The sequence below is a fragment of the Erigeron canadensis genome, chromosome 1, assembly GCF_010389155.1.
Source record: "Erigeron canadensis isolate Cc75 chromosome 1, C_canadensis_v1, whole genome shotgun sequence".
NCBI lineage: Eukaryota > Viridiplantae > Streptophyta > Magnoliopsida > Asterales > Asteraceae > Erigeron > Erigeron canadensis.
The window spans coordinates 32,834,906-32,897,138 of record NC_057761.1 but is presented as its reverse complement, the minus strand read 5'-3'; the positions used below and the strand labels follow the sequence as shown (position 1 = coordinate 32,897,138).

Below are 62,233 nucleotides of genomic sequence, written 5' to 3'. Positions count from 1 at the left end.
ATATATTCAATATATTAATAGCTAATATATATCCTAACTAGATTAATACTCGCGTGATACGCTAGAAACATATATAATTAATGACATGCCGTTCAAAAAAATAATAATTTAGTGACATGATAAGTTTTTATAATATCATAAGTTGACAAATATTTAACCAGGTAAGAATTAAACCACTAAACCACATGAAGCTACATTAGTCGTCGATTAGATTCCATTTAACAGTGACCACACAATTCGCTTTTAGGCATGAAGTTTGCTTTTGTAAAAAACCTTAGTCATTATTTCTCATATAAATTTGCGCGTTATTTAACCACGTTTTTGAAAAAAGGATACATTATCTATCAGAAGTCTTGCTAAGTAAGGTTTACATTTCTTTTGATTTATTTCACTCATCCGGATATGTCTGCATTGTCATTGCACTTTTGTTTTAACGTTTTGCTCTAATAATTTAGTCATACACTAAAATTGCTAGGCAATTTAATTATCAATCGATATATCGCATGTTGTGTTAATCTAACTTAAAATTATAGATAATATCATTGCATCCTCATTCTGTGAGACACATTCGATTGCTAGCCCCCTTAAAATGTTATTAGAGAATAGTTGGGAGTGAAAATAAGACAAGATTCTAGAATGATTATTGGCTTAATGGTGGCAATCTTGCAACTCGGTTTAGAAGGTTGTATGTCTAGGCACCATCTAAAGAATGTGTCATGTGTAATATTTTTTATGATATGACATGAAAATCCGAATGACATAGAGATATTTGTGATGACATGAATAAGTAATAACTTTTGGCATTGAATCAGTAAGACTTAATGAACAACACAATAAATTTTTGTAAAATTATCAAGGTCAGAAAAACAAATATTAATAAAATAAAATTGAATTTTTATTAATTCGTTAATTATTACTTAAAAAAATTGTATTTTTGATATATATATATAAATGTAACAATCGTGGTTCCTGATCTTTTGACCATATGTACAATTTAACTAACTATCGAGTTGGCCAATATAGTTCAAGTGCAATTTGGAGTTCATGTAAGTGTAATGTGTCCAAATAGATCAATTTATCGTTTAAGATATATGTGCTAGTCGATATCATCGTTGGTGCAAATCGAACCTAAACCTTGAGATGACATTTATATCTAATTGGCTTTACGGTACTAGATGACATTAAATCTAGTTAGCAACATGAAATGGATCCTCCATGGGTCAAACCCATGACCCATCACCCAACTAACTTCCTTATTTTTCCAACCATCCATTCATTCCTTCCCTTATCTTTTCTTCCTTCCTTTCTTCTTACAAGAAAAACACACACACACACAAATGTCTTTCTCTCTCTAAGATTCTTACACCAAGATTATGGTTTCAAATTGGATTAGTGCTAGAAACATCATCTACTACATCTCCTTTGCATCATATCAAGATTTGGGTCATCAAAAAGTGCAAGAATCCTCCATTTGGGTCAATTTTCGGGTTTGAACAATTGTGGTGATTTTGGTAAGTCAAGTTCCTCCCAAATCGATTATTTTATGTTTGTAAACTTGATTATAGTCATAACTAACAAAACTTGGGTCAAAACCCTAAAGAGGGCAAAATTAGGGTTTATGTTACTAAAATTAGGTCAACAAACGACTTGAGTCAAGATTGATGTTATGAATCAAGATTATGATGTGGGTTATGTTTAATGATGTTAAAATATGTTGATTTATGTATAAAAATGTGTCTTGGAGCTTCCTTAGTCGATCTTGAAGTCAAGAATCTGCCCAGTCAGAGCACGGCCGCTCAGACAGATGCACCGTGCTTGTGGCTGTGCTATGTGCCCAATTCTTCCTGTACTGCAGACGCTCACACGGCCGACCGTGCGAGCGGCCGCGGTATTTCTGTTCCTTCCCCAACTTTTTCGTTCAGTTATCGGTCGACTTTTAATGATCCAAAACTTGTTTATTGGTCTTATATTAACATACTAAGGTTAACAAAATTGGTTAAACACAATTCTAAACACTTTGATTTTCAAGTGGAATTTTGGTGCTAAGTCATTGAACCGTGTCTAACCAAAACTCTTCATTTGTCATTTAAACGTTCTCGAATGACTTATAAAACATCTTTAGGGGAAATTGTGGTATAGTATAACTAGTATTGACCATGTCTTGTATTGTGACATATATTGTTAGGTTGTGGACTTTTGACGACCATTGGGCATTCGTAGCTTGATATTAACTTGCTATTGCCGATCAAGGTGAGTTCGTAGCTCCCTACTCGTTTGAGATTCGGGCTGAAAAGTGTACAACCTTTGTGTGTTAACTTGTTGTTTGTGCAATTATGTGTTGCCTTGATTGATGACATAGTTCAATTGAGCATACGTTTGATTTCCTTGATGATGACATGAATTGATTGTGCATATGTTGAGTGTCTTAAGTGATGACATTGTTTGATTGATGGAATTGTTAACGTGTAAATACGTGGTTGTTATATGATTATTGTATGTGTGTGTTTGGTTGACTTTTAGGTTAGTTGTGTATATATGGAAGACGATAATACCTTCGAAAGGTTGGAGATGTGGTGGGAAGGTTGCGGGTGACCCTATATATAAGCATCAAAGGCCTTTCAAAAGTAGTATCGTACGAAGTATATACACATAGTGTTTGTTTCTGGGTGGACATTGATGGTCATGGTGCAATTGAGTACAATGAAGTACATTACGCGCAATTGAGTACAATGAGGTACATTACGTGTAATTGAGGGACATTGATAGACATGTTGGGCATTATAGAACTTGTTAGATACTTCTTGATATCATTATTACTTGTTCTTGTTTACTATGTGTATTCTAAATACCTTGTGTAGTTCATTATGTGAGTACATATGTGAGGGTCATTGATGGACATTGATTGATTATGTATTGTTTGAGTATGATTGATTTATTTATGATTAGGGTAGTTGTACATACATGGAAGACGATGATACATTTAATGAGTTGGAGATGTGGTGGGAAGGCTGCGGGTGACCCTGTATACAAACATCTAAGATTCCTTAAATGTAAAGTCATATGAAATGTATATGCATTGTGCATGGTTGAGTTGATGGACATGATGGACATGATGACAATAAACGGGTACTTACGTACTTGGTGACATTAAACGGGTACTTACGTACTTGATGACATTAAACGGGTACTTATGTACTTGATGACATTAAATGGGTACTTATGTACTTGATGACATTAAACGGGTACTTATGTACTTGATGACAATATCGATGACAATAGAGGGACAATGTGTGCATGTGCAATAAACTGGTGCTATACGTACTTGATGACAATTGGATGACATGAGAACAATTGAGGGACATTGATGGACATGTTTGGCATTTTAGAACTTGGTGGATATTTGTTGATGTCGACATTCTGTGTTCTTGTGCATTATGTGTGTTCTAGTTATGGTATGATTATGTGGGTCCAGGTTGCGCTACGAGCCAACCTATATTGAGTACTTGTGCCTTTTAAGGACTTACTGTAAGTGTATTCCTTGTTCATTTGCTTAGTTCATATTGTGAATGGCTTTGGCATTAGATCCTCGTCATTTGCCCCTACGAACTCACCAACCTAGTGTTGACCTTGTTTAGTACACTTTTCAGGTAACCTTGCGAATCCAAGACGTGATGGTTGATGGATGCTTGCGCTAGAGTTTGGGCTTAGTCTTACATGGATCAAGGATTCATTTGCCCCTATTTGCATTATGCTTTATGTACTTGTTGTTGATGATAGATTCACTGAATCCCTTTATTTTCATATAGTTCATGTTCTACGATAATCCCATATATACGCTATATCTTTTCGGTAGTATTTCGAGCCTAGCTCGGGGTGTTACAATAAATATAAAACTATATCTTCTCGCGTATTACGTGGGACAATAATTTAGTAATTTATATAAAGACTCTCAGTTATTTTTATTTATTTCACATATAACTCCCCCCCTTCCCCCTAGGCAGGTTAACGACATGACATTTCCCCTAACGACTCCTCATATTTAAAACAACACTAACGGGAATACATACAACATTAAACAACTTAAATGATAATCTTTATCAACACTTTCAATCACTCTAAATGAGAACACATACTGTTAACTACTCACATAAATGACAAACCTTACTATACTTAATCAACTCAAATATTAATCCACATAAATATATATCGCCACTTAAAGACAGGTCAACTATGACTAACGGTCAAAGTTAATGGAAATAGAATAAATGAGTACGGGATGTTACAACCTTAGTCATTGTTTCTCATACATATTTATGTGTTATTTAACCACAATTTTGAAAAATAGATACATCATCTATTAGAGGTCTCGCTAAGTAAGATTTTCGTTTCTTTGGATGTCTTCCAATTATTCGGATATGTCTGCATTGTCATTGCACTTGTGTTTTAACGTTTTGCTCGAATAATTTAGTTATACTCTAAAATTTCTAAGCAATTTAATTATCAATCTATATATCGCATGTTGTGTTAATATAACTTGAAATTATGCATAATATCGTTGAAATTATGTTGATTACTATTATAAAAGAATTTGAAGAAAAATATAACGTTTTTATATACAACTATATTATCAATGAATGTACATTTAGCCAAAAAAAAAAAAAACATTTTTCCAACCTCTTTTTATTTTTTATTTTCTCCTATTCTAAACTCAATACTAATGTGTTGCCTATGATGGATTCTAACTCGGCAATTCAAAGTATTTATGATATATTATTTTTCTTTATTTCGATTAATAAAGATCACAATTTCATTTTTTTGTATGGAAGGGGTAAGGGAGGAGGGGGAGGGGGGTCGAACTCGAAAAATGAAATGTAATGGATTGACTGAAAGACAATCGTTAGGTAAAAATGTGGGTGGTTTAGGTTTTGGTGGTATGAAGGCTCAAAATTTAGCATTGATATGTACAAATAGATGACATGTGTTTCAAAACTTGGATGTCGTGAGGTTTAAAATCATCCATGTGATTCATGGTTCTGAGTTTGCATTCCTATCTAAAATAAATGGTAATAATACATGGGCAAATATATGTTCCTCATTCTCTGATGCACACTCGATTGCTAGCCCCTTAAGATGTTATTAAAGATCAGTTGGTAGTGAAAATAAGACAAGATTCTGGAATGATCATTGGCTTAATGGTGACAATCTTGCAACTCGGTTTAGAAGGTTGTATGCCTTAACACCATCTAAAGAATGTGTCATGTGTGATATCTTCTATGATATGACATGGAAATTCGAATGACATCGAGATATTTGTGATGACATGGATAAACAATAACTTTTGGCATTGAATAATTTAATAAATTAGTAAAACTTAATGAACAACATAATAATTTTTTGTGAAATTATCAAGGTAAAAATACAAATTTTAATAAAGTGAAATTGAATATTTTAATTCGTTAATTATTACTTACCAAAATTATATTTTTGAGATATATATATAATTAAGTATAAAAATATATTTACTCGCGTATTACGCGGGACAATAATCTAGTATATATATATATAACAAGGTCCTAAATTCTTTTATGGAGAAATAAGGACCGTTAGATGAGTTCAAACTTTTAATTACAACCCTTAGATCTAAATAATAGTACCATTACCAAATTTAATATTAAGTAACACAACATTAGTTCATCTACTTTGGATAATTTATACTTTTTTGTTTTCCATCACTAATTTACAATTTTCACCATTAATATTTAATCACTAATATTAAGAAAACACAATATTAGTCCTTGTATTTGAAATAATTAAATTTTGTATATTTAATAAAGTATGTATATACCTAGGAAGCCATAGATCGATCGATTAGTGTAATGTGTAAACATAATGAACTAATATATATACTCATGCATGTATGAGTTTATATTGTAACCGTATTATTAAGTCATCAAATCGTTTACAATTATTTTATATACATTAAAGGTCTTTTAGATTATCCAACTATTATTTAACTAATATAGATAACTATTAATTTATCAATAAAAGAAAAAACATGACATTCACTATATATACTAGATAAAACTCGTATGTTGTGCGGGATAATTGAGAACAAAACTATAAAAACAATAATTGATAGTTACATTATTATTCATAGTTATGGTAATATAAAGAACTATCAGATTACAACTGATAAAAAAAATGAAATTATAATTTATGAATATATTATATACGCTAAGTATAAAAGCAAGACTAATGAAACATAAATATTTAAATCATAAAAGTCTTTCTTATGGTATATAATTATTAAATATAATATAATAAATACTTTTCAAAAAATAAACATAATATAATAAACAATCTTATTTGATAAAAGATAATTATCATTGAATTAATTAAAAAAAAGTAGTATAATATATATAATCTTTGTACTTATATATAAAATGGAAAATTAAATATTAATGATTAGGATTATGATTAATGATTATGATCAAAATTGATGATAAAGATTGTACATGGCAACATAGATATAACAATTTAAATGGAAAATATGACAACTCTTTAAAAATCTAATGTGACAAAAAAACTAAAAATGTCACCTATGAAACTATCATCTCTTAGTTACATAGAGAGATTGAATACATGGTATATAATTATAAACACATAATGAGTTTGAATTTGTCATTACATGCCTTAAATTTTTTATTAACTTAGTTTAATTTCGTACGCATATTTAAATTTCAATGCAAGAACAATTACCTTTTATATATTAACTAAATATTACAAGAAAAAAAAAATTAAAAAAGCCATTTTTGATGCAAATAAAACTTTACATAACAATACAATTGTATTTTAACATGTTTTATCTATAATTAATAATTATGTTATTCCTTAAAACTTATTGTGTTTATTTCGCGTATTTATATTGTCTCGCGCAATATACAAAAAATATAATTTTACTTTTATATATACAAAAATACGATTTTCTTAAATAATTATTAACCAACTGAAATATTCTATTTAATTTAATTAACATTTGCTTATGTTGTTGATCCTATCAAATTGAAAAACTTATTACTTGACACTTTTTAATAAGTTATTCATTATATGTTTTTCCTAATAAATCTAGAAGTTGAAATTTAGGGTCTCTTATAAGATTATATTATGAACTTTCAAATCTTAATTATTGTATTATAATTTGCTTTTACATAAGTTATGTTAATTAAAGTAAATATTAAAAGTTTAAGATTTTAATTTCCTAAATATTTTAGTTTTTAAATTTGTTACATAAATCCAATATTTGTTTCAAATATTATTAATATCAATAATAAAATTCAACCATGATTTTAAAAAAATATTTTGAAAATTTCTAAAAATTTAACTATAAGTACATATTTCGAAACCTCAATATATTGATGTGAAATTAATTTTAAAAATTTCAAAAGGTTAACTATAAACACAAAAAGTAAACTTTCAAAAGGTGAGCTACTGGTAAGGTCTTAAACCTTAAGAAAATCCATCAGGGTATAAATCACACTTTCGAAGTTTGTATGAGTGGATAATTAAGAGGGTTTTCAATAATATTGGGTTTCATCTCAGACATTCGTGGTTCAAATGCTAACTACTTTTGTTTTGTTAAATTTTCTTTATATGTATATTTATATAAACATTAAACTACGTGAAAATTGTAAAAAATGACTGATATAGTTACACTAATTAAAGAGAAGTCAAATCTATATAGAGCTCTTATTTATATTCCGCTAAACAAATCTGTTTATATTGAATTTCAAACTATCACTTGACACAATAATTTGAAGTGTTATGTTTTTTTTTTCTATATAAAGACATACATTAACAACAAGATACTAATTAATTTACAACTTTGGCACCATGATACTAATTAATCTATTTACAACATCTTTTATATATGGTTGTCAATGTATGATATTGTGAAACGATAACTTGTCACTAATTAAATATGTTATCCCGCGTATTACGCAGGACAATAATTTAGTGTAAATATATTAGTCCCAATAAAACTATAAATTAATAATTACTTAAATAGTTATAAATTCTAACATTGTCTAGCAAAAATAAATTTATAGATTGTTTTTTTTTTGAACTTGGAATCTATATTGAGTTCATCTTTAAATTTTCTCATTACATTTAAGAGTTGAGGCATTGTCTTCTTGTATTGTAACAAAAAGTTGTGAAGTGTTGTAGCCGATAATCTCTTGAGAGTTTTTGATATTGTAGTTTGACTAACTTTCTGATCAAAAGTTTTGTCACCCCACTACACCAAATCTTGTTGAGTACACCCTTGATGATTTCTCTTATACTTGCATCACAATTTTCTTTGTTGATTGGTCATGGTTGATTTATTTACACCTTTTAGTTAATAAACCATAGTTTATGTGATTTTAAAATTTATCCTTTGGCATATTATAAAGAAAAATCTAGAATCATGTAGATTGAACTATCTATCTTTAACTTAAAACAATGCACTTGACAAGTTCATTTAATTTAATGTGTGAACATGAATTGAAAATGAAAGTTAAAAAGGGAATTTTTGAAGGTCATACATGGACATCTTTAAATTAATAATTTATTAATTTATCGATATAATAATATCTCGATAAATTTATAAAAAACCTCGGTTCCGACATTATTAATTTATAGAGGTTTTACTCGTATTATTTAAATGACTAGAAGTTGTTAATTCGAAATTCTTATTTTTAATTTAATGTGTTTGGGCTAATATATTATTACTACTATTTCATTTTTTGGGCTGAAAGTCAATTTCCCAAAAAACTTCGCTGAAAAGCATCGAGCCAGTAACGGAGTCACGTATCTATATGGTGCTACGTGGAGTACGTGCGGTATTTGATCCCCTTGAAATAAAATAAAAATATTAATAACTTCAAATAAGGATTTGTAAGGATTTATAGAATATTTTTCTTTTGTTTGTAGATGAAATAAAGCTATGTAAGATTATTTGTATGTTTGGAATTAAAATTAAAAGATTTAAGAATTTTAAAGATTTTATAAGAATATTATGTGACATCTAAGGGAAAAGGGATGTCTAAATATATTCTTAATATTGAAGATGTAGGAACCTTCTAATTTGGATACGTAGCTTTTGAAACCTAAAGTCCAAAAAGCTTTTTAAATTAGACTTCTAGATCTGTTATCACTGAAAAGTGACATAAAAATTCAAAGTATAGTTAGAACACTTAAGTTTAATCAGTTTGGCAATTTAAACGGGATTTGGAATTACGTTTTTAAAGTGATCATTTAATTATTATATTTGCAGTACAAATAATCTAAAAAATGTTTGAATGGAAAACTGATTATTATCATGAAAACGCAAATTGAAAAACGTAAAATCTATATGGAAAATGCAAACACCCCATTAAAGTCATACAGTGAAGATGAATCAGTTACGTGTTCTAATACAATTACATTTCTTGATTTCATTTAGCTTTGATTATTTGGTACATTTTGATTTTTCGGTTATTTCTCAATCACAACTATTAAACGAGAATATGATATATTTTTTAAAACTTTAGTCTAATAATCTTTTTAGTTTTAATAAAATTTGATATGTATAACGTATTTATTTTTTTTCATCATCTCGTCTTTTAATTTTTACATGTATTATAATCTTATATTTTAAAAAGATTATTAGAAGAATTTTATTAAGAAAACTTACGAGTATTATTTTACATATTGCAATTATGTTTTTTAGGTTTGGGAAATATATGGCTCTCCTTCCTTTCACCTTTTTCATCTTTCAATTTTCAAGAGCCATAATTTTTCCAATATATATATATATATATATATATCGAGAAATGATTAATCCACCAATCAAATAGCCTAATAATCGAGATGATGACATGTGAAAAAGTTAGGGGCAAGATTAGAAAAGAATTAATGGATACCATATGTCACATTCTTATATTTTTAAGAGGATTATTAGACCATTTAGCTAAGAGAATTTATCATTTTCCATGTATATATCTAATAGAAAAGAAATAGCAAGCTCAACTAGGAATCACAATGGGTCAGGTAGTGTTATACCTTAACCCGATAAGAAAAAGGCTACCCGAACCCAATACCCATCGGGGATAAAATATTGTCCAAAACCGACCCGATACCCGAACCCCATTAAAAAACCCAACCCGATAGTATCACAAATATATGAAAAGATATATAAGCAGGAACACACTTTTGAACTTTATAAGATACTATCAGCAACAAATCTGAAACTTTTACATCTATATATATATATATCTAAAAGTTCTATCAAGCAAGTGGAAAAATTGACGCATTCTTGACGTTTTATCGATGTCTACTTAATAGGTTTAATTAGCATTTCATTAATATGATAGTTAATAATCTCTTTTACTAATCATCTATAGGTACTTAATAGGGGTTAGTTACCAAGCTTAATTACTTTTGATTAGTTATAAAAATACATACATATGCATACATATGATATATATGAGTCTGTTGAATGTAATGCTAATAATATGAGTTGATTGAGTCTTCATGAATAAGTCGTAATAACCTACTCACCATTTAATTATTTAGTCCAGCCCAACAGGCTCCAAAGTCCAAACCCAACCATTCATATACGTATTTCTAAACTATTCATCTCCCAACCGGTTACATTTAAAAAAATCAACTATTCATATACTTCATGGATACAACAATATCAGCTATTCAGATCAAAGTGCGAATGGAGATTATTGGGGCTTCCGAAATCCTCATTATTCAAAATCTTGATTTTTGATTTTTATCTTCGTTTCCCCTTTTGATGTTTATTATTGATCCTCATATTCTTTCTTTTTCTTTTTGGAGGTAATCTATTTGCTATATATGGTAATTAAATCTTTCTAACTCTTTTTTTTTTTTTTTACTTTTCAATTCTATGTATCTTGATTGTTGTTTATGTTTTCGAATTAAATACTTTTGTTTTTGTTTATTAATCAACTAAATTTTTTTCCCCCTCTTTTTGTCTTACAGGTATTTTAGAGATGATGGTAATATTTAAGGTTAGTGTATTTTTATTTATATATTTTGTTGTGCAATCAAACTCAATTAGTAACAAAATCTAAAAGATATTGAGTCATAATTGAAACTATGATGTGATTTGGCTGTCATTTGTTGATTGTATAGAAAAGAGTGCTAAAATGGAGTCCTGGATTAGAGAGGCATATCGTATGGAGAAAGGTGGTTAACGAGTCCCACTTGCCCCATTTTTTGGTAATATGGAGAAAGAGTTTGTTGAAATTCAAAAGGTTCTATTGGCAATGCAGGTTGTGCTTCCTTGAATCTATTTTGATATTAATTACCATAGTCTATAGTTACATGCTCCACTTTTATTTGCATTTAGTCTTCTCTGTCATAGTAACAATACCAAAAGCCGACGAAAAGAGGAATATGGATTTGTGATACTTACTTTTGTAGGTCATATGCTTTTTTCTTTCATGTATGTCTGCTGAAGACATGTTTGGAAGTGGAAAAGAGGTTTGCACAGGTTTGGCGATTTTAATTGTCATTACAAATTTTATTTGGGAAGTGTCATCCGTAGCTCTAAGTTCTTTTGACTTTGGTTGTAGTTCTTATAGTCACCATAATAATGTGAATTGTAGACTAAATGTTGTCGTCAGCGGCTTGGCAGTTCAATAAGCTATAAGCATTTGAAACTGGGTGCCCGGTAATATATTTAACGGTTTAAGATCATTGTGTTTGACATAATAGCTTACTGGAGTATTCTTATGTTGTTTCATTTGTTCATTTCTCATGATATATTTCGGCTCATGTATTTGCTCTCAAAAAGAAACCGATATTACTTCTCTTTCCGGCAATTGGAAATGGAATTTTGAAACCCATCTAATGATTTGATATATTTTCTAGAGCCATCCATTTGAGACTACAAAACCGGTCCAAAATATGTATATTCTTTAAAAATCTGTGTGACCAGTAATATAGATGAGTCTAAAGACGTTTTGTTTGAGGTAAATGAGAGTTGCTGTATTGTCCTACATTTGTGTACCGTTTTTTTGGCTGGCATAAACTTTATTCAGAGGTGGTAACATGGACGGGACTGGTGGGTTTTATAATGCTTCAAAACGAAGTTTTCACGGCAAGGAGTAAAAGGTTTATTTAGCAGTGATTTTGTCAAATATATCATGTGTTTTTTGATAGGAAACGTATGGTTTATTTGCCTCTTTTCTTGCTATTCTTTTGTTTTTCAGGAAGAACATAATGAAGCGACTGCGAAACTTGATTCCGTGTGTGACGCAATACGACCTGCAATTGAAGAACGTGAAAGGGACAGTCTAGATAGTCTTCCGGTTAATGCAGCAGAAAAATGGATAGAGGCTTCATGCTCAAAGCTATAAGCAGATTTCGATTTTTACTAAGCTGTAGTAAAAAATGTGGTATACCCTCCTATTACATTCTTCGAGATGAACGTACAGATTTGGTTATGAGGTTTGATCATGCAGTTTGAGATGTCAACGACAACTATTGATGGTAGTTAATCAACTAGGAAACTGCATTTTGAAGTTCTTGAAAACTTTGTGAGTGAGTGTTTATTTATTTATCTTTTTATGTTATAGATGATGATAAATAGAGTCGGGTACAAATTCATGCATAGGGTTAAATAGGCTCTCTCATTGATGGCTTTTATAAGAACTACACATGTAGTTTTTCTTTTCATGTTTTTATAAATTGTTAGAAGTAGGATTAAAATAGTGTTCGCGATTCCTATCCAGCTGTATAATCATTTAGCATATTGTTACAACTTATAACTGGATATTGACAAGAACTTTTATGGCTCATGGGTTTAGCTACCTAGGAACTGTGTGTGTTGCTTCAAGTTTGTTTTATATAATAGCTCACACCAATACTGACATTGTTTTGTCTAATTCTGCTATATACCTTTTAAAAATATGGTTCATGTTCTCTATTCTTCTTACCGCCTATATAAGATCTAGAACGTATGTAGTGTTGGTTGCCCACACATTTATAAGCAACTGTTGGAATGGGTTCGTGATAAGCGCAAGAGGGAGGTATCCAATTGTTAAGTCCAATGTAAACGGCCATTGAAACATGTATAGAGTACAGGTTGATGTAACTGATGGGACAACTAAGATTATCATGAAGGCAGAAGAGGTTTGCATATGTTGTATCATTGTTTGCTCTTCAACTTGACATTACTCTCTAACCTGTAGTTTTGAATTAATTGTGCAGGACGAGACTGGTAACGCGTATGTCATGCCTCTATTCTCATTGTCGTCCAAAAATAAAAAGCACCACTAATTGGCCGAGTAACCTGTTCTCTTGCCAGCATACCACGAGACCAAAAAATATACAATAAAACCCGACCGCTTACCTAGCCGTGCAATGCACGGGTCTTCACTCTAGTGTCAATAACAATACATTACTTCATTTCTTAAGTAAATTCTACAAAATGCATGATTAAATCAGCCTTAAATGAAGGGTATTTGCCTTAAACGAAACAAATGTCTCCTTTTAAATGCATTATATTGTGAAAAACAGCTTGATCAACAAGTTCACTTAAATCTTAATTAAATGATGTTTCGCTATTATTATTAGTTCCAACTTCCAATACTATTTTGTTTGTATTCAAAAAACCTACTATGATCTTAAGTCTGATAAGTAAGAATTAAACTACATATAAAGAAGAATACTTACTGTGTGGAAGTGTAGCCTTCGAAGTGAGATAAGGAGTACGGAAACCAATTGTTTTGAGGTCATATATCTATATAAATTTAATATTATATATATTCGGGGTAAGGTCGGGTCAGGGTAAGCATGCCCCAGTCCCTGCCCCGAAACCTGATTATAAACCTGTTAAGCGTCCCGTGACCTAATAAGCTTGCCCCGCCCCGCCGCGAATATTTCGGATATCGGGTTTCTCCATCGGGTTCGGATTTTTTTCCCATCCCGCTCAACTGCTCAAGCCAGCCATGTGAACTCGAACCATAAATAGATAAATTAAAAAATTTGTGACACAGACTCATCCAAGTCGCGTTCGATCTGGTTTTACGCCGTTGATATTCTACTACACGTGTACACCCCCAAAGTCAAAGTCCCCCGGCCAAAATCCTATCCCTAAACAAAAATGAACTCCATCATTTCCAAAAGCATAACATCAATCTTCAGCCGCCGCCCAAACACCGGGTTAACCCAGCGGAGCTCCGATTTACAACAATGGCGAGGGATCCGGGTGAAGATATTGAACAACAATTTGGAAAGAGGATTAACATATATGCAAAGAATAATGCAATCTAGTGGTATCGAACGTATGATCAAAAATGAACAGCTCTATCATATCAAAAACTCTGAGAAAAAGATTCTGGCTAAAAAGAATCTGCAGCGCAGGTTGAAATCTCAAGATCTTGCTCGTAAACTCAAATCCATACTTGTTCGAAAAGTCAGGTATGTATATATGCATTATTCGCTTTGTTGTGTTTTTATGTAGTTTATTATTGATTTATTGGTTAACATGTATGTATGTATGTATATAATGCATATGCTAGTGCCTAGTGTAGAATTTGGTTTATGTTTGAGGTGATAGGTATTAGGCGATCGGGCAAAAACTCGAGAGCTGCTCGTATCGATGTCTGGAAAGTTGGTTATGGTTATATTGATCGTGCAGTTTACAGTTATGGATTTGTATGTGTTTTAAGGTTTTGTAGGGTTTTTAGGCTATAGTTCTATGGGTGAAATAATAAGATGCAAGTATAATGATAATGTAGAATTTGGTTTGCGATTTTAGGTGTTAGGCAATTACTTGTTGATGTAGGGTCAAGAGTGTGATATTTGAGACTGCGGGTAAGTAGGGACGTTTGAGGTGTAATTGTATATTGGTGATGTATATGATAAAATTAATCGAATTGTTAATCAGTGAAATGTAAAGTTTTGGACTAATCCTTAGGTGACAGCAAGTTTTGTTGTTGGTTTATATGTTTTGTTTTATTTAATCGGGGACGAGGTATTGTCAATGTAGATTTGTGTTGGATCTTACTTCGTTATTCTTTTTGAAAAAAATTCTTATCATGCGTTGATAATTTTATAAGGTAAGAGGCATAGATTGTATGTGGTCGAATTTTGATAAGGAAGACAATGTAGAAATCTTGCAAGCAAGTTTTAATTAGAGAGCCCTAACTAAAAATCAAAACTATAGGCTAGTAAATAGTGATAAGTTCAGATGATGTATTGTTATCATGCTTAATTTTTAATGGAGAGGAGAGAACCTAAAATTGTGATATCTTGATCTGTTTGTGTTTAAAAAGTAAAATCTGAGGAAGAATGAACCCTTTACTTCTCTAAACTTCTGATTTTTCAACATTTAGGGATAGCATGACAAGAGTCAGAAGACGCTTTAGGACAGACATTGACAGAACTACTACTGCCACATTTTTCTCTACATCTGATTATATTTTCAACAATAGTCAAGAGCTTAGTTACATATGCAAAGACTTTCGCTAGTGTATCAATGAGTCATTTAGTTTGTTTTGGAGGCAAAAGGGGGGATTTGGGGGGTGCTGGTTACTGTTCCCCTTTAGCTATTGTAGTCGAAGTGGATGTTTTAGTGGCAGTGTTGTTCTATGTGTATACTTGAGTCACGAGATAGGTACGGGGTGTGAAGATGAAGATTGTCTATTAGATTGACAGATTATTACCTATGCGCTCTAATATTGACAAAGTTCACACATCTGAAAACAAATCATGGTAGTAAGAGATCTAAGATAGTACGATCCTCCTGCTATTTTGTGGCAGACATAGCCAGGGTAATCGTAAAATTGTGGCAGCCAACACGTCTAAAATTCCTGATATTTGTTATAAGGATTGTATGGTGTATTGGTGTTTGTACATTTTGAAAAAATGCTATTATTCTCTTTGAAATGCAAATAAATACTAACCCTTAACCACCTAATATTTAAACTAACTGTCTTAAGTTGTTTTATAGATCAACCAAGAGGTTGTGGGCCATGGTCTCTTGATTAATATATGAAACAACTTAAAGCCGACCCTGCTTTACTAGACCAGGGGCTTTCAGGATAGCTTTTGAGTATTAACTATTAAAACATGTTGGTTATACATACAAGTTAGATGTGGGCTTGTTGGATGGATCAGGAGACGGGTCAAAGCATGTGAATTTGAATTTGTTGGGTGGTTGGATCAGGTTGGGCTGGCCCAAAGCACTTTAGGTCCGATGTTTATATATATTGGGGGTATATAGCTGGGTTGTAATATGAATCTGGTCTTTTAAATAACACGTGTTTGGAGGCAGTGTCGGAACCAGAACCGGAAGTGACCGGTAGCACAATTTTTTTTCCACTAGCATTGTATCGGCATAAAACAACGATAATAACTAAATTGTTACGATTTTTTTAAAACATTTTTAGCAGATTTTTAGCTATTTTTAATGATTTTTTTAGAATTTTTGGCATTTCTAGTAGTTTTTCTTTATTCTTTAGCTGTACAGATACATAGGTATAAGTTTTATTGACATTCTAATGTTTCAAAAGTTTATAGTTGGTTACAAGACCGGTATCTCATATTTATTTGACCCGTAGCACCAATAAAAAATACACCATTTTTTGAAAAATTTTAACTGCATGAATTTAGCGGACCCGTAGCCCGGGCTACCCCTTATGTCAATGTAGTTCCGCCTCTGTTTGGAGGTTGTATGCAACTATGCACCCATTTTGGGCGACTCTTGATGTATTTCATACATACTTAAAATTTTTAATGATATTTTTTTGACCTATTAGACATAGCCCAAATTGGGCCATATATAAGTGCATGGATCAAATTGTCATCTCTAAGGATACTTGCTTAAGCAAACAAGATAGATGACTAAGATAGTATAGATGTATTAAACTCAGCCATATGGGAACCTTTATCTAGCTATCCTGCTACTGTCTGCATGAGTATAAACTAGCATTCACATAAACACAAGACTTGTAAATGCTCACCAGACCCATTCTTTTGGCATATGTAGCCAAAGCCTATCATGATCAATCAACTCTTTCTAAATCCTCGTCCTTTACATATATTCTCATCATCTTGCTCCGAATGTTGAAAATAAATAGTGAAGCAGGCTGGAGATTGATTTAATCAAATATCTATACAGCTAATTAGAATAATATATGTACATGATAATTTGTATACTTTGTTTGGTTTCAAACAATTTGGAAGAACTATGAAGCCCCGTGCTTAGTCATGAATTTTCACCGACTATGGAGTTGCCCAATACCAACCCATATTTACTGACAATGTTTTACTCGTTACTAGGTTTATTGGTATGGGTTAAGTATCTGGGAGTTTAAGTAAACTAACTTTTACACTTTTTCTATTGTGTGAATGTGACTTTCATTTGGTTCATTGTATCTAACCAACTCACTAAATTGAACGATTAATGTAAAATTTTTATGTTGACCAATCAAAAATTTGTACGTGGCAGCTCATATGGTGTGCCACGTATATACTTTACATTATTCGTTCAATTTAGCGGGTTAGTTACACACAATGAACCAAATGAAAGTTATATTCACACAATAGGAAAAATGTAAAGTTACTTACAACCCCAGATATTAAACCCTATTGGTATAGATTAAAACGTAATTGCTCGAGGTGGACTGTACAGTGATTTTTTGTTATTTGTTTAACATTGAGGTCTTTTTTGAATAACTACAGTTTTTTAGATGTTTTGCCTTATTTGACATGCTTTACTCGATGCATGCAGGGGTTATTGAGCAAATATCTCAATATCTAATGGCTGAATGCATAAGGGGAGTTTTGATGTTGCTTTATAGATATATATTTTTTTGGAAATATTCCAGAAGTTTATTTTGTGTTTGTTTCATGCCAAAACTAGAGTCGGTCTACTCAAAGAGTTGGTGGATCTTGAGAAAGGTTGTCCTGGGTTTAGGGACTAACATCACTTTTGGTGCCTTTAATAATACCTATTGGTTCTCTTTTCTTCTTTGTAATTTATTTCCCCTGCATATATACATCAACATTCAACAGGCAACCAATTTTTTAGATCATTCAAAAGCATGTTAGTGGTTGTTACTCTCCACCTCTTTCTTTCGGGTTTGCCAATGTATGATCCAGAATGATAAAAAAAAAGACCAATTCAATAGACTATAATTCATACACAAGAACCTCATGGAGTCATGGATATAGCTGCTCACTCACCTTGGTCCAGATAAAACAGAAGGCAACAGTGGTGTTAAATCCTCCTCATGTTCAATTGTTGTATCATGCCGTCTTAGTCGTGAGAAATTGTAATCCAAGTATGCTTCGACTTTCATTACTCCTTGTAACACCTTCACGATTGTTGACATTGAAGGCCTTCTTTTAAAATCAGTCTGTAAACACCATGAGACCACTTTCATCATCTCTACAACCTGTGTGCTGTGTGCTTGCATATCTTCACTGTACTTGTCAACGATATCTAGTAACGTCCCTTGTTCCCAACACTTTTCAAAGATGCCAAGTAGGTACCAGCTTTCTTCAGGTTGAGATCTGTCAAAATTCCTCCTCCCACACAATATTTCCAAGAGAACAATCCCAAAGCTGTATACATCAACCTTTTCAGTGATAAATGAACTTAACCATTCAGGCGCCAGATAGCCAGGAGTTCCTCTCATAGTAGTCATTACTTGGGATTGATTTCTGTCAATGAGCTTAGACAACCCGAAATCTGAAACTTTGGCATTAAAATCGTTGTCTAGAAGTATGTTTTGAGGTTTAATATCAAGGTGGATTATTTTTTGTCTACAATCTTCGTGGAGATAACTTAAACCTTTAGTTATATCAAGAATAATTTTCTTTCTGCATTTCCAATCTAGAACATGCTCTCGATCTCCATGATAGATCCACTGGTCTAGTGATCCATTACTCATAAATTCATACACGAGTAGTCGTTGTGATTTCCAAGCACAGAACCCATGAAGTCTAACCAGATTCACATGGTGAATACTGCCAACGGATTCAACCTCAGCTAGAAATGACTTTTTAACTTGTGCAAGTCCCTCAAGACACTTCACTGCAATCTTGGATCCATCTTCTAAAGTCCCTTTAAATACCGATCCGAATCCTCCTTCGCCAAGCTTTTTATTAAAATTATCTGTGGCGGTTTTCAGTTCTTCGTAGGAAAACCGAGTTGGCATTCCTGGCACTTGATCTAAATATGTCTCCTCTGTTTGAACATCCCTTTTCCGCTTTCGGATAACAAACATAACAACTACAATTAGCACAAACACAAAACTTCCAATTGTAGCAACTATAATGGTTGTAACTTGACGAGACAAATGATTTGATCCCACATTCTGAACTTTTATTAGCACTGAAGCGTTTTGATGAATTTCATTAGGATTAAAGTTCATCATTGTCAAGAGCTCAGAACGTAAATAACAGTCGCCACTAGAAATATTCGCATAGTACTTGAACAGAGCCGCTTTGCATGAGCACTGGTCCAGACATGCTTGTTTGCAAGTGTCCATATTCACCATATTCATGTCAGCAGTAGAGGTGAAGTACTTAACATTCTCAAGTGTGATAAAATCTTGAACTCGTACAGAATTACAAGTGAGAGGGTTAATTTCAGAACAACCGAGGTTGGGTTGCCAATTGTTCACTGCTTTGAAATAGTCTTTCCTAGGACTTGATATTGGACAACTACATTGTTGATTAGCAGAACAAATGGCGTTTCTTCCACAAACCAACGGATAACCACACTCACCAATAAAATCTGTAAGAAGATCGGTTACCACTGTCGTCAACCTCCAATAAGCTAATGGTAATTGGAACAATTTCAAGTGCCCATCTGGCATAAGTTTAACAAAACTATTTGTCAATGGTGATTCCAGATTAAACACACGATCGGGCTCAACATTGGAACTGAAGATAGCCAAACTCCCATTATAAAACGTAAAACTTCCTTGTCTATTTTCGTGTGCGCCGTTAACTAGGTAACTGTAATACACTTGAGGCGGATTTGATTCAACAAATGCAAACAGACCGTTATTCGTGATTTGAAGTGAATACATACCTTCTTGACTACTCCAATTGGTTGAAGAAACACTAGATTTTAGCTTTTGACCTTTATACAGCTTTTGGCCAGGTAACAAACAGTCTGTTGGGTGATCAAAAGATTGCCAGATAGTCGCGTTATTCACATCAAACAAAACCAAGTTCCCGGTATCAGTTAAGTTCACACCAACAACAGATTTCCCTGTAGTATTAGTGCTCCAAACTATGGTTCCATCTGCATCTTTGAGTACCAAGTCTCCTGTTTCAGTGAGATTAAGTATCGCAGTATTCGCGACCGGGTTGTCTCTGTTGGCTGACCAAACAATCTGAGGCAGGAGACTTTCTTCAAAACTGGTTTGAATAATAAAGACGACAAAGATAAAAGAAGTACAGCTTCCTGTACAGAAGAAGCCACAATGGTATGTAATTTCATCGACTATTCTAGACGTGATAACATTCAACCTCGAACCATCTTTAAAAATATCATAGGCATAACCGAAAAAATCAGGCTCTACTGTAGGAAGATTTACATTTGGAAACTCGAAAGGCTCAGCATTGGGTGAGAAGAAAGACAACATGAGAAACATGGCCAAATAAGCACTAGAAATCCATGATGATCTCATCACTGATGAACACCCCTGATGAACTCAGTTAGAATCAATACATAACCCAGAAAAGTTTTAATCTAAAACAAATGACTGAATGAGTGTTTAAAAAGTCAAAGTCAATGCTATAAAACCGTGTCATGAGCATATGTGGTATACTCCGTATAATCATTACTTTGACTTTTGACTTCGGTGTTGATCAATATATACTTTTCTTTTTTTTTGAACGGCAAATCAATATATACTATATGGATGTTTATTTTTGCACTAGCTGTTTTGTATGTCTTGCTTGGTTTATCTTACATTAGTTGTTGTACATGCTGGAGGAATGATAACATAGTATAGAAGACAATGTTCAACTTGAATTAATTTTTTTTCATAATTAAAATTATAATATATAAGTTATAGTAAATTAAATTATCGACAATTAAATAACTTATAATATGGAGTAATAAACAAATACATTTCAGTTTTCTCTTCTAAGAGCATGGGGTATGGGAGCCCGACCCCACATTGGTTTTCGATTTAAAGAAGTTTTGGTGTTCCGCATACTAGCTAACGAGTAGGTTGGTGGTTCATTAGAGGAAAGGGGTCAGGTTTATGGTTAACGTACGAGTACATCCGGATATCGGGACTTCATAAACTCATGCATTCGGGAAAATCCTCCACAAAAGTAAGTGAGGGTTGAACTCAAGTAGATTTTACCAAAATTAAAGACCTTATTAATGAGTCACCAACTCCATTAGCATCGGAAAAAATCCTACGTGGAGATAAAATGAAGTGTTATAAGATATATTCTTACATATATCTTGATGACACATTTTACTTTTAAAATATGTAGGATGAAAATCGTTTCTTTTTTGAGTTAACAAATTACGGTTTAGAGTGTTGTGACGACTTCATGTAAGTTAATTCGAACCCTATTCATATAACATGTATACTACTCGTATTAATGACACGCTATGAACGATTCTTTAGAGGTATTTACCTTTTGTAAGGGTGAAGCACTGCCGCGGCAAAGAGCATCGGTATAGATGATCGCATCCTCAATTCCCTAAATTGGTAAGCACCGGTAAGTGGCAAGGAGGTAGTGTATCGGTATACAATTTTTCCTCGTCGACCATTTCTCTATTTTTTTTTCCCTTTATAATGTGAGACAATAGGTTTTTCCTCATCTATCGTTTCTCTAATTTCTCATACACCATAAATGCCTGAAATCGTTTAACACCTAAAAAAACCACAAAATAATTCGCTCCACCATGACACCGGCCATCTCAAACAAGTACAATGCAAGTTTAAATATAACGACTTTTGATATATTTTATCGTTTAGCAAGTTCTATGCAAATGAAAACCAATGAGTTCTTGGTGTCCAAAAAGGAGATGGGAGACTTTGTCCCTTTTAAGAGCCTCGAGTTCAAATACGGATAGTGACATCGAATTACTAATTTGGGAAAAAGTAACTACAACAATTAACATTTCTCTTCTTTTCTTAATAAAAAAAGTGAGTTTGATTAGTTTAGTCATACAATGAAGCTGAAATCCGTTACGTGGTCTAATACAATTATATTACTTGATTTCGTTTAGCTTTGATTATTTGCGACATTTTGATTTTCGGTTATTTCTCAATCACAAATAAATAAATTATGAAGTCAACTGTGGTCCCTTGTTGTCTAATTAAAGAAAAGCTGTGAGCTGTATTGGGCCTTTAGTCATTTTCTATATGGCCAAACCCTTAATTTTTCAAAGTCCACAAAACTATTTGTCTCGTACCCAAAGCCACAAACGTAGTAAAATGCATTAAGTGCATGATGTTAAAGTACGTGTTTGTGAAGTATGCAATATGTTTTATCTTATAAAACCATCATCATCATCGTCATCAAATATGTTTTATCTTAAGTATTTATAGTTTCCTTCAATTGATAGCCTTTAGTTATACAGAGAAATAACATGTATTTTTTCTAAACGTATTTGAAAAAAAGGTAAGTTGATAAGAACCTCTTCCAATATGCCTAAGGCACCCGCATAATCCCGTGTTGGGATAGCGTCAAGGTAAACGACCAAATTAGCCCCCCTTGTGGGGATCGAACTTGAGCCCTACAGGACCAGTCATATTTATTAGTTTTTAACAATCATCATTAAAGATTTCAAGTTATGATAAATGTAAATCAAATTCGACAAGTAATAAAAAAAATGCAAAATAATGAAAACCCAGCCATAATACCGTAGAAGTGTCCATCATATTCGTATCAACAAAGTGACAAATTTTCAAATAATTGACAATGTATAATTTCCGTGTTACTAATATTATTCTTTGGATGTTTAAGTCCAACAAAGAAACATGAATGGATGGGAATGGATGAGAAAATTTTAGAGGGTCCACGAAAATGTATTTATAAATTCTTATAAAATATATTGAAATTTTATTTTAAGGAATTTAAGCATTTTTTCAATATCCTCATATTGTCCCTAATTTACACATTACCTTTAATTATATATTTCTAAACACAATCAGACAAACATCTTATCATGATCTAACACACAGTTTCTTCTTTCTCTCCTTTATATTTACACACACGCATATCAATTCATCCCCACTGTTTTATATTATCATTACCGTTTAGCCGACGCAACGTACGAACACCAACCCTCGTGTTTCCTAATACATTATCACCACAAAAATGTACATGTTTCCTAATAGTGGAAAGATAATATGTTTTCAAAAATAATATTTTAAAAGAATGAAAATGTAAATTTTACATTATTTATCAAGTCATTATCATTATTGAGAAGATTAACTTTCGAAACTTATCTACCAATAAACTAAATCAAAATTGACATATTCTTAAAACGACACGTGCCGTAATCCTTGATTGACACGTGTCTTTTTAATTTATTGATTTTGTTAAATTAGTTTTTTTTAGTTGTATATAAATTCAAATTAGCTTTTTTAATTGTATATAAATTCAATTTCCTTATTAGATTTAAAATTAACTTTAACTCTTGGCTTTATTAATACAAAAGGTATTATAACCTTATTTGATTAATCGTTTTCTCATTAATAAATTGTCTTTTTTTCTTTTCTCAATTCTTCAACTCTTATTACTTATATTATGAAGACCTCAAAAATTCAAGTTTATGATCCGAAACTACAAGGCTATTTGCCATCATGCATCCACTATGCTTATAAGTTCTGATTTTGATGTGCTTCTAAGAATTAAAGGTTAATCCAAAATTCTAACTAATTATATCTATCATTATTGTAAATTACTTTAGCTTCGATCATCAATTACCTTAACAATTTATTTTACACTCACGAATCATGTATGAGACATATTTGAGTTTTCTTTATGATACAATCTATATAGGTATCATACATTGTACGAGTATTAGGACTAGTTATATGATGTATTGGTGATATTTGCTTTTCTGAAGGGAAAAAAAAACGTCAAAGGTGGAACTCAACTTGAGTTCAACTTGCCCATCTTTTATATTGACTTCAATAGTCTAAAATAAGCTTGGAACATTTTACCAATCGAGTTTCTTCCAAAATCTTGACTCAAACCCTTATCTAACCTTTGGAGCCTGTGTTTATGTATATATACTTTTGCTTAATTAGATCAAATAGTGCTGTTATTTTATAAATTTTGCTAAACAAAGTTTTTGGGACTGTAGTTAGATAAAGATCTTCAAATCAGCCGCCTTCTTCTTTCACGAAATATAGACATCGTAAACGCTTAGCCACTCCAATCCAGACATTGCTTCACACACTCCTAAAGGAAATCGAAACTAAGTTATTCAAGAGTTGTATACTTATTATAAAATTTAAGGAATGAACTTTTAATATATGAGAAACAATTCTTTTATGCATATTAGGTACAATATTAAGGGTTGCATTTAACAATTTATTTTATTTTATTAGACATGTTTCTGACATAGATATATATTTTCAAACTTTTTAGCTATTTTTTAAAACAATACTTTCATCTTAAACTTAAACGTTTTCCCAAAAAGGGAATAAATCAAATTATACACCAAAACTAGTATAAAAGTAGAACAATTTATCAAGTCGAGTCCACATATAATTACAAAGCACACATTTAATCCAAAACTATGAATTCAAAGTTTCAAACTCAAGCTTTGACAAACCCAAACTTTATATGTTGACAAACCCAGATAGTCTAAATGGTATAAAATGACGTTCGACCTTTTCGTATGAGTTGAGAATCCAACTTCTAACCTCTGTCCGAGAATATTTACTATTGGTCTAGAGTACGCTGCTTAAATTTACAACTTCATAATATTAACATAGTAACTTATTATAAATTTAAAATAGACTTTAATATAGTTATTATGGGGTTGGATATTGTAAAACAAGTATTAAAGTAAAACAAATAAGATAAGATCTTGACCCTTAGATCATGGTTAAACTGATGCACGAAGATTCACAAAGCAATTGATGTATGATGATTTTTATGATGCACGGTGATTATCACTATAGAAAAACATATTGTTTTATTTGTTTTATATTAATACTTGTTTTATTTTACCTAAAACCTAGTTATTATTATTATTATTATAAGAGAATAAAGTAAAACCCAAAGGAGATAGTATAATAAAGTGGATTGAATGAAGGTGACAAGTGTCATATTTATAGACCTTATATCTATATTCCCTTAAAATCCACTCTTACAACGTAAAAACTAAACCCCTGTTTATCCCTCTTCTGTTTCTCCCTCCAAAACTTCTCCAATGGCGGTTGCAGAGCTAAGTCACGCTTACACCACTCAAACCCACCTCACTAACCCACAATTATTTTCAGCTCATCAGATTTCCCAACATGGCCGATGTCGCCTCAGTTTCCGACATCTTCTTCGTACCCCGACAACAACCTTAATCCGATGTTCTGTTACCTCAGAGTATGTTCTCATCAATCTTTCTTTTACTCTTTTTCTTCTTCTTCTACTATGTATTTTCTTTTTATTGATAAAGTAAGTATTATGCAGCAAAGTTGAAGCACCGGTTGGTATTGATCCAAAACCAAAGAATGAATGCTATGGTGTCTTTTGTCTCACTTATGATCTCAAGGCTGTAAGTTTTTCTTTTTTAAATTATATATGTGTATATATATAACACAGTTTTAGTTCATTTACTTATGTTCTGAGTTTAGATTTGGATACTTCATGCAAGTTTGGACCTATATGTGTATTTTATGTAGTCTTATATGATATTGATGAGGGTTATGTTTATGATTGACATCTATATACAAGTGATCTTAGCTTTTCGGTTGCTTCTTTAGGGTTATATGAAATCTTTAATTGGGATAAGACACAAGTTTCAACTTCAATATAGGCAACCAAATTAAACTGAAGTTGGAAATTATGAACATTTATGTATATAAATTGTATGCTAATTTGAAACCTTCTATTATGCATCTATAATGCATATTGCAACTTTTGAACATGAAAGGTTGCAACTTTTCACTAGAACAGTTATGAAAGTTGTTATAAATGAATAGTCATACCTCTTTCATGGACAAAAAGTAATAAGGGGACAAATTTTGGCGAGATAAAACCGTTACTAAAGCTGGACTCAACGAAGGGCACTGCCCCTTAGATCTTGGCAAGGGGGCTTAACCTCCTTGACCCATTCCTGCCATATAAACGAACATAGAATGAACTCTAAGGAGAATGCACTCCACACTTACTAACTTGTATTAGAACCTAACTCAAAATCCCTTGGTCCCAAGTAAATCACAATTACACAAAACGGCTGATGACGACACTAAAACTACCAACAGATACAAATTGTCACATTAGCAAAAATACCTCCATAAAAATGTAATCTTTAAAACTGGATACACGCAATGAAAGCGTTAAAAGTTCAGCTTAGTAAGCTGCATACATACTTGTATGGTTGTATTACTAATTGTTAAACGTCTATATTAGTAATATATGGTAAACAATAAAAACGTGTTGACCAAAATTTAAGTCATAAATATCAGTAGAGATTATCAATGGATAATTCAATTCAAACTTGACAGGAAATAAAAATTATGGATTCTTTGTTAAACAATCCTAGAACATTTTAACCGGGGGATAATTATAGTAACTGGAACGATTTGGATGCATACATGACCTCATCCATGTACTAGTGATGCAATGGAATACATATTTGGAGCGTATACTTTATTTACAGTCCATCTGCTATCTTGATATTCGCCCTGTTTTTGACCGTCGCACCGAGTTCCTTAAACTTTGATTAAGGCTAAAATGTCAACCCGTTTATATTCTGTTATTGGATAAGTTCTGATGTGTGTTTTTATTGTACATTGTCAGGAAGAACAAACAAAGTCATGGAAGAAAATGATAAATGTGGCAGTTTCAGGGGCTGCTGGGATGATATCAAACCATTTACTCTTCAAGGTAAACTAATTGTATTTTCTCTTTGACACCAAAACATGGGAAAGCAGCATTCGGTCCAGACCTTCTGAGTGCCTTGGTCATGGTTCTTAACCGAAGGAATGATATTTAATCGATTCAAAGTCTTCAACATAGGCAAAGATACAAGTACATGAAACTTGGATTAACATAAAATTTCTAGGACATTATTCTAAACTGTCAAATATCATAAAGATGAGTCTCTTTCAGTTTCCATGTTAGGATATTATCCACCGAGCAATAATTAATGAACAAATTTGTGTTCTCTTTCATCTTTTTACAATGATTGGAAGACGACTAATGACTCATTGTTTAATTGCAGCTTGCATCTGGGGAGGTTTTTGGTCCAGATCAACCTATTGCTCTGAAACTTTTGGGTTCTGAAAGATCATTTGCAGCTCTTGAAGGTAATCACACTCTTATTTTTTATAAACACCATCCTGATATTATGTGATACAATGGTAATAAATAGTAATGCAGGAGTGGCAATGGAACTTGAGGACTCTCTATATCCATTGTTGAGAGAGGTGAGCATTGGGATTGATCCATATGAGGTATTCGAAGATGTAGAATGGGCTCTTCTGATTGGAGCAAAGCCTAGAGGACCTGGAATGGAAAGAGCCGACTTGTTGGACATTAACGGGCAAATATTTGCTGAGCAGGTGTTATTAGCTATTTTTCACTTTGGTAACTCAGAAATACCAATTTTATATTTCAGAACCTTAACTCAATGGAGATATGACAGGGAAAAGCTCTCAATGCCGTTGCTTCACGTAATGTCAAGGTCATGGTGGTGGGCAACCCATGCAATACAAAGTATGGAAAAATAGCTTTTATGCATTAAGACCATTTGTAGTGTATGGATGTCATAACCAAAGTAATAATCTTATTATGCTGTTTGCAGTGCTTTGATCTGTATGAAGAACGCTCCAAACATACCTGCGAAGAATTTTCATGCTTTAACTAGACTAGATGAGAATAGAGCGAAATGCCAGGTATTTCGGTGTTGACAAGAGCTTTAACCAGGTGTTTGAACAGATATGAACTTGTTATTCGTTTTGCAGTTGGCTCTTAAAGCAGGAGTTTTCTATGATAAAGTCTCTAACGTCACCATTTGGGGAAACCACTCAACAACTCAGGTTTTCAAATGCTTTATCTCTTTGTAGTATCGACTATGTTGTTTCCATTTCATGTGATTGATGTAAGTTTTTCAACTTAGGTCCCTGACTTTCTAAATGCTAAAATACATGGAATTCCTGTCCCGGAGGTTATTAGAGATAGGAAATGGTTAGAAGAAGATTTTACTCAAATCGTTCAGACGGTAAGTCTGGCTGATTTAACTATATAGCTGATTGTGCGTTGATAGTTTTTTTCATATATTTTTAATACTAATTGTTGGATTTTTTTTTCTAGAGAGGCGGAGCTCTAATAAAGAAATGGGGAAGATCTTCAGCGGCATCAACTGCTGTTTCTATTGTGGATGCAATAAAGTCTCTTGTAACACCCACACCTGAGGGGGATTGGTTCTCAACTGGAGTAAGTTTTCATTTTTCATATTATACATATATAATCACCTCAAACTTTATACCAGATACTGTACAGAGAAAATGTCTGTTCCTAAAATTTTGAGAGAAGATCCATGTTGATTTTGAAATAAAATAGTTCTAGGTTATACATTAAATGTGAAACTGTGCTATAGAACAAAATAATCATCAAAGTTTTCGCATCTTTCCGTTTTTAAGGTGGCAGTCTCAACTCATATCTCAAACACGTTAAATGGGTGGGCTGGTCAAAAGTCACCTGAAGTGAAACTTTCAGTGCAAACAACCTCTAAGTTAGCGTTATCCAAACCATTACACTATTATTACTTTTTTCATAAACATATCACTATGCGTAAAAAAAGTAAAAATAATGAGTGTTTGCTGGTAGGATTTGCCAGGTGATCTTGGCTACTAGGCTAACTATTTACACTGGGAAAAAATACAGGTTTACACAACTGGAAATCCATATGGAATAGCAGAGGATATTGTTTTCAGCATGCCCTGCAGGTCGAAGGTAAAGTACAAACCAGATTTCTTCATTCATCTCATATAAATTCTCAACTTTGTTAACAAATCAGCTTTGGGTCAGGGTGATGGTGATTACGAGCTTGTTAAAGATGTGATATTCGATGACTATCTCCGTAAAAAAATTAAAAAGGTACCGTAGATATCCAAGTTGAATTTTTATATTCACATTGTGAAGTCCAATGCTAAGTTCAGGTCTAATTATTATTTTCAGTCCGAGGATGAGCTGCTTGCTGAAAAGAAATGTGTAGCACACCTAACGGGAGAGGTGAGTATTGGGATTTTTGCATTGCTGAGGTGGCAAAATAGGCGGGTTGAGTAACGGGTCACAATGGGAAAGTATATATGCATGTCGAAAAGGGTCGGGTCAGGTTGACCCAAATATGCAAAATGGGAAAGTATATATGCATGTCAAAAAGGGTCGGGTCAGGTTGACCCAAGTATGCTTTTTTGAGCACTTTTTGTTTTTGTTCTTTCAATATAACAGAAACTACTATATTACATTACAATAAATATAATGTTAGAACAAACTGGGTTTAGGAGGTTGTAAAGGTTAAAAGTAACACTTTAGGAGAATTTTAGCCCGTTCCCGATAGAGTGTTTAAGTTAGCACTTGGGAAAGATTATCCAATGTCAGCCCATTTATAATTTTATGGGCTGAAATTGGTATCTACTTAGGAGCCTGGACTCTAAAAACTAAATCTGATTGTTTCTCGGTAAAAAAATGGAACTCGATAACTTGGCAGATAATGCTTCTACTTATCTTCCTTTTTCATTATCAAATTTATCAGGGTATTGCTGTCTGTGACCTACCAGAGGATACAATGCTTCCAGGAGAAGTGTAGAACGAGCTAAATACTAGTTACGATCGAAAATTTATCGGGCATACCACCCCAATACTGAGCAGGAAACAGGATTAGAGCCATGTTCCTATTATTGAACATTATAGTTGCCAATAATGAGCGATTATGACACCGAGTAGTTTGAGGTATTTATAATGCTGTCTACAGGTTTTCGTTCATTGTCATCTTGGTCGAACTTGATAAACATGTACACTATGCACTTGCTCATTTGTTCACATAGTTCAATGTAATACATTTGCTTGTTCACGTGAATATGCTTATATATTTCGTCTAAACACAATGAAACAATTATTGCAGTACTTTTTAAGAATTACTACTGTCTACTTGAAACAAATCTTCTGGATATCTATAATCTCTTATAAACATATTGACTTTCTATTTTAGGAATTTTAGTACTTTTTTCAATATTCTCAAACTACCCCTAAGTTAGCCTAACAAATATATTTACAATGGTTAGTTTATGCACCATATTAATTTTTGCATCTAATCTTTGACATATATTTAAAATGATAACCACGGTTGGATACCTCATCGTTACGACATCTCACGCATTATAAAATGTTGTCGCTGCAACGCGCGGGTACCCTTCTAGTAAAGTATAAACTAGAGTACTAATGTACTATACCGATTTGAGTTTTTTTTTTACCCTTCTTCCTTTATATGGAGTTTTTCAAAACCCATTTCAAAGTAGAAAATTAACATTTTTTTTCCGGTGATTTTTTGGCCATCCAATTGTTTACCATCATATCGATGTTCTGAGTCCATAATATGCATGATTTTTTAAACAAGAACCATATCCTTAAACCCAACAACTATATGCAAGTTATATGTCATTTTAAATATGAGAATGACAGGTTTGACTGCAAAAATCAACCTATTCGTGGCTCAGTTACAATTTACAAGACTGATATATATATATATATATATATGAGAAACGTGAGTATGGGGCTGTTATGCCTCCAACTTGGGTGAAAAACCCCTCACATACCAATATTTTAATATTTTGAATAAATGCTTGGCCCCCCATGATTTTTATGGTTTAAAAAAAGGTATGTGAGGGGTTTTCACCCAACTTAGGTGCCTAACAGCCTCATATTCCCTTCCCTCTATATATATATATATATATATATGGAAAAGATAATTTGAGACCAACTAAAAAAAGTCCAAAAAAGGACCATTGATTTTCGTAAGTTACACACCACCATCATGATCTACTACGATATACAAGAATTTTTTTGTAAAAACACTAAGACTTTCCAGCGACGGACCCACAGAAAAATCATGTGTAAGTTAACTTACACATGTATAAGTTACACATGTGTGTAACTTAACTTACACATGATTTTCTGGTGGGCCCGTCGCCGGAAAGTCTTAGTGTTTTTACAAAAAAGTCTTGTAAATCGTAGTAGATGATGATGTACAAAAATCAATGGTCCTAGTTGGTCCTAAAATAAGAGGTGGTTTCAAAATATCTCACCCCTATATATATATGGGAAAATGATTCGTACTGCAGACTTTACCTAAGCTTAGGTACTGCCACATTAAAAAAAGTTACATATTAAACCTTTGAATTTAATAAACATACATAACCCCCCCTAAATTTTACATAAACTCCCCCTAAATTTTACATAATCACCCCCTGTTTTACCTAAGATAGGTACTGCATGCTTTACCTAACCTTTTCTCTATATATATATATATATATATATATATGAAAAAGATAATTTGAGACCAACTAAAAAAAGTTCAAAAAAGGACCATTGATTTTCGTAAGTTACACACCACCATCATGATCTACTACGATATACAAGACTTTTTTGTAAAAACACTAAAGACATTCCAGCGACGGGCCCACAAGAAAATCATGTGTAAGATATAAGTGCAAATTTACTTTTGTTCGTTCATATATATATATGCATAACACCATGTTCTCAACAAAATGTCTCAAGTCAAATAACTGCAGTTGCAACATACTTCCAAAATATATTTCGACTGCCACAATTATTCTCTACTTAGGACCTGCTAAAATACTATGAAAATGAAGCTCAAACTATGGTCAATTCAGGTCATGAACGACCTTGTGCATAACAGACTCCCAATCTTGAAGCTCAAACTAAGTACCAGAATCCACACAAACGCACAGTAAAACCAGCTTCGAGACGAACCAGAACTGGCCTTCTCAACTTGATATGAATTGACAGAATGAACCTTCCTTTGTCCCAAGCCAAATGAAAGAACAATGTTGAGTTGAGTGTGCTTGCCTAACGTTAAGTCGACTGCACCGCCATTGAAGGAGACATTGCTGATACGAATCATACCAGAAGGAACGTTGACCAGATTGGAAGCTTGAGAAGCAGAATCCAAATATTTCGTAGGAAACTCTGATGCAAATGCAGGTGGAGCAGAAATGTTCCCAAGCATGTAACTTGCCTTTTTGAGAAACGGATATGCAATACCTATATACCAAAAAAAAAGGTAAGATTGTGATAACCAGGAACAAATACAACCAACTGAAGGACAAACAAATGTCTATTCACCTGTTCCTTGATCTGGATTCCCTTGCTTTGAAGAGGGGGCAACATCAAGCTTTTGTCCTTCAAAGGGCAGCCTTGCTTCACTCACTTGCTGGTTTCCATTATTCATATTCTAATGATGGAAGAGGGAAAGGCAAAGAGCATACTTTAGTGAAGTATCAATCAAAGCACGTGGCAAAATTTTAATTTATCTCCAACAGGTCAAACTGATTAAAGTAAATTAAAATGACTCCACAGCATACGTGTTGAAGTCAACCGAAGAGTATGTTCCAAGAAAAAAGATTTGTTTTAATTTGATACAAATTTTGATAACATTCCAAAGCCCATTTTGGATGCCAACTATTTATACGATAACTTTAAAGAGAAAGTGTTTCAGGTAAAAGCAAACTCGGACCATAAAAAACACTCATTTTGACCTGCTACCAACCCGCCTTCTCTGAGGCATTCTGCCAACTCTAATCAAAAAGCAAGAAAAGATCATTCTAAACGATAGCACCTCAAGAGTTTGGGATGAGTCGGGGAGAATGTTGTTTCCAAGAGCATAGTTGAAGCTGTCAATATCTGGATTGAATAGAGAGGTATATTCATTGAGTATATCAAGGCCAGAATCTGTCTCCACATCACCCTTAAGATCATCAGCTTCAAAAAATAAGTTTTCATCAAGTGGAAAGTCGCCATTGGTAGCGTCATAGTATGGTTCATCAAGCAAAAAATTTGGGTCAAAATTCAAGTTATTGCTTGGTTCTGAAGTAAATCCATAGTTGACAGACTTGGGTTCCAACCCAGTCTGCACAGGGAGATCAAACGACTTAGAACCATCATATTGGTTAACCTGAGGTTCATATTCACCCACCACATCCACAAAGGAGTTTTGAGAGTCATTAGTCGCATCTGGGGATACATCAGCATAGTCCACATTATCACCCTGATGGAAGCTTGATGGGAGAGGAACATCTTTCTTTGGCAAGTCTGAGTTTAATATCTAAGAGAAAACAAAGAAAGAAAAATGATACTGCTCTCTTAGATTACTTATATTTATATGTTTAAAAATAAAAAAATATATTCATAATAACAAGACATTCATATCTTGCCCCTTTCCTCTAAATTTCCACTGGATTAACAGATCAGCTATCTTTATGCCATTTCATATCTTAATGAAAGAAAGAAAAACAGAAACTTGCTACCAATATGTTTCACTGTATCAGATAAATGAGCCATTCAAGCCAAGCAATTGATATGCAAAGATCCAACAGCCCATCAAAAATTACCAACCAAAATTCTGCTATAAGGTAGAGTAAAACATACTTGATATTTGATAAAAACATGTTTATGTCCATAATTTCAGACAGAAAATGGACAACCTAAAGAAGGTTCTATGCAAGTAAACTGTGAAAAACCATTATGTTCCTGTGTTGTTTTAAATAGAATGACAGAGGAGCAGAAGATTCTGCTTGCCTGCTACTATACACATTTAGAAACTTTATACCAAATCACATGACAGATTGCATACATATATACAGTTCCTGTATGGCATGCATCAGAAGAATTCACTAGCTTACCATGAATTGGTTATCCTCCAAAGGATGGTAAGAAGATTCTAATGAACAACACTATAGACCAAAAGGCAAACGTTTAAAATTTCCAATCGAAGTCCAGTTTGCTAACTTGGCTGTCTCAAGAGATTGAACATTAATGATTAAAAACTTTGAACATAAAACCAAGCTCTGCCAGCTTTACGTTCATAAATGTCATCTATAAGATTTATATGATCTATGGCATCCTGAAGATATATGAGATTAGACAAAAAATGTTGTGATCTCACCAACTTCAAAAGGCAATCCAAAATGAACAGTTAAACATTCAGGTTCTTAAGAAACTGATCGTAACTCCTTTACCATCTTTTTTGTGAGGATGGCACCCTCCGAAAAGATAATGAAAATTAACATGTCGTAATAACATAATACAACCTAACCAAAATAAAAAACTCTCAAAAAAAAAAAAAACCTTAAGTCAGTCTATTAAACCCCGTACTTACTGAAACTGAAACACAAAAGGGTGCAAACCTGTGCGATTTCATCAGCATCCAGATAGGAATCCATATCAGCAGGTAATTCTGCAATGCAGCCTTCTTGTTTGGGGATGAATATTGTCTCGTCATCTTCCCATTCTTCCTCAATGAATGGTGCCCCGTATTTTTCACCATTCTTAGGTCCAGAACCACTTTTGTGAAAGATCCTACACAGAACAAACCCATCCTGCAAGTCCAATGTATAAGAGGACATAACAACACGATCAAAGATCATATGCATAAGAGCTTAATAACATCATAAGTTCATAACATATGAAAACAAAAAAAATGAGAAAACTAGTAGCATCTAGAACTTCCGGCTATCCAGTTTCACACATCAGTCTCGTTCTGGAATCCAACAACGCATCAAAACTTACAGCTACATTTAATTCTCACCTGTAAAATACCAGCTTTTTCAAGTTCCTGATCAACAAGCCGATATTCATGCATAACCCAGTTAGTCCTTTCACCTTTTGGGGCCCGTCCAATATGATAGACCAACGTTTTCTTCATCCCAACCGTTTGAGTTCTATGGTAAACAGTTCGGTCCTTTCCGGTGGTCTTCCAGTACCCCTTCTCTGTAGCACGGTTAGTCCGGCATCCATTCCCATACTTCTTATCAAGCATGCTGAAGAAATACCATTCCAGATCTCTAGTCTTCAACCTCGACAGACCTATAATCCAATATTGATGAAATAACACAAGCAAAGGCGTTATAATTCATCATACAATTACATTATCTACATGTATAATAACTAACAATAAGGAAGCTCAATTTCATAAAAGCATAATATTTAAGACGTCAACAATACAAAAAAATATCAACTGCTGGAGTGATGAATTTACCATACAACCCTAAAAAACACAATCAACACCACCAACTGTGACGTTACAATCTTTTACATATGTAAAACGATTAACAATCATGAAACAGAATTTCATAAAACACCATCTTTAAACTACTAAAAACAAAGCAGTACAACTACTATAGTAATAGACTAATAGATACAGTATATCACAGAACCCATCTTTACAGAAACCAAAGCCGTATTTGATCAAAGTAGCTGGAGCTAAAAGCTTGCAACTTTTTCCTAACGTTTCCTTCGGTAGCTTCTATTTAAACACTTTTAGGATCGGCAACATTTTTTCCTAAAAGCTGCATCCTAAGTCCTAACAATACATTTATTCACTAAAAAAACATTATTTTTATAAATACCAAAATCCTTAAACTCCTAAAAGGCCTTCTTATACATTTAACAAATAATACCAAACATTCTAACATTACAAGATACACACATATATACAAGCATAAATTTATATATACACACAATGTATACAAACATAAATGCATAAACACACATATATATACAAAAAAATAACAAACAAGATCCTAACTTTCACAAAGCAATCTCATTATACAACAAAACCCACATCAATACAAGTCCAAAACTTACAAATCCATATAATAAACTAAAAAAATACCCAAAAAAAAATATAAAAAATTCACCAAGAAAATTTCAAAAAAAAAAAAGAAAGAAAAAAAGACCTGGAAGATCCCAAGGCTCGACTTTATAAACATCAATATCAGAAATCGCATCAACACGAAAAGGTCTACCGCAAACCTTACGCCTTAAATAATATCTAACAAGTTCTTCATCTGTCGGATGAAACCTGAATCCTGGAGCAAGTGATGACGACCCTCCTCCTACTGCTGCTGCTGTATCTATCGCTACACGTGCCATGAAAAAGATTTGAATTTTGATTGTATAATTAATATTAGAAAGGAAAATTAATTTAGGGTTTTAATTAGGGTTTCGAAATTGAGTTTGTGACATCCTGTTTTTTTGGGGGAAAATTTAATTTTCGTGAATGATATACATATATATGTTTTATTTTATTTTATTATTATTTTATTATTATGGGATAAGTTTTGGTAGTTGTTGTATATGGCAAGAGTTTTGCTGATATTGGAAATTTCTCACTTTAATATGACACGTCTTTTATTTTGACTTGGAATATGCATGCCGACTCATTTAAAATTGATTATTGATTATTATTATTAAAATAGAAAAGGATATTTACATTATGAAAAATTTTGTTACTATAAGTTTTACATTAATCTCATTGTTAGAAGTATGTAATTTTGTAAATTTATTCATTTATATCTATAAAAAAGGATGTCATAAACGCAATTACGAATCGATCTAGGATAAAAATTACATGTGTTCAATTACAATTTTTTTAAAGTGCTTCAAAATATTTACTTTATAATTACATAGATCTAAAGTTTTTAAATTACATGTGCTTAAACATTATTTTTCATCTATTTGTCGGCTATTTTTTTATTTAAATATGCTCGCAATAGGGTATTTAGTTTAGATTGTCTTAACCGACGCTAACGAGCCTCTTTACCCTCAATACCTTATAGGAAGAGAAACCCCAAAATAAACCGTCCAAAGACAAGACATTTAATTATGTCGAATCAATGTTGTTCCTGAAGCTATACATATTTTAAAAACCCTTTTTTCGTATATATAATAAAAGCTTCAAACATCTTGAGTGTTTGGCAAGAAAGAAAGGAAAACAAAGAGTAAAATAAAGATGCTTGCTTATTTATATATTCTTTCTTAGATTAGAAAAAGTAAAGCCTTCAACATGTAAGGTTGGTTACCTAAGTACGAAAGTAACATGTGATTGGTTCTTAAAAACAAGTATAATTTGGTTCGACTGAATTTAACTAGTACAAGACCAAACTTTGATCCGACTTTCAATAAATTCTTAATTTCATACATAGTTTTCGACCCGTCTTGATTCGGGTCAAAAACTAGTCAAGAATAAATAAAAATTACTTAAAAAGTTTACTTTATTTATAAAGATCGATTCGTGACTTGTAAGAGTATAAGAAGTCTGATTCCATCTCACATATATATTGCATGGCGTTTTAGGTTAAAAGTGCAATAACCTTGTCATATGTTGTTGGGGAAATTCGTGAATAACGAACAGATAACCGGATATAATCAAACTCTGAAAGGCGTGTAATCACTTTCAGATTGAATCAATTTGGCTGTTCACCCAAACTATTCAATCGGATACAATTCAGAGAATTAAGAACGTTTTGTGTGTTTATTATTTGAGAGAAAAGAACCAGAAAGAAAGCAGAAAAGAGAATGACCAGAAATCTTGTTACTGGGTGTATAAATCCACCAAAACGGCAGTTATTTGCAAGGTTTCAAAATTGCCATTTTTAGTCCCTCAGCTCAACCCTAGCCAGGGGCTCGGCCCCTTGGACCCTGCCAGGGGCTGCCGCCCCTTAGACCCCGCTCCTAGGGGCGCTGCCCCCGGACCCCCGTACCTTAAGGTCATAATAAATTCAAATAGGCGTGCATTCCGCACCACCAATCCTATATGATGTATTATTATGACAATACTGATCAAACAAGTTTACCCAATTACACTAAAATATTCAACACATGTTTTATAGCAATAAATCAAAATGATGAATAAGCTAGATTATCTATTTGATCACCAAGAAGATAAATACATATTAAATTATTAACAGCTCTACATTTCCCTTCGAACTGTTTTGCAATATTGTCATCGTGTCATATTTTCTGAATCTGCATAAAGATTAGCATATGATAGGGTTTTCAATACTCAGACATTACTCGAAACTCTACCTATAACCAACATTGATTATTTGGCTACGGCCATGAATTTGTTAAAGCTTTGACATCAAATTTGTTAAAGCTTCTGATGGTGTCAAGTGGAAGTTTATTTTCGACAATATGAAGCAAATGAGTTAGAAAAGAAATGGCGAAATTTGAATTAAGGGTGTCTTTTTACAACTTTGGTATCCTTCCATATTGTTCAGCTTTACCCCTACGGTCCTACTCATGAATTTTGAATGTAAACGTAAAGGGTGTGAAAAAGGGGCTTTTATCTTTCGGTTTCTATTCTCGAAGCAAGTTTAAAGTATTGTGCTGACTGACTGAACGTAATCTAATACACAAAGGATGATGATTCTGACTCGCCGTCCAACTAAGCCTTCATAGTGTCCAGCTAAATTATTGCAAAGAAACATGTTACACGCATCAAGAAACGCACTAAATAGTACAGAGTTCCGGCATAAACATTTGCTACGCGAAACCAACTTCAGGTCCTAAACATTAAAAGATCAAAAGCCGGATACAATACAAGTAGTCTGACAACTTTATTTAACTAGACTCAAAGACAAGCCATTATCAAAGCCAGGCCAAAAGTTTCTTACGATACATGCTACACGTTTCAGAAAAACACACACCTCTACCTAGCCGCTGGTTCTGAACCCACCATTCTCTTTGCTCGAAGCCTCGACCCGTGACTGAAGAATGTCGATCATGGCTTGGGCCCGCATCACCTCAATCTTTAAGGTCTCTTTCTCCATTGAAACATTAAGAATCTCATTCTCCAAGTTACTTATGAATTTCAAATAACCTGGTGGAACGGATTTCTCGAGTGTTGCAGCATCAAAAGATGGCAAGACGGTTGGCGGGTGACATTCTTTGGCTTCGATTGACTCGAGTAGAGGGAACTCCAAGAGTTCCCTTCTTGGATCTTGACTAGTAGTAGTAGAATCTTCTGAACCATTTGCATTGCTACAGTTCGGATCACTAACCTTTGATCTTTTGTTATGGAACAAAGAGAATGTTTCGAGCTCGGGTTCACCATTTAAAACACGGTCTTCCGATCTTTCCCTCTTGCAAACAAACGGAATGGTTTGTGGATCCTCGGTTTGGTCAAGGATCTTCTTGGCAGACGTTTCCTGAAAAACAAGCTCATTGTTAGCTATAATTACCACCTGAGAATTTGGTTAAGGTTGAGCCATCAGGTTATACAGTCTTCAATTTTACGTGTCAGACCAAACCTAACCATGAGGCTAAGCTTACACGGAGCACACAACACCTATTCCAAACATAATGCAATCCGCCAAGATACATAAAGGACACGAATTCCCAGAAACATCTAGTACTCTCCATAAAATTATAGTATTTAGATAAAAAAATTTAACAAAAACCTTGAAGTGGATCATTATCTTGTAGAGATTTCTTAGTAGAGACTAGAGACACCTACATACAATTACATGCCTAGAATTTTCAAGTAACCCAAATAATTCGACAAACGATATACGAGTAATATTTTATATGACATTCTTCTACTCAAGTCCTTTGAGTTGTGTTTACAAGCTGTAAAACCAACGCATAAACATAAATCATTGACATTAATCTTGTATATCAGTAAACTGTTAAACCAGGACAATCCAAGATTAACTCATCAAATACACAATCTTACGACACTGTGGACACCATACAGCAGTAACTTTCACCACACAAAATTTGGTCAATGACTATCAAAACAGTGTATTAAGACATGGATTTTAGTTTGTCCTTCCAAACCTTTTATGGTTCTTTCCTATTACCAAGCTTATCATTTTTGCTTACAAATATGAACTTTGCATGTTTCCTTTACAAAAGATATTATTCCATATTCTTCCATCTATATATAACAAAAGAAGAACAATTCATAGTTCGTTTGTAATACCCTTGGTTCATGTTTGATCGAAGCAACTTACATGATATGATGATTCAATTTTATTTATGACCCAAAGAATAAAAATATACCACATAGCCAATCAGCTAAACCATAGCCGACCTGTTTGGTTTGTTTTCATATGCTTCATTATTCCGTTTTGATAGCTTAAATCTGACCTAAAAGCCTGAACAGGACCCTCAAACTCCCAGAAGCCATAAGCCCACAAGATAACACCTCTATAAAGCCTTAATCATGTATTGAAAATTAAAAAAAGAAAGAAAAAATAAAGAGAAGAGAAAGGGACAAGCAATACCTGCACAATGTCATTTCCTTCGGCACGAGTCTCATCACCATTGGTCATATCATCATCGGCTTCACCACCAGGAATCATGAGGGCTGTATCATCGGTCCATTCTTCCTCAAGAAATGGTGCATAACGGTCCCCATTTGGTGGCCCTAACCCACTCTTTTGGAAAATCCTGCATAACACAAATGAATCCTTTTCCCCACCACCCCACAACAACAATCAACCAATTAGTTCATGTCCCAAAATGGGAATGGTTGCTTTATAATCATTAATGCTTCAAACCTGTGTTACTCCAACACGTAGCAATTCATGATCCAAAAGCCGATACTCATGCATGACCCAATTCGTCCGTTTTCCATCAGGGGCTCGACCACTATGGAACACAAGTGTTTTCTTCATCCCTATGGTCTCTGATTTATGGCGTACTGATCGATCCTTTCCAGTTGCCTTCCAATACCCCTTTCCGGTGGCACGATTCAACCGTGAACCATTTCCATACTTCCTATCTACAGGGCTAAAAAAGTACCATTCTTGATCTCTTGTCTTCAAAGATGAAAAGTCTAAAACAAGCCATAGAAATGACAGAAGATCAGCAAAATTTATCTTTAACATATAATCCATATATGCAAATTGTGTAAGCTTTTCATCAAGGTACACAACTAATACAAAGTATATTACTACATATATACTAATGTCCCTCCATTTTCTTAACAAGTTTGCACCTTTTGTCTCTTGTTACCTTTATTTTCATAATCTCATTCATGTGTTCTTCAACTGTATGCTTAATCTCCAGTATTCCTAAACAAGTTTTCACCTTTTTACACCAAATTTTTTTTCATTGTTTCAAACTCATCCACTTGTCCTCAGCTACACTTAAATTCTTCAACTTTATCCATATTTTCACATATTCTTAAAGTCAATCATTTCTCCAATAATTTCAAGATATAATTTTTAATTCATATTCAATTATATACTACATGAAATGAAATGAAAACATTCTCAAATTCTTCAATCAGTAATTAAATCTTTTTTTATGGCAAGTTCACATCTTTTTTCATTAAAGATTAAAACTTTATCATAATTAAGTAATTATAAACAAAATAAAATCACACCCACCAAAAATTAACAAAACAACAAAATAATTAAATAATTTATACCGGCAAGTTCCCATGGCTCAGATTTATAAACATCAATTTCAGTCACAGCTTGAAACCGGAAAGATTTCCCACATGCCTTTCGCCGGAGATAATACATCACAAGTTCCTCATCTGTCGGATGAAACCGGAAGCCAGGTGCAAGTGACGTCGGCGGCGGCGGTGGTGGCGGCGGCTGAGGGGTCACCGCAGCTGGTGCCGGCGAAGCTACACCAATAATTTCATGACCCATATTTGATTTTTCCCGATCTATATAATAGAAGTTGCAGTTGTGGGTGTTATTACAAAAAGTGGATATATATAAATATATAAAATTAATAATAAAAAAAGAGCCATGGATTGGATTGTAGATGAAGTAAATAAGTTGGGGGGATATGAATTGCCCGTGAGTTAAGAAACCTCTGATCAATGGATGGATGGATGGATGGCTTGATAGACACGGAAATCGAAAACGCAAGTAAAGAAAAAGATATATATACACAAAAAAAAAAAAAAAAAAAAAAAATGTGGGTGTATCTATTTGAGTGGTGCTCTTTACTTCTTTGGTAGGTTTTTCTTTTTTCCCTTTCAATTTGGGATTTTCTTGATAAGATTTGGTTAGTAAAATGTTTTTTTACTAAAGTTATCGTTGTTCCTAGGGGTTTCTTTAAGAAGAAGAAAGTTATAAAGATCTTACTTGTTTCGTTTATAAGTTACTTTTGATTTTGATATTAAGATTGTATTTATTTATAAATAATGTAATAATAGTATATGTAAATAAAATATTAATGGATTTTGCCAAACAAAACATAAATTATTATTTCTTTTATCAAAATGCATTAAATAATTGTACGCTTAGATTAAAATTCAGTGAATGAATTATTGATTTGGAAAAATATATATATTTTTTTTCAAAGCTTCTAAAGATTTTATCTAGTGTTTTCTAACCTTAATTATAATATCAAAATCTTTAACATAATGTATTGATTTTCTTTCTATCTCTGTATAAAAGCATTGGTTATTATACAAATTCATCGGTGAAATTATTTTAAAAGGAAGAGCGAGGTAACTGGTAATAAGGATTGTAAAATGATTATCATTTTTTTTAAATTCTTTTGAAATGTTTGTAACCTAGACAAATATCATTTGGGAAATGATCAATCCTTCTAACTCATCCTCCTAATAATCTTCTTAATACCTTAACTCATTGCCAAGTGTAATCCACTAATTTTATCTCATAATCTCATCCTTTGATTACAACATGTGTCATGATCATATAATTTAAAGGATTTTTAAGAGGATAAATTAGGAAGATTGATCATTTTCCCATATCATAAAACTTGTTTGCGTAAAACTTATAATAATCAACAAAAGCACTTGCAAATGAAAGATAATAAATATAGGTTATAAACTCGACATGACGTTTTGTCGATCCCTTGTTTGAAAAGTTATAGATAAACTTTAGGAAAATGCTAAACAAAGCCCTTAGGGCTTCACTTAACGTGCATAAAAAGATTGTACATTTTCATATTAAAACCCCACCCCCTGAACTTTATTGTAAGTGTACAACTAATTAATGCAGTTTAACGAAAGTCCTTAAGAATTCGTTTAACAAAACCCCTAAACTCTAACATAAATAATCCTTTTTACCCAAAATAAATATAAAAGTCAGACATAGATCGTAACTATAGTTATATCCAAAAGTCAAGTTACATCCTTATTTATCAGAAATAGCAATCTTTTCTGACTAGATAAGGATTACACTTAGTCCTTTATTTTTAACGCCCGTCAATTTTTATCTGTTAAATCTTTCGTATTGTTTATATACTTTTAGTTGACCAATTAAAACTTTCAATTTCTCTAAATTAAATAAATCAACACATCATTTATAAAATTTACATTTTATTTATTTTTAATTATCAATTTAAAACTTTTAACCCTATTATTAAAATAAAAATTATAAAATAAAAGAAGTAACAAATAAAACTCATAATTATCACAAATATTCAACTAAATAATGATTATAAAAAAATAACACACATGTCACTAATATAATTTACAATTTTTTTATTTTTATCATCACTTTACACTTTTAACCATTTTCTTAGAATAATAATTATAGAATTAAACAATAAAATGTCCAACTAAATATTTCTTAGGAAAATAATCATATTTAGTTTCTTTAATAAATAAAAAAACCAACAATTGCTTAAAATCTCTAAATGTATATAAAAGAGAAACCTTAATTCATAAATTAAGAAGTTTGGACCATTTGATGAAGTTTAAAATTTAATGATAACCATTTGATTACATTGCTGATGTTATTTTTCTTTTAATTCCTTTTTTAGATTCAACTTTAAATTTTTTGAATCAAATCAAATTAAATAAAAAAATAAAAAATCGACCACCTAATAGTATGAAAATCGTATCTTCAATTTGAATACTAGGGAATATGTACATGGTCTTTAATCATTTATTCTCACATCTCAATCATATTAAAAAAAAAAAACGTTATTCCAAAAAATTTTCATTTATTTTGTCTTAGTTTCATAATTATTTTTTAATTTTTTTTGTAAAGTTAGTTTCGATTTAGACGTGCTAGAGGCAATTTTAATCAGCGAATTGCTAGATCTCCAATCTCTTCCTCATAGAAAATACCTTGAGATCAGAAACCCAAGACTTAAACCCGAAACCTTGAAAAAACTCACATCCGAGACCCACATAATAAATTTAAAAGATACCCATGATCAAAACTTACATATTTACATAGCCTAAAAATTGAATATCTTAATCGATTGACTATATGGTCTAAATCAAATGATTTTTTAGGACCTCATTATGGATTCACCGTTACAAAATTTGAAGACATATGCAATTTTACAAAGCCTAAAAATTAGATATCATATAAGTACTCAAGTGATAACCGAATAGAATTTATATTCATCTACCAAAATATTTATAAATACTCATATCCCCGAAATTGATCATTCGATAAAAATGTAGTTTTATCTCTAATTTGTTACTTTAATGTATTTTTTAAAAACAGCAAACTCAGTTTTTATATTTCTATATATTTCATTATGCCTTTATTTATTTACTTAATATTCTCACTACAAATAATATTACAATTATCCACATTATTAATTAGTGATTTGTTCAGGATTGTTGAAATAGAAATTTGTAGAAATTTATCCAAACAAAAAAAATGTGGCATTTTACAAGTTTGTGGACTTCTATATATAATTTGTAACACCTTATTTGTCCACACTACATTTTTAGTATGCCTTTTTAAGCGCAGTTGCAATATCAATAGTTAGCGTAGTTGCAAAGCGTGGACAAATTAAAAATTTGTTTACACTAATTAAAAGTGTTGATAATTGTAATATTATTTGTAGTGTCGCCATTTCTTGTGTTTATATTGTATTTTAATATCAATAGTTGTAATAGTATATGTAAACTCGCGTAATACGCGGGTAATAATTTAGTTAGGTTACATTCTACTACAATCATCACATGTCAAGTTGTTTTAATAACTATATTAAACTCACACATTGTACGAGACTTACCAAGAATGTAAATAAAATATATATTGATAGTTACAACATTATTTATAGTTTATGATACTATAAAAACTGTCCGTCTATAGCTGATGTAAATAATAAGATTATAATATATTAATATATAGTATACGTCAAATATATATACATATATATATATAGTAAAATATTAAAATCTCTATCTATATACTAAATAAAAGACAATTGTCTTTTAAAAGTATTTTTAGAAAAATTGTGATGTGCTAAGTTTACATTTTTTTTAAAAGGTCTTTATTTTAACTATGATGTCATAAATAATTTACAATATTTTTAATTAAAAATAGCTCACTAAATACTTATTTAAAGTTCTTAATCTTTTATTACAAATAAAGAAATTTTTTTATAATTATTATGTTATTAAATTTTTTTTATAGTTATTATGTTTTTCAATTCATCATCTCCATATCGATTTATAATTAATAACAAAAATTACATGCATATTTTATAGTTTTATAATTTTAATTAAAACGCCCGAGTTGAACCCGGATAAATTCGCTAGTATTAAATTATAACAAATATACATGTGGGAGTAGTAGTAATAATAATAAGATTATAACTTTTATTATTCTACCCTTCTCATTCGCTTCCTTCGAGGAACTTAAAAAGGATACGGTAGCCTTACTTTTTTTTTAAAACAACTAAGATTTTATTAATCATGTGCTTCAGCAAGACGCCTAGGGAACTAAAGGAATAAGTACAATTACAATAAAAAAAGACTCATTGGCCATAAAGGCCACGAGAGACTAGTTTTTCTATCACGACTAGACAACCAATGATAAGAGACAAAGACATTACTGAAACAGATCTGAATTTCTCCGTGACTCAAGACATTGGGGCATGTGATTCTACTCATATTTTTCATATGATTAGCTTTGCTATAGCTAGAGGTGTCAGAGTTCAGATAATATCGCGGCTCCCTACTAATTTTTTGTAACTTTTATGAAACTTTAATAAAAGTGTTACTTTATTAAAAATAATAATAATAATAATAATAATAATAATAATAATAATAATAATAATAAATATAAAAAAATAATCATAAAAATAATAAGTAACAATAATAATACATAAAGAAAACAAAAATAGAAGAGAAGATGACAACTAGGCAAAAAATGATATGGTAACTATATTATTTGACATTTATTTATTGTTTAATTATTAGTGACTATGATTACGATAAGATGAGTCGAAGTATAATTAATGAAAAAATTAAACGAAAAAAACATATGAAATGGACACACATATATATATAAATTATAACATGTATAAGCTATCAACAATTATATATATATATATAGGGGAACAATTAAATAAGAACGGTGAGAACGTCTTAAAATCATCATTTTAATGAAAGTCTATAAAACTGACATAGTGCATAACTAATTATCATTATTTAGATGTTTAACAACACATTCATTTATCAAAATCGAAAAAATCACGTTTTTTGTTGAATGCATCATTTTGATGAATATGCATCCAAGATGGATGCACAAAACAAAAAAACATGATTATTTCGATTTTGACGGATGAATGTGTTGTTAAACACTTAAATAATGATATTAGTTATGCAATATGTTAGTTTTATGGATTTTTAATGCATCAAAATGATGTTTTAAGGTATTCACACCGTTCTTATTTTAAGAGTGTTCTCCATAAATCATTTATTCCCCAAATTCATTCAAAATCTTTTATCTCAAAAACCGTACATCAATAAATCATAAAATTATATGGGTGTTCTTAAAATTTCATGCTCTTTCATTAGAGGTGTCATTCGATATACTTTCGATGAATTTTTAAATTTAAGGGCGGAGCCTGTACGGCTAAGGCATTTGGCTATCATACTCTATGACCTATCACCTTATATGACTTATCACACTCTATGACCTATCACCCCACCATTTCATCGCCGCAATGCGCAAATACTTGCTCTCGTGAAGTTAAAAAGATTAATGTCAAATTCTACGTACTATCATATATACAATAAACATAATAACTTCGGGATAAACTCAGTTACATACTTACATATACCTCGTTAATAATATATGAAAAATGATTGATCCTCCCGTGGGTTCATTTTGTGATTAGATGGAGAATTTATCATTACTCATAATACTATATTATTGTTTATTTAAAGGTTTTGTTTGCGGTTGAAGTATTTGACCATGAAAGTGGAAGGCATCATTTATTTATGCCTAAAATACACTTTCTTCAAACCCACACACACTTTCACACTTCACAAGATACATCACTCTCCTCCAATTTGTTTTCTTGTGGAACATGACTTGAATGATTGATTCATCTAAACTTTTATCTGAATATTTAAATCACGCCATGGTTATCTTTGAAATTTGTATAAGATATTTCCAATTTAGTAATCTAATTTTATATTATGTACCTAACATCCAAGTTTTCTTTTTTTATTTGTATCTATTAAAACTGGTTTAGTGAAGTTAAAAGAATGATTATTCAATTTATGATGACATTTTGGATTTTTTATTTATGGTATGTTTTATAAAATTAAACATATTTTTTTCCTCAAAAAGTCTCTTTCAGCATATTTTTAGTTTCCAAAATGCTTACAACACTAAATTAATATATTTACTCTTATAACAAATTATCACTCCTAAAATAAAATTTCATCGTAACATGTGGATATTATGCTTGTTTATATGATACATATTTAGTTTAATTTAAATATAGTAGGCCCGATGTGAGTTGTATCAACAATTAATATTGCAACAGTTTGGAGGGGAAGCCAAGCAACCTTTTGCCCTTCGTTCAAGAAACCCATTGACATTGATATGAATCAAAGCCATTTATCTCAATCAAATTAGCATAAAGTATCTCTTTTTGATACTCATTACTCGTTTAAATTGTATTTAACTTCTAAATTTAATTGAACGTTAATATGTCTATCATTAAAATTGCCTAATGTCCATAAAAATTGTCTCAGCTTTGAATCTAATTATTCATGACGTCTTGAGTTCAAGCCTGGAGAAGGACATAAGGAAATCCCTTTATGAAATAGACCTCTCGCTGTAGATTCGCGACACGAAGTTTTTAACGAAATTCACCTTTAAAAAAAAAATTACTTTGTCAGAAATTACAGATTTGATCCTTATTTTTCATCCGGTTTTTTATTTTGATTTTAAAGCCTTTTTGTCAAAAAGTTAACAATTTGTGTCAAAAGTCAACACCTTTAAACTAAAATGTTGATAAGGCTCAAGAATTAAAACCGTAATTTATAAATGATTGACATGAACTTGTAACTTTTGACAATTTACAAGAACGATTTTGTAATTAACATAAAAAGATATTTTTTTATGTTTGAGTAAAAATTCATAGGATAAATTCTAAGGTTAAAATCTTAATATGTTTAGCTGTTTATGTCCATCATTGCTTTTTTAAAAATTAATTAAATATAGAGTAAACAGCCCAAATCGTCCTTGTGGTTTACCCTTATAATCAAATTTCATCCTTAACTATTTGAAATTACACTGGCTGTCCTTTTGGGAGGATAAGGATCACATCCAGTCCTTTATGCAAACGGACGTTTTCTCTCCTCCGTTAAATCGCTCACGTACTTTCCACATGGGGGTACATTGGTCATTTTGGAAGTTAAAGGACCACTATTGACATTTTATTTATCACTTTTTCCTTTCCCTTTCCCCCTTCCTTCATTCTTCTTCTCCATACATACATAATCTACTTTAATCACCACCAAACACCTAAGACTACACATCTAGATACATCCGCCCAAATTTATGATGGATTTTTTCAACCACATCTGAATATTTGCAAACACTAAAAAGATGCAAAAATCAAATACATATTGATTTTTTCAACCACATCTGGATATTTTGCAAACACCCCTAAGCATTTATAAGTTTCATAAAAATAACAAAACCAAATACACACCCATCACCATTGTGCGTACTCGTCATGTTCTTTTCTATCACGGACCAACTTCAATATATATGTACAATAAGTAATTACATATAGTTCTCGAAGTTACTAATTCAGGTGGGTAGTAAATCGGTTAACACATACACACACTGAAATCTAGATTCGATCTGAGCACCCACCACCATGATCTCCATCACTAAACCATCCTCTACCGCCCCCATGTCCGACCTAAATCAAGTTATCTTCCTCCTTTATCTGTGAAAACCTTAGATCCGTCTACCGTCAGCACTAGCTGCCACTGTTGGCCGGAATCTGAGCCGGGAACACCACAGTTCTCGATGACATAACTCTATTCACTGGAACAAATTTCTTGTATGTTTCTCTTTTTGTTGTCTTGTTGAATGGAAAAAAATGGTAAGATCTTGATGGCGGTGGTAGGATCTTAATGGTGCTGGCTGTACCTTTACCTTGATAGAGGTGGTGGCGGCCATATCTTCGTGGTGGTAGCCGGATCTTGATGGAGGTGGCCCGATGTTGGTGGTGGCGGCCATATCTTCGTGGTGGTGGTCGATGTTGGTGGTGGCGACCATTCTTCGTGGTCGTGGCTCGATTTTAGTGGCGGCGGCCATATCTTTGTGGTGGTGGCCGGATTTCCAATATGATGAATAAAGAGAGTTAGTAGATATGTGATATGTGTGTGATGATATATATAATATCTCCATGATTTCGGCTATGTGATATGTGTGTGAGAGATGATATATATAATATATATATATATATATTGAAGAGAGTAAATGGTCTGTAAACCATTCAAATGAATTTTAGTTTTGAAGGGTTAGGGTTTGTTGGTGGGGAAAAGGAAGATGATGATGGTGGTGAAAGTTTGGAAATTTTTTTTTTTTTAAGTTTTGTTATACAAAGAAGAAAGAGAGAAAATGTATCAAGTTTGGTCCTTTAGCTTTAAAAATGACTATAATACCCTCATGTGCATGGCACATGAAAAAGAAAACGGATGGAAGAAAACGTCCGTTTACGTAAAGGACTAGATGTGATCTTTATCCTCCTTAAAAGGACTGTCAGTATCAATTCAAATAGTTAAAGATGAAACTTGATTATTAGGGTAAACCACAAGGACGATTTGGCCGTTTACTGTTAAATATATTATGAAACAGTATTGCATCATATAAACAAGGAAAAAATCTATAAAAAAATAACTTATTTACTTAAAATTTATAATAAGGGGAACCTATTTAATTTTTGTCTATTAAAAGAATTTCATTTCTAAAATTTTTTCAATAAAGGTAATATCGTTATTTTTTAATACCATATCTCTGTTAAATGACACGTCAGCTTACCACATCATAGAAATGTCCACGTGGAAAATCAAACTAAAACAAAACCATAACACCCGATTTCAAATTCCAGCCGACAATCCCTTTTAAAATTTTGGTCGACCCAACAATCAATTAAAACATTTTTAAATTGATCAAAATGATTTCAGAATAATACTATATACAACAAATTGAAAAGCATTTCACATATTTCCCCGACTTCTAATCCAACCGCCACCACACACCATGGTTTTTTCCGACCAAACAAGGAAAAGTATAGAATTTACATTCCAATTACATCGTATTCTAAAGAATTCCATGAACCAAACACGAAACTTCCAATTTACACTTTAATCTTCTCTTTTAATTAATAAACATTTATATAGTAACATTTAACTATTGTTTATTAATCATTTCTTGATCATATTAATTAAAATATTACATTTAACATATTAATTAAATACATAGAGTATAAGTGTCATTTCCTATGACCCCGTCGGCTTAAATACTTTCCGAACATGCGTTTATTTAACGTGATCATATTCCAACATATATATTATCATCACCATATTTGATTTTGTGGGTTTTGTTGTTTGAGTATAAGGATTTGTGTTCTTCATTAAAAATATTTCGAAGGATTTGTGATTTGAGTTGATGATGATGTTTATGCTTTAAAGTTTGAACATGGGTTATAGTATAATTTATATCTATATGTATTATACAAAAATGATATGGATAATGATTGATTTTGAAGAAGAAAAAATGAGGTTAAAGAATAATATATTCTCATGTAATGCCACATCAAATGTCAGTTTTATATGGACGTGACATGTCGACATGTCACTTAACGGGTGACTAACGACAAAAACTAACGATATTACCTTCATTAGGAAATTTTTAGAAATAAAATCCTTCTAATAAACGAAAGCTAAATAGGTTTCCTTTATTGAGAATTTTGAGTAAACAGGTTACTTTTTTTTATGGATTTTTCCCTATAAAAAACTTAATTGAGTATTTTCAACATAAGCATGCAAATGAGAGTTATGTTCGTAATCATATATTTAGTCAGATAAAAATTTCTGTCAACATGTCGTTGAATAAACATACAAACATGCACACAATTTGAGTGGAAATGGAGAAAACAATCACTAACATGTATTTGAGTGGTAAGAAGAAAATGAAATGAATTGTTCGTGTTTTACTATGAAACGAGAGAAAGTATCTGTGTGTTACGGCGGTGAGATGGTGGGGTGATAGGTCATAGAGTGTGATAGCCAAATGCCTTAGTCATACGGGCTCCGCCCTTGGATTTAAAAATTCGTCAAAAATATATCGAATGACATTTCTAATGAAAGAGCATGAAATTATAAGAACACCCATATAATTTCTATAATTTATCGATGTACAGTTCTTGAGATAAAAGATTTTGAATGACTTATAAGAATAAAATGATTTAGGGATGAGAGAGAAAAACTATATGATTGAGATTTAAGAAGAGAGATGAAAATGAAAGTTGAAAGTTGTGGGCATTGATGATACATCATGCAATATCATGTGTACATTGTTGAAATTGAAATTAAAAGTTGAAACCTTATTTGCTTTATAATATATTATGAAATAAATACATTAAAACTAAAATTATTAAGATGTAATTATGAATTCAAATTTCACCATAACCTTTTGAAATGCTGAAGAAACTACAGACGTCCTATGTTGCACGGGGACGTCTGAAAGGTCAGGGTACCCTTTCCCGGGACGTTTAAGGGACGGGGACAACAAGGAAACGGCAGGGGGACGTCTCAGATTTCGGTGACGGCTGCGGAAGGAGTCTGGGGACGTTTTAGTTGAATATGGGAACGTCTCCTAGCCCATTTAGTGTTTGTATTTTCTTCAAATTAGATAACCGGCCCATTTAAAAACTCTAACCGATTTATTATGACCTTTTGGGACGTATATACATATACATATCATTCTAACAAATCTCAGTTGATCATCATATACATCAATTTATTATTATCGAACAACATTCATCACCATCAATATCTGTCTATTTTGAATATGTAGTATGTTTTGAGTTTACACTTTACATCAATATTTATCTATATTGAATTTTCCTTAATATATTTTTAATTTTATATTTTTTTATTGCCGTATTTTTGCTATCCCCGTATCTTGGTTTTTTCAACATAGTGTCCCCGTACCCCTTCGCCGTACCCGTCTCGGTGTTACCTAGCTACAGACTCTACAATTGTAGACGATATAACTATCAGGATTTCTCATGCATACATCATACTTAATTACTTATAGAGTTAGACATTGTTCATTTGTACAATTTAAAATAAATATTACTCGTATGAAATTACATATACAATGAAAAAAATGGAAAGTAAAGCTCACGAGTCGCGATCAACCTAATTGGGCCTCCGTCTGACCCAAGTAAAAAAGTACTTTTAACTCTTTAATTATCCGTCTTGTCCATCCATTATTTTAGCGACTTCATTTTCTGTTTTACTTCCTTTTCAATAATAAACTAGAATTGTGACACGCGCGTTACGGCAGGTAACAGGTTTTCAAGAAAAGGTGTTTATGAAGAAGGGAATATTAAAGAGAAGTGTGTGGTGCATATATTTAGCAGTCAAAAATCAAACATATTATACAGATAGTGTATTATTAGATTACATGAAATTAAGTTGTCATACTACTTAATATGCTTATGTTCTACAAATTGCAGCCTGCTGAGGGTTATTGTTAAGTGACCATGTTTAGGGAGTTTGTTGAAGAAGATTACTTTTGTGATTGAGTTGTCGTCTTCCGTGGTGGCAGTTACACAATGCCTGTAATGTGATGCATTCAGTTAGATGGGTCTTCAATGGTGGGAGTTACACAATGCTTGTAATAGTGTAAAACCATTGGTAAAAATGAAAACGTTATGGTTATATCCACTTTAGCTATAGATATGTTACCGGAGATAATAGCCTTTTTGTAACTTGTCTTTGAACGTTTCATTTTTACCAATAGTTTTACACTCTAAATTTTGCCTTTTCTATTGGATTGTACAACACATCAATGGACTTACATATATGTGACGTGAGTAGATTCTTGAGAGTTTGCAGAAAGATACAATATGGCTGAAATTTGGTATCCTCCTGCCAAAATAAAATGAAATATAAAATGAAAATGCAATATAGTTGCCACAATATTTATACACACCATTGGCTCTGTTTTGAGGAATGCTAATAAAAGCTGTAACATATAAAGGTGATAGGTTTACCTAGCAAATTTGGCAGCAAGGTAAAGGAATTTTATGTAAAAGTGAATGTCACTTACATGTATTTGACTCAAGTTGTTTCTTCATAATTTGCACAAAGATACATTATGCTTTACATGTATAAGTCTTGTGTTTTGAAATTTGGTATCCCATGCAAAAAAGAAGAAAAGAAACAAAAAGAACAAATAAATATGCAGTTTAGTAGTGACAGAATTTGTATATACAATTGGCTATTAAAATCTTTAAGATATGTAGGTGATAGGTTTACCTAGCAAGGGGTAATATAAGTTAAAAAGAAACTGCATGGTCAAAAGGTGTTCACTTCACTTATGAAATCAGCATATGCGATGTTGTTTGTTTCGTTAGGGTTATCTTTTTGGTTGGGAACGATCAGTATTTTTAGCGATGAAGGGCTGGTAGCTCTTGATAATGCTACGTATAACTGTCCGTGGCTGAAAACGGGTTGTGGCAAGTAAATGCCAATTTTGTTTAATGATTGTCCTTGGCTTTTGTTTATAGTCATTGCATAACACAATTTAAATGGGAATTGCTTTCTCTTAAACACAAATGGTAACTCATTGTCGGTGTGTGTTAGTGTTATACGCGGTATGTAAACACGGTTGCCAATTGTTGTGCCTGTCATGACTTCTGCTTCGATAATTCTTGGCAGCATTTGTGTAGCATTTGTGTTACAATGAGTCTGGTTCCATTGCATAAGCCTTCACTTTGATTTAGGTTGCGTAACAATATGATAGGTGTGTTAACTTTAAGTTCTAGTTGGTGCGGCGGTATTGCATTAAAGGTAAGGGTGTTGAGATATTCTGTTGGATAGAGCACTTCAGTATCTCCTTGATCGCCAGTGTGAGGAACAATTAAGTCTGTACTAAGGTAAGTTGTGGTCTTTCCAGGAGCCATATTGAGTACTTTCTTGTTGATTTCCTCCGCTGTTTCATTCTTAGGACAGTCTATTGCTTTTTCAGATAGAGTAATAGCAGGTGGATTTTGTAAAGTGTTGGTGTCATATATAAAATGAATTAGGTTGATGATTGCATTTTCATGGAAAGGTATCATGTAATTGCACGGAATTTTAATCGTTTTGGTGTTTTTCGGTTCATCTTTGTGAGGTGTTCCTAGGATGCCATCTCCGATAGCTAGTAACCAAGAAGAGAATCTTGAAAGTTCAATTATCTCTTCTGGTTGTAAATCTGGTTTGCGCAAACGCATGTTTTCGGTTAGTTTAAGGATCTTGAATTTACTCCACAGATATGATCTGGGCAATGATGAGGCTAAGATGGTTTCTTTAGAGGCCTTTCGTTTAACAGGTAGGGTTTGTCTAAAGTCTCCTCCAAGTAGTATGGACTTTCCGCCAAAAGGTTGGGTAGTGTTGTTTAGGAGGTCCTTGAGAGTCCTATCTAATGATTCAAAACATTTTCTGTCACTCATAGGAGCTTCATCCCAAATAATAAGTGACGTCTCGGTTAGTAGGTGTGCGAGATTCATGTTTTTCTTGATATTGCAAGTTGAGTCATCACTCAAGTCTAATGGAATTTTGAATCACGAGTGCGACGACTTGTTTTTCCAGAGGGTAGGTGTGCGCAGTCCTACCAGAGGGTAGTAGTAACGATGCTATGCCTGATGCGACGACTGCAAGAACAATTTTTCCATTGGAGCGTAAAGCTGAAATGATAGTTCTCCATAAGAATGTTTTACCTGTACCGCCATGACCATATACAAAAGCAAGGACCTGATTGTTTGCTGCCAATGTCGATGTGATGTAGTTGTAAATTTCCCTTTGCTGGGTGTTCATTCTTTCTCGACAAATTGAATGATCATCTGCCAGTTGTTGCATATCATAATTTTTTTCTTCCATTAGTAACTTGTTTTTTAAATCCCAAAGCAATTGTTGTCGAGGTAACGGTATTCCAAATTCTGACAAAGACGAAGTAGGAGTACTGAATTGACAATGTTATGCATATGAGCAATGTAATCAGCCATCTTATGCCAGTGTGCATTCCATAGTTGGGTTGGGTTTGACACTTCACAGAATAAAAGCATATGGGTGAATAGAATTCACAATTCTCGTGCTGTTGCCTAGAGAGCAGCTTCATTTAAAGCGTTAGACCATTCGTCATTGTCTTCAAGTAGTCCTAGCTTTTGACATGCGTCACGAAACGTAGGACATACTTCTCCCGAAATTGTGCGAATATCTTCAAATGTCTTGCAACCTCTTTGATGGAACAAAAGCATTTGTAAATAAAAAGCCTGCCCACATGTTGGGTGTATATAAGTTAGTCTTCCTATTGCAAGGGTTTTTGTTGTTGATCTACGAATCCAACATTTACTTGTTAGGTCCCATCTGTACTCTAAAAGGTAGTCGATGTAACGCAGGTGTCGACCTCTCGAATCCATCTGATTATTCGAAGCCATTCAGTCAGTGTAGTCTTTGCCACGTTTGGATTCCTTGCAACATTAGGTAGGCGATCTTTATCTTTGAAGCGTACGTTTTGCATGTTCTCTAGATGAACTGATAATACTTGCACAGGCGGATTTCTATCATGGATTAGGAAATTAAATATTCTCCATGCGGCTTCGTGGGGACATATGAAACGTCCGTCAACAAAGTTACTTATCTCATCAATTTGTGGGACATTGTTGTTTGTTGCATGTTCATTAGGTAGAGCAGGAGATCTTGTGATTGCGTAACGTATGCGATCAGTTCCTTTGGATATGTACTTGAATAAGTATTTAATCAACATACTCCAGCCGCAATACTCGACATTTATGTGTTCCTCGTAATGTAAAGAGAGTGTACGATTGTAAGGCACGACAAATTGGTTGTCTAATGGGACGCCATTCTTGACTACAGAATGAGGTGTCAATTGTATCCTGTATCTAGCGTACCCGTTTTTGTCAAACGACATAGTTTGCTCATAGTTTTTTGGAAACTTTTTGGAGCAAGTGCCTGATTTCATGCATGGTGAATTCACATTTGCAAGACCGCAGGGACCATGCATCATACAGTCAGAAACTATTTTGTATAGTTTGGGTTCAAGTAATGGATCGGGAATTTCAGCTGAAATGTAGTTGTCTATATCTTCGGCATCTTTAATCTTCTGTGAAGGGACAACCCATAACAGCAGATGATAGTGGGGTAGGCCTCTTTTTTGGAATTCGATGGTATATAGATCTGTATTTGTTAAAACATCGAAGTACGATTAGTATGACAACATGAGAAGTAATCACACTTTTCAAATGTAGAAGAAACGTTACCTGCAGCGACCTCAACAAATGGTTTCTTTGTTTTCAGGAAATTAAGTAGTGAGTTAACTTTTATATGTAAAACTCTTGCTATAATGTTTGGACGGTCCTGGGCTTTGAGCAAAGGATACTGAGCCATATATCTCAGAATTTCACACCATGTTACATTACATGTAAAAGTGATGAAATATTGTGGGTTTCTATGGACTCTGCATATTGCCAAAGCATCCTGATAATGCTTGTACATATACCGAGGGACTCCTGTAAAGGAAGATGGCAAAATTATTCTTCTCCCAATATCACGCCTGTCGTGGTCTCCCTTTAAGATAGCATCATGAATCCCTTGAAGATGCTTGGTTCTAAATATGTCTTGGTTAAGCCTATAATAGTCAAGTCGGCTTTGTTCAATACAAACATAAGCATCAGCCAAGTATTGTTGGAAAAGGCCCCTCTTAATAGTAATGTGTATAAGTTGAAATGATCATGAAGCTGGTAACTGTAGTACATGTTCATTGACAAACTTCTCTCTTTAGCGTCTGGAGGTGTAGTTAGACCCATATCAGGAGACCATCCAGGTTCACCATATATAAACAATAATGGATATTGCAATGACATGTACATAGGGTGTAGTTTGTTGATACGTTGAGGACCACTATCTTTGTTACGTATGATGATGTCAAAGCTATTAGAGAAGCAGTCATTGTCATTGACAATTGCTCCGATGCAACCAGCAAAGGGTTTATCGTAGCATAATTGTTGATGTGACGCATATAAACGGATACAAAAGTTTGGCACGTCAGTTGAATGAATGAGATCCTTAGCGGTATGAAAAAGTTTTACTAACTCATTGCATTCCTGTAGTTCATTTGTAATAAGGGAGACAAAGTTAGCTGATAGTTGAGATCGAGTATTGTCACTGAAGATTTGTAATGTGTTAGAGACTTCATTCTCAGTGTCATAAATATACATTTGTAAAAATCGAGGTTTCTCATTAGCCGGAGGACATAAGGTCCCTAACCAATGATGTATTTGTCCTTCAATTCTAAAGAGGTATGGGCCAGTTCCGTTATTGATAGAGTTATCAATCTTTGCACCGAAAGATGTCATAGCAAACATTGAGTTATATGCACGTATATTGGTTAAAAAGTTAGACTAGTTAAAAAGGTTAACGATTGTAGAACTGTAATTGTTTGGAAGGGGTAACCTAACACTGCCTTCTTTACAACATTGCTTATACCTAACGTGTCCGTTAACTGAAGTAGACTTGCAACGCTCTTCGTACCAAAAAAAAGCATTGCAATATTCACAAATCCAAGTACAGTCACCGTTGTCAATATATAAAGACGGATTTGAAGTATGGGTGATAGCAGAACGATATCGGGATTGCCTAAGTGTCGTATAGTTTCTTGTTTGAGAAGTTGTTGCTTCAAAAGTATTTGATGATGTTTCAGGTGCAATATTTGGGCATCGTTTACGTTTACTTGAGGATGACATTTTTAAGTAGTTGGAAAAGCTAAATTTTTAAAGTTTTCAAAACATAATAGCAATTGACAAAAGTACGTACACACTTAGGAGCTGTTAAACATACAATATACAAGATGTATAAATGGGAACATACCTTATAGCTGATGTAAGCACTGATAAATATAGCCGTACGTAAGCTGTTCAATAACACAAAAAAGGATTACATGTATGGAGAAACGGGTCATGTTGTTTGACAATACTTAAAGTAACTGACCATCTATTATAATCTAATTTTTAGCTACAATGACTGTACAATAATCAAAACTTTTTCGTAACATATAGGAGTAACTACCGATGCATTTCATCAAACACCTTATGTGCGAAACTCAAGTACATATATATTGCCTAGAATAAACCATCTTTTAACTAAAGCCTAAAGGTATAATGGTGAAGGGGATACCGAAACACAAAAAGACAATAAAAAGGTGACGCTTGTTGACATTCAGGAAAGTGTTACTTAAGTCATACTAAAGTGGCAAGATGTATACCATTTATATCCCAAGATTATGGAGTATAATCAAACACATATAAAGAATAGTATCAAAAGCAATGATATGAAATTGAAAAATAAACTATAGCTTACACAAAATTAATTCGGAATGCACAAATATGATATCATATTCCATTTGTACCCATTATTTGTTTTGTATACTTTTGGATTCGAAAACTGAAGAAGATAAATCGGGTTTAGCAGTTGAGAGTGAGAAGAAGAGTTAATTGGATTTTTATCAAATGCAAAATGAGAAGCATGGGAAAATCAGAAAGGATAAGGTAAGAAAATTCAGGAAAGGTTGAAAATGAAAAGTAAGAAAATTCAAGAAGACTTCAAAATGCAGGTGATAATCCCCCTTTTCATACTAAAGGAGGGTAAGCTTGTGACATCACAAAAGTGACGTGTTGAGCAATGAAGGCTGCCACATTGGAAGTATGACATCAAATAGTGTGTTTTTTATGGTGTTTTTTGTGTGTGAAAGAGGGTGTTTTGGGTGGGATTAATAATTAATAATTAATAATCAAATACTGAGTGAGAGGTTGTTTGGGCGGGTCTTTTGAATTTTGAAAGTGGGAAAAAGGCAAGTAAAGGGATAATGGAGAGAGAGAGAGGCTAAATAAGGTTTCATAATCATCAGATCTAAAAAAAATTTATTTTCCACCACTTTCTTTCATCTCTTTCTTGTTCTTTGATTCTTTTTCTAATCCAAACTTTTGGAGGTAAATATATATATATATACACATTATATTATATAGATACATACATATACATACATCTATAAATCAATTTGTTTATTTTTTTCTTGAATTCGAGAAGAAGAAGAATAAGATTAAAGGATATAGGCATGTGAAGCGGCTTCTGATGATGATATATATGTAGAGAAAATTAAAACAACTTCGGTTAAGGATGATGATGTTGATGATGATGATGATGGAAATCAAGGTATTTGTCAAAATTAAATTCGAACCAAATCTTTATTTCTTCTTTTTCTTGATATATTCAGATTTATGGTGGACTGCTAGAGATTAAAAATAGTCAAGAATCTGGATTCGAAAATGCTACAAGTCAGCAGTAGATGAAGATGATGATGAAAAGGTAATATTCTAAAGTTTTTTTTCATTTTCTTTTTGTTTTACTACCGATTAAAAAAAGAATTTATTTGGTTGTTCTTGGTTTGAAAAGGTAATTTTTTGCAATAACTATTACTTATATATTTTCAACCTATACTTCTTATAAATGTGAAGTTAATGTTCATATGTAACAATCTTCCCATTGAAATAAAGGGATTCACACCTTGAAGATGATGATGATGATGATGAAAAGGTATTGAAACTCTTGAATATAATAAACTTTTTGCTATTGAAAAAGTTTGAAGTACAATATAAAGGATAGGGAGAACACGTGGTATCTATTGAATTCAAAATATTTGGTCATGCTTTTGATGTAGGTTCGTTGGAAACTTTGAGTCTTCGTCAGATTTTCTATATGAATAGCTCTCAGATAAATCCCCCCAGGTATACATAATTTTTCATTTATTGTTTTTGGGGGAAAATGTCACTAAATACTCAGGGAGGTGTTGGAAAGCAATCTGTAGAAAAATTGTGGGTTTGGATGGGTACTTTCTTAGACATGAAACTTACATACACTTGATGGAAATGAAGCCAAAGAGTTGGGTTCAAGCTTTTCTATAACGTGTTTGTGGAGAAGGGTTTAAAGGATGATGCTTTCATCATTAAAGAAAAGCAAAAAAAATAAAATAAAATGTCAAGATTTTGATGATTGTAATGGCCTAACTAAGCTTTTTACAGTGTGAGATTTTTACAAGATGTTGAATTATATCCAGGGTAAACTGGTCAAGCTAGGTTTAGGTTTAATGTTAAGCTTTTTACAAGATTTGAAATTATTTAGGGTAAACTGGTCAAGTAGATTTAATGTTTTAGCTGATGCTCAAACAGAAAGGGAGAAGGGAGGTGAACTGATGCGGACAGAAGGGAGAAGGGAGGTGGCTGTACTCAACTCAAAATTCTCAGCCCTTGGTGCCGATTCAATTGAAACGGTAACTTTTCATCATGGTTTACAATATAGTAATCATCATGTTTATGTTTTTTTTAATAATCGTGAGTCATTGAATGAAAGGACGACAATGAATGCCAATTGAAGTGCAGTTGGACTTCTAATTTAGTCGCCACATAATACATTGATTTCTCTTAAACGGACTGTTAGACTAAAGATGGCAACATGTGTTGGTTGGATATGGGCTCGGTTATAACAAGTCTCTTTTTTTAGTACATATCAGGCTGACTTGAAACACTCCTTGTCCTTTTGCTTCTATAGACATATCAAATGGATCAAAAATGATTTAGGCACTTCTAGCATGAAAATACACTATGGGCGATGTTCATCGGCCCATTCTTTTTTTAGGTAAATATGTAACCTGTTTTATATGTTGTTCAAATCTCATAATTGAACAACTTATGGTTCTTGAATAACCCATATTATTTCCATGAAGCAGGTGAATTCTTGAACAGACGTGGGTACATCATTGCACTAGATGCAGGTGAATTCTTGAATAACCCATATTATTTGTAGGGATGGAGTGATCGTTCCATGCTTTCAACCATTGCTCTTAGGGCAGCCCAGGTTTATCATTACACTAGACCTCAATGATATAATTTACATATTAAGTGGTGTAATACTAGACCAGGCCATTTTAAAATGAGTGAGTCAATCTGGGCTAAATGGGTCAACTACAAAACGTTTGGTTGAAAAGGTAACTCACCAAATGCGTAGTGCTAAAAGTAGGCTGGTATTAAAAAGGGAAGACTACTACCGTTGGAGGTAAGAAGTTTGAATTTCAAATACTCTTAGACATGTTTAGCTTAATGGCTTAATTCTTCATTGTTCGTGACAGGAAACTTCGAAGACAGGTGATCACCAAATGCTTAAGAATGCTAATGGTGAGGATGTCTGGATGATGATAATTATTTGTTTAAATTTGTTTACTTATAACTTGATGTTTTATGTTTTGATTGATAGATTTGTTTATAAACTAAATGAATGGTGGCTGGATGGGTGGGACTAACAAAGTTATAAACAACCAAATCAAACACATCCATGAAATTCTCCAAATCAAAAAAAAGTTAGTCATGTTTCGATTTTTGTTATAGGCGAAAACAAATCAAGTAACAC

General features: G+C 32.7%; 8 protein-coding genes across 8 annotated transcripts; 2 read left to right on the top strand and 6 right to left on the bottom strand.

The window, feature by feature from the left end:
* The first annotated feature begins 14,038 nt into the window (after positions 1–14,038).
* On the top strand, positions 14,039–18,038 carry LOC122586142. Its single transcript, XM_043758247.1, has 2 exons — positions 14,039–14,475; positions 17,792–18,038. The coding sequence occupies exons 1-2, from the start codon at positions 14,159–14,161 to the stop codon at positions 17,799–17,801; spliced, it is 327 nt and encodes a 108-aa protein (XP_043614182.1). The 5' UTR covers positions 14,039–14,158; the 3' UTR covers positions 17,802–18,038.
* A 70-nt stretch (positions 18,039–18,108) lies between these two features.
* On the bottom strand, positions 18,109–19,763 carry LOC122586141 (G-type lectin S-receptor-like serine/threonine-protein kinase SD2-5). Its single transcript, XM_043758246.1, has one exon. The coding sequence runs from the start codon at positions 19,569–19,571 to the stop codon at positions 18,243–18,245; it is 1,329 nt and encodes a 442-aa protein (XP_043614181.1). The 5' UTR covers positions 19,572–19,763; the 3' UTR covers positions 18,109–18,242.
* On the bottom strand, positions 19,688–20,808 carry LOC122590238 (EP1-like glycoprotein 4). Its single transcript, XM_043762572.1, has 2 exons — positions 19,796–20,808; positions 19,688–19,710 (listed from the first exon to the last, which is right to left on the bottom strand). The coding sequence occupies exons 1-2, from the start codon at positions 20,706–20,708 to the stop codon at positions 19,688–19,690; spliced, it is 936 nt and encodes a 311-aa protein (XP_043618507.1). The 5' UTR covers positions 20,709–20,808.
* Positions 20,809–25,368: 4,560 nt separating this feature from the next.
* On the top strand, positions 25,369–30,310 carry LOC122600620 (malate dehydrogenase [NADP], chloroplastic). Its single transcript, XM_043773367.1, has 14 exons — positions 25,369–25,608; positions 25,696–25,780; positions 27,028–27,114; positions 27,452–27,536; positions 27,610–27,791; positions 27,875–27,945; positions 28,034–28,124; positions 28,194–28,268; positions 28,349–28,450; positions 28,543–28,665; positions 29,116–29,184; positions 29,260–29,328; positions 29,410–29,463; positions 29,987–30,310. Exons 1-14 carry the CDS (start codon positions 25,442–25,444, stop codon positions 30,038–30,040), a joined length of 1,314 nt encoding a protein of 437 aa, XP_043629302.1. The 5' UTR covers positions 25,369–25,441; the 3' UTR covers positions 30,041–30,310.
* Positions 30,311–31,934: 1,624 nt separating this feature from the next.
* Positions 31,935–36,524, bottom strand: LOC122582547 (NAC domain-containing protein 53-like). Its single transcript, XM_043754955.1, has 6 exons — positions 36,207–36,524; positions 35,057–35,334; positions 34,656–34,847; positions 33,089–33,574; positions 32,596–32,704; positions 31,935–32,514 (listed from the first exon to the last, which is right to left on the bottom strand). Exons 1-6 carry the CDS (start codon positions 36,400–36,402, stop codon positions 32,120–32,122), a joined length of 1,656 nt encoding a protein of 551 aa, XP_043610890.1. The 5' UTR covers positions 36,403–36,524; the 3' UTR covers positions 31,935–32,119.
* Positions 36,525–38,693: 2,169 nt separating this feature from the next.
* LOC122582557 (NAC domain containing protein 52-like) lies at positions 38,694–42,142 on the bottom strand. Its single transcript, XM_043754967.1, has 4 exons — positions 41,693–42,142; positions 40,818–41,095; positions 40,542–40,727; positions 38,694–39,461 (listed from the first exon to the last, which is right to left on the bottom strand). The coding sequence occupies exons 1-4, from the start codon at positions 41,919–41,921 to the stop codon at positions 38,967–38,969; spliced, it is 1,188 nt and encodes a 395-aa protein (XP_043610902.1). The 5' UTR covers positions 41,922–42,142; the 3' UTR covers positions 38,694–38,966.
* A 12,266-nt stretch (positions 42,143–54,408) lies between these two features.
* LOC122590227 lies at positions 54,409–55,269 on the bottom strand. The gene has a single exon (XM_043762562.1). It carries the CDS (start codon positions 55,267–55,269, stop codon positions 54,409–54,411), a length of 861 nt encoding a protein of 286 aa, XP_043618497.1.
* Positions 55,270–56,132: 863 nt separating this feature from the next.
* LOC122590217 lies at positions 56,133–58,134 on the bottom strand. Its single transcript, XM_043762554.1, has 3 exons — positions 57,533–58,134; positions 57,040–57,407; positions 56,133–56,956 (listed from the first exon to the last, which is right to left on the bottom strand). Exons 1-3 carry the CDS (start codon positions 58,132–58,134, stop codon positions 56,133–56,135), a joined length of 1,794 nt encoding a protein of 597 aa, XP_043618489.1.
* Positions 58,135–62,233: the final 4,099 nt, after the last annotated feature.

Excerpts from the sequence above, each read along its gene's own strand:
- LOC122590217 (XM_043762554.1), bottom strand. The coding sequence starts at position 58,134 with ATGACATCTTTCGGTGCAAAGATTGATAACTCTATCAATAACGGAACT. Across the intron at positions 57,408-57,532 it reads AGAAGTTTGTCAATGAACAT|GCTTAACCAAGACATATTTA; the intron begins GTACTACAGTTA and ends TGACTATTATAG. Across the intron at positions 56,957-57,039 it reads ATTTGTTGAGGTCGCTGCAG|ATCTATATACCATCGAATTC; the intron begins GTAACGTTTCTT and ends TAACAAATACAG.
- LOC122586141 (XM_043758246.1), bottom strand. The coding sequence starts at position 19,571 with ATGAATATGGTGAATATGGACACTTGCAAACAAGCATGTCTGGACCAG.
- LOC122582557 (XM_043754967.1), bottom strand. The coding sequence starts at position 41,921 with ATGGGTCATGAAATTATTGGTGTAGCTTCGCCGGCACCAGCTGCGGTG. Across the intron at positions 40,728-40,817 it reads TACGTGTTGGAGTAACACAG|GATTCATTTGTGTTATGCAG; the intron begins GTTTGAAGCATT and ends GGTGGGGAAAAG. Across the intron at positions 39,462-40,541 it reads AAGGAAATGACATTGTGCAG|GAAACGTCTGCCAAGAAGAT; the intron begins GTATTGCTTGTC and ends CTTGTTTTTCAG.
- LOC122590227 (XM_043762562.1), bottom strand. The coding sequence starts at position 55,269 with ATGAATCTCGCACACCTACTAACCGAGACGTCACTTATTATTTGGGAT.
- LOC122586142 (XM_043758247.1), top strand. The coding sequence starts at position 14,159 with ATGAACTCCATCATTTCCAAAAGCATAACATCAATCTTCAGCCGCCGC.
- LOC122600620 (XM_043773367.1), top strand. The coding sequence starts at position 25,442 with ATGGCGGTTGCAGAGCTAAGTCACGCTTACACCACTCAAACCCACCTC. Across the intron at positions 27,537-27,609 it reads ATCATTTGCAGCTCTTGAAG|GAGTGGCAATGGAACTTGAG; the intron begins GTAATCACACTC and ends ATAGTAATGCAG. Across the intron at positions 28,125-28,193 it reads AGAATAGAGCGAAATGCCAG|TTGGCTCTTAAAGCAGGAGT; the intron begins GTATTTCGGTGT and ends TTCGTTTTGCAG.
- LOC122582547 (XM_043754955.1), bottom strand. The coding sequence starts at position 36,402 with ATGGCACGTGTAGCGATAGATACAGCAGCAGCAGTAGGAGGAGGGTCG. Across the intron at positions 34,848-35,056 it reads AAAAAGCTGGTATTTTACAG|GATGGGTTTGTTCTGTGTAG; the intron begins GTGAGAATTAAA and ends TTGGACTTGCAG. Across the intron at positions 32,515-32,595 it reads GAATCCAGATCAAGGAACAG|GTATTGCATATCCGTTTCTC; the intron begins GTGAATAGACAT and ends TTTGGTATATAG.
- LOC122590238 (XM_043762572.1), bottom strand. The coding sequence starts at position 20,708 with ATGAGATCATCATGGATTTCTAGTGCTTATTTGGCCATGTTTCTCATG. Across the intron at positions 19,711-19,795 it reads TCTTCTTACAGATTTTATTG|GAAAGACTATTTCAAAGCAG; the intron begins GTGAGTGTGGTT and ends ATCAAGTCCTAG.